Source organism: Camarhynchus parvulus, chromosome 3 (genome assembly GCF_901933205.1).
Source record: "Camarhynchus parvulus chromosome 3, STF_HiC, whole genome shotgun sequence".
NCBI lineage: Eukaryota > Metazoa > Chordata > Aves > Passeriformes > Thraupidae > Camarhynchus > Camarhynchus parvulus.
The window spans coordinates 82990914-83048796 of NC_044573.1; the positions used below are offsets into that span (position 1 = coordinate 82990914).

The window sequence follows — 57883 nt, forward strand, 5'->3', positions numbered from 1 at the left end:
TCAGTACTCACTGGTATCCCATTAGAACTTGGTGAATTTCTAAAAGCAATACTTTGGCAGCATTTTCACTAGAACCAGATATGCTTGACCATGATACAGCAGCTCCTGCAGTTGTGTGTCCCAGGCTGCACCTCTGCTATTGTTCCTTACAGAGCTCTCCAGTACACAGCCTGCTCCTGTGCCCTCTGTGCCCTTCCCCTGCTCTTACACTGCAGCCTGACCAGAAGTGAGAGCACCCCTAACCAGGATGGGTGCTGCTCCATGGCCTAGTTCAGCCCCCTCCCTGCTGTAGGTTAATCCTACCACCCCTTCAGCTCTTGCTGCAAGCTGCCCATAGGCCTTCTGCTGATCCAATGTTTCTTCTGCTGCCTGAACTCACCTTCTACATTTTTCATCAACTAAGTCTAATTTATAGGCATAGTAGTATGGAATAGATCTGGAGAAGTGTTTGCTGCTACAAACAAACAGAACTTGCTGTTTGTACCTGTGCACAGGGGATGGTTTCTTGAGTTGCCCATCAAAAGCCAAAAGCCCTGGTCTTGAACTGGAACACCATGAAAAAACACCAGGAAAAAAGACTAGACCTGTGTTAGTTCTGATTCTCTAAGACCAAAACCCTGGCCTAATAATAAATATTGGTACTAGCAGCTGTAGGAACATTCCCAGATGTTCTGGACTTCTTGCTTCTCTTTATAGTGTGCTTCATTGCTCAGTGCCAGAAGATCAGCTCCTTCCCTAGTCCTGCAGACCCTCCCCCTGTGCCCAGTGCATCCAGTCCTCAGTGCACAGCTCAGGAGCTCAGAGCTTGCACCGTGGCCTGAGCTGCTGCTCACCCTGGCCGCGATGGTTTGCTCAGGTCACAGCTGCTGTCAGGCAGGGAGCACAGAGGCAGCCATGCTGTGCAGATGGGTTACTGCACTTCAGGGTTAGTTTATAAAACCAAAAAAAAGAGCATATATCTTTTTCATTAAGTGTCTAAAATAACCCTATGTACAGATTTACTCTGTCTGTAGTATGACTTCTGGGAATCTTGTGCTTCATCCCATCAAACAATGGTTTACTTCCTAATGGGAAGTGATGCTTGTTTTCCTTTTTTGTCCTATCAAATGTTGGTTGCCAAGTTTCTGTCCAAATGTTCAGAAGATAAACTGTTTACAGGCACTACCTAAACTGAAGGCATTTCAGCCTAAAAGGGGTGTATTGGTCATGAGAGAAACACCAAAAGAGTTGGTCTTCATGCAATCAGGATGTCTTTGTGTCCGTGACACCCCTCCTAAAAAGCTAACAGACAAGTACAAAAATAAAACCAATCAAAATTAATATTTACCATCTTGCATATTAGAAAACTTTAGCAGAAAAAGAATAATATGCCAAGTGCAGTACTTGGCGTCAGGATACATTTGCCTCCCATCCTTTCTCTAGCACAAACCAGTGTTTCCTCCGTCCCTCAAATACCAGAGGAATTTGGCAGTGTAACCTTGTAGGGAATCCAAGACTCCTGGACAAGCAACATGGTCAAGACCACAGCATTTGGGGGTTTCAAGATAAAAGGTACAAGACAAAAAAGGCTAAAAGCCATTGCTAATTTATAGGAATATTTCTATATCAAATCTGACATATTTTACTGTACAATCTCAAATAACGAAACCAGCCAATTGTCTGAAAAATTACTTAAACTCAACTGTTCAGTCTCCTCAGTACAAGGGGCTGGAGCAACTAGAAAGCAAAATATCACATAATTACTTTCAGAAGTGGACAAACCAATCTCAGAAAACACAGCTGTGCACTTTTCTATGCAAAGAATAATCCTTTTTCTTTTCCAATAGCAAACTCACAGTTCAAAATGTGTCATAAAGCTTCTAGTAGTGTTATTTGGGTCTCAAGAGCATAAAAACTTTAATGCCAGCCAAGCTTTTACCAGATTGTTATGGCCTTGAAAAGAATATTCTCACTTTCTTGCATCTTTTAGTAATTGCTGGACTCAGAATAGGAAAAATTTCTTCCCAAGTGCAGAGTAGGTATTTCTTTTTTCATTACCAGTGATAACAGTCAGTAGATACCATGTGAAAAACCATTATCTCCCTATACCTTGTTTACTATTATATATTTAATACAAATTCCTATTATTTATATTCGTATTTTTATTGTTTTTATACTCTTTATTTTTTTATAACTACAGAAGCAGCACTACTTTCTGCTATGATGTGTAGCATTACAGCCTCCTCAGAACAGGAAGGCTCCACAATGATGGCACTTAAATGTAATTCTCTCCTTTTGATTCCTAAACTGGCTTTTTTGCCTGTATGGTTGATTCCCTGTCTTATATGGCACATATCAGTCATGCTACAAGAAATTTTTGAGACTGACAGTATCTAATGATACACACCTTTGCCAACTGTTGCTGGTGATAAGCTTTCTAGGAAATTACTTTTCCTCTTCACAGTACTGATTTTATTTCCCAGACACATCAGAAACCAAGTAGCAGGCACTCAGAGGAAAGGATCAAACAAACCCCTGCAAATTAGCACAAACAGTTTGGATATGCATGAAACAGCTACATAACATGCACATTCATGCTTTCAGATTGCACACAACCTACAGGTTTGTCATACACTAACAAGCATTTTGATAAGTTTCAGAAATTCAGACAGATGCCAGGCTATAGGAACATCTATGCTCAAAATTTGACAGAGTTCTTGTCTGCTCAGCTCTGGAAATGCAGGTCCTTCCACTTCCTTCCACCTGCCTAGCTGTGCACCTGCCCCACCTGTGTCTAGTCAGAGGTGTGTCAATGCAGTCTTTTTTCACCCCACTAAGAATACAACTTGTATGAATGAGATTTTCTGGTTTAGTTACTCCATACATCATGGCAAGAAACATTTTGCCTAAATGTTCCCTGCTCAGTCTATGTATACAACCACAATGCCAGCAGACTGGAGTAGAAGAATGGGAGACTGACAATAAACTTCCTTCTGCAGCTGCTCCACTGGAAGCAGTGGCCGCTCCTCACGTGTCACAGGCCAGGCCGTGCAGGTGTCACCTTGTTGGGGGCCAGCGTGGGCAAAAGCACTTCAGGTCCTCCACTCTGCACGTAGCTGGGAAATCTTCAGGGAAAGAATACTGCTCTGCCCAAGCTTTCACAACAGCCAATAAGTTAAAAAAAAAACAAAACCAAAAACCAACAAAACCCACAATATTTTAAACTAAAAATACCAAAATATTTTTAGTTTGATGCCTTGAATCTAGGATGCTGCAAGTTCTGAGATTCACAGAGTTTGGACAAACATTGCTATCATTTCCTTGGCCATACTCTACAATGGTGAAAGTAACATCATAGAATCACAGAATCAGCTGAGTTGGAAGGGACCCACAAGGATCTGAGTCCAACACCTGTCCCTGCACAGCACCATCCCCAAGAGTCACAGCATGTGTCCAAGGGCAGTGTCCAAACCCATCTTGAGCTCTCTCAGGCTTGGTGCTGTGACTGCTTCCCTGGGGAGCCTGTTCCAGTGCCCAAACACCCTCTGGATAAAGAACCTTTTCCTGATATCCAACCTAAACCTCCCCTGACACAACTTCAGGCCATTCCCTTGGGTGCTGTCACTGGTCACCACAGAGAAGAGATCAGAGTCTGTCCCTCCTCTTCCCCTCACAGGCAGCTGTAATTGCAGTGAGGGCTCCCCCTCAGTCTCCTCCACACTGAACAGACCAAGAGCCCTCAGCCACTCCTCAAGGCCTTTCTCCATCTTTGTTGCCCTCCTTTGGATGCTCTCTAATAGTTTAATTATCTTTCTTATATTGTGCTGGCCAAACCTGTTCAAGCAAATGTAAACATATTCACATGACAAATTCAACTGGAAAAAAATAGTCAAAGAATAAGGCATTTCAGTTCAAACTAAATCTTTATTCATATGGAAAATACTACTTTTCTTTTTGCAAATGATGCTAATAAATAAAAATACTCAGAAAGGACTTTGCTCAGAGCTAAGTGACTAGTAACAGCCACACAAAGCTTTTAATTCCCATCAAAACCACGCCAACAATCATGCAGATTGGCTACGAGAAAGCAATATAAACTATATTTTATTTTGTGCAATCTTATCATACCATCTTAATGCTACCTTCTTCTAAAGCATTTCACATAGATTGAAATGCAATTTCAAAACAAATATTAAGGGATATATTCTACACTTATTCCACATATGGAGCTGTGTATAGCTTAAGCTCATAACATTAAATGTAGTTAAGCATCTAACAAAGGTAAAAGATGAAAGGACCCCATTCTGAAAATTCAGACACATTTATAAACATGAGAGATGGAAAGCTCACACCAGTGAGTTCTCAACAGACAAATACATTATTAAAGCATAACAATAAATTATATTAAATTTAATTATGTTGATCTTTAAAATGGTTATTTCTGAGGAAATATCACTTAAAAAGTACACCAAAACTTTCATCACTAGGAGTGAAACTGGAATTTTACACATCTCAATTACCCAGTTTTGTTTTATAGTAGGCTTCATATTTGTGAGCATATTCTTTATCATACATCTAAAAATAAATTGAAAAAGGTTGCAGTTAAGCTGTGCATCAAACACATCATCAAGGTGAGAAACAGGCACTTGACAGTATAATGTGCAAGGCAAAACCCTTACTAGTCACAGTATAAATAGTTTCATCAGGAGTGAAATTAAAAGTTCTCAGTCCATCTTTGAGAATATTAAGGGCTGCTAACAGATCTTTTTCTGTTCTTTCAGATCAGCACCAACAACCAAATTAAATACTAGCTCATGCCTTAGAGGACATTCCATAAACTATAAAATGCAGCATACTATACCCAAGAACACTAATTCTTTCCTATAATTAACCTCTGCATACATATTTGCCCAAGGCAAAAATAGAGTTTACTCACAGACTAAACAATGCAATATAAATGCTAACCTTTTCTCCCCTGTGAATACTTTTTAATATCTAATGCAAATTTTACAAGTATTTTTGCCAGTTTTAAGATTCTGTTTTGTAGCACAAAACATCACCATTCTTTTTGGTAAACCTCAGAACAATGTCTTTTAGCATCCTATCAATATTAGGAAAAAAACCCAAACTACCAAGACCATTTTGCTACAGTTTCCCTCCAGGCACATCTCAGCAGGAATCTCCAAAAAATAGCTATGCAGGAACTGCAAGCCAGAAAACTACACATGAATTGGAGGAGGAGAAAGACAGCTATAGGAGGAGTAATGTGGCAGTAACAGAAACAAGCTTAGAAAAAAATTGCATGCATGCCTTTACAACAGCATAAGCTTCTTGCAAAAATATCTTTACAAGATATCTGTTACATAAAGGTCTATACTTTCTTGTAAAACTGCTGATTTTCTCTGACATGCTAGCTTCATCTTCTGACTGCACTGGCCATATTGCTAGACAGTCAAGTTTCAGTTCTGTTACACCAGTTTAACAATCAGGAGAGAAAAGGCCTACTGTTCATTTCTTATGAAACTTTTGGTTTGATTTTTATTCATGAACGTTAAAGTAATCTTTGTGTGGGTCATATAAACAAAACAGAAACTGACTTTGGATCTGACATCAGCTGCACCACTAGTGAGAGACAATATGCTAAAAAGAGGCACTTTTATTAGTCATATATACATTTCAAATCTCAAGTTTAACATTTCACCTTCTTTTATCAAAAACTCAAAGTATCAGTAGCTAATAAGATGGAACTTTTCAACAAAAATGTTGTGTGCATGCACATACTTGCAATGGCTCAGTTACTCAGCTACCCTGAAAATGCTGGAGTATAATTCGATCATTGCTTATGCAGTGGGAAGGAAGGAAAAACACAGCCAAAACCAAAAAGGTTGTCTGTAAAAGAAGGATCAGCTACTGTAAAAAAATGCCAACATATGCCCTTCCATAAGAAGCAACTAATTCCTACATCCAGATTCAATATTCCTCCAGAATACTAACATCATCTTACATTTTACTCAATGCTGTTTTCCAAATTTTCAGTAATTTCTATTTTTGTCATAACACGCATCTTACAAACTGAGAAACTTAGCTTTGTCAAAAGAAGTTCAATATTAAAAAAAAAAGCAACCAACCAAAAAAAAACAAAAACAAAACAAAAACAAACCAAAACAAAACAAAAAACAATAACCAAAAAAGCTGGGAAAAAATCAAAAACACAAAAAACACCCCAACTCTGGAAGACCCTGACTGTTGGTGACAATCCTGTAATGGAAGGAATTACATCAGAACAGTATTTTCCCATGTCACACAGAGTACAGCACAATGTGACACTCAGCATCTTATATGCACAAGCTGAAGCATAAGCTGAGGCTGAAGATTTGGAAAACAGTACTAAGAACAAGCAGTCTCCCTGCAAGCCACAGATTGGTATTCTTAGTTTAAAAGGGACAGCATCAAAACTAAAATTTTGAATGGCCCTCAAATACCAGAAGCAGGACCTCAGGCTAGTGGCAGTTCCTTCATAAGGCAGTCAAATTTACAACCAGTGTATACATTCACTAAGGAATTACATTTTTTTGGTAAAATCAACAATCTGACATACTGCAGAGTCTGAATGTGAAATATAGGCACAAAATAGATTCTCTACTTTTTTTCAGTGTGGAAAACATAGCTATTAACAATGTAATAAGAAAATTTACTATCAGGTGAGCAAAAATTTGTAACAATCTGAATAAAACAAATTACTGTATAAAGGTGCAATATTGAGCAGATTTGATTTTGGTTTAAACATGTGAGTAAATCATGGAACTGTTCTCTTCTTATGTATAAAGTATTTCACCAGTATTACCAGTATCATTCTAGTTCTTCCCAGTTGTCAGTAAGGTTACCTTTGCTCTGACGTCTAATACTAACCAGCTTTCCAGCTGATTTGATACTCCACCTGGAGCTGTTTCCTGAGCTGGCCAGGTTTGTGTATTTTGTGGAGCCTTTGGTTTCATCTTCCCAGCCTGACCAGGCTGTATAGTCACTTAAAGGAGTTGCTGCATCACTGGTAGAGTCAGCAGTGGTAATCTGTGGTGGTTCCCATCCCTCAATCTCATCTGGTTTCCTAGATGGAACATTCTGCTTTATCACCAAACTGTCCCAAAAACCTGGCTTCTTTTCAGACTTCATCTCTTCCTTTAGTTTTAGGTTTGTTCTAGAAAATAACAATGATGTCGTGATTAATTCCTTCATTTAAGAATGTATGTAGTAGTTATTAATAAACATTCAATTAAATTATGTTTTACAGTAAGGAGCGCTAATCATTGTCAGCCTGTGGCAGCACATCCATTGCTGTCAGCTTCAGGAAAAACACCCTCACATACACATAAACCCAAACACAGCTGAATCCTGCAGTGATAAATCAGAAGAGGACTGAGTATGGTCATTTTCTATTACAAGAGAATTGACACATCACTATCCCCACCCCATTCCTGTGAGGTGAACTCCACAGAGCTGCCTTTGGAAATGTATGAAGGATTTTAGGATGCATTTGAACAATTTAGAACTTTAACAAAAAAACCAACAAAAAACAAAACCAAATTTTAAAAAACCTAGGACTACAATAGTAGAAAGAATTTGAAAATGTTCTAACATCAGCTTTAACACTCACTGTGTTACTCAGTTTCATATACCTGCTACCATCTTACCAGTTAAACCTTACACCTCAAAATAGTTGGTGTACACAGTATCAGGACTTAAAAGATACCAAGCTGTTTGATTAATACTTTCATTAAAAACCACACAATAATGTGATAATAGCTGTTTTGTATTTCTGGTAAGATCTCTCAAAATGCCCCTCCCAAACCCAAAAAATAACTGGAACTTCCCCCTCAGACATTTGAAAGGCTACTCGTATTATTACTTTTCTTATCCCCTTAAGAATCTTCAACCTGAATAATTTTGCAGAGTGAAATATTTGAATTACAGAATGTCAAATATTTATGCATAACTTTATATGCAGAATTATGTATATAATCAAACAATGGGCCACAAGGAAATATTGAACACCAGGGGTGAAAGACACAACCTTAACGGATCAATGAGCTAAAAAGCAAATTGAAAACATTATCTGTAGTAATATATCAATGCCTTAGCCACAACTAAACTCACCATTGAATCTCTTTTAAACATTTCTATTAAAAAAGCTTTGTTCCATTAATGAAAGCTTAGTTCTATCATATTTAAACAGGAGCAACTCAACCAATACCTTTAAAAATCACTTTTCCCTTACTGGATTTTGAATTTATGATTTCTCAGAAATTTCATTTTGCTAAAACCAGCCACAGACACCAAACACCTTTCCTGTATTTTGTAAACAGCACACTTAAAAGTTGCATGTGTCTTTAGAAGTAAAGTAATAGTCATGGTATATAATTAAGAAAAATATCCTGAACTTAAAAAATAGGCAGTTCTCATAGTAATACCAAAATAGCTTTCTACATCGGTGGTAACTCTGTTATCATACTTCTACTGTCTTCACTGTATTACTTGGTTCTTACATTCAGCATCAATTGCAAAGCATTATTACAGTAGCCTATCATCTTAATAAACACCCATAAGATTGCACAGGGTGAGTGGCTGGGAACTTCTGGGAAGTTTTATGGAAAAGGCTCAAATGGAAATAAAATATATGGATTTATATTCTAAATTGTTTATTTATATACATACACCCCCTATATGCAGATATGTGGTGTTGCATCCTGAAACACATTTATTTCAAAGTTAACTGGAGACAAAGCCTGCTACAGCAAATCAGCCATTTTGATATTAGCTTTGGTATTAGCTTATCAAAGCTAATATTTGGCAGGAACAGATCTACTGCTATATGGTATATTTGGTTTGTAACCAAGGCAGTGAGGCAGCACATGCAGGTGAAGCCTACACACACTTGTAACAAGAAGATGGTCTGGAAGGATGTTCTGTCCAGGGAGCTGCCCTCACCATACCAGCACACAAATGTGCCAAAACACAGCGCAGTGCCAACAGGGAAGACTTCCAGATCCTAGGACAGCTACTCCACTTAACCTTTCTAGGTGTAGTAAGACTTCAAAAGAGAGAGTAAGACATGTAAAAAGGGAATTTGTAAACTCAACCATAATTAATCCCTAAGAGGATAGTGAAAGTCTGAGAATGACCCTTTCACCCACAAACCTTTACTACTTTTCTACAGTAAGAAAATTATTATGCAGCAAAATTCCTTTTTCTTCCCTGACAAGCCGAAAAATGTTTAAAATATCATCTGTCCTTTCCTAATACAGCATGCCTTATTCATTGTAAGTCTAATGTATATATAGCTTTGCCCATAAAACTTCCTGGGTCAATTTGACTTCCAGCAGTTGAGCACTGCTGTTCGTCAGCATCCAGCTCCATTAATTTGCACAGCTATTTTCTGTGTTTTAATAGTATTTTAATAGCAGATAGACCAAATGGCTTTACTCACCCTTTGGATTTTGGAGACTTGCATCCTGCTAGCAATTGCTGTTCATCATCTTTATTGAACATGGAGGTCACTTCCTTCCAGCCCCGGAAACTTGCACCTTGAACCTACAGAGAGCAGCAAATCCTCATCAGTGTGGGTGACAGACTGGCAGGCACAGAGTGGGGCTGCCACTGCTGACAGTGGGGCTGGCAGGCAGCAGTGGCTGTGGCCCCTGCACACGGTGCTGCTGGAGCTGCAGGGGATGGCCATGCCTGGGAAAAGAGCCGGTCTGGTGACTGCAGCAAGAGTTCTCCCTTGCTGAGCAAACAATACAAATCCTCCATGGTTTTGTGATGCCATCAAGTACAGCTGGGCTCCATTTTAATGTACCACAGTAAGAAGAGGATCTAGATAGCTTTAAAGACAGTCTAAAGGGCTTCAGCAGACAAGAAATGAAACAGTCATGCCTAGAAAGAGTCGACAGACAGGACAGCCACACACATTATGAAACTCTTTAGATTTAACCCACTTTACACATATTGTCCCTCTCTGTGATCACCAGACTGCAACCTCCTGCCCTGCAAGCAAGAAGGGTAAGAGCATTGGCTCACCAGTGCCAGGTGTGATGCAGCACTGGTGCACTACAGTGTGTTCTCTAAATTTACTGTGACCATTAAGCATATAGCATAAATTACTTTTTAAACTTTATCAAAGGTTTCATTCTCCCTCCCTCAAGGAAAAATACCTAGGTATAGGTATAGGTATATTTTTACTTTGACAGCATGCTCACAAAAACACACACGTGTGTGCCAAGCACAGAACATGAAAGTTGCTGCTCTTCACAGGATTTAGTAAGAACAGCAGTGATAGTCTGTCAGTGTTACTTGACTATATTAAAAAATATGATACATTATGAAGTATAATAATCAAAACAAAACCACAGCTGTCAAGACAAGCAGGAAGTTTTGGCAAGGACATGTAGTAATAGGACAAGAGGGAATGGCTTTAAGATGAAGGAGGGTAGGTTTAGATTAAACATTAGGAAGAAATTCTTTACTTTGAGGGTGGTGAGGCACCGGAACAGGTTGCCCAGAGAAGTTGTGGATGCCTCATCCCTGTAATTGTTCAAGGCCAGGTTGAATGGGACTTTGAGCAATCATGTCTAGTGGAAGGCGTCCCTGCCCATGGCCAGAGGGTTGGAACTAGATGATCTTTAAGGTCTCGCCCAACCCAAACCATTCCATGACTCCATCAACTGCTATCTTACTAAAATTCTATTATTTCAGGCCTTTTGGGGAAGGAACCTTTGCCACCAAAGGCAAAAACACAGCTACAAGTTGCATTTAAAAATTCTTTTCCCCTTTAAACTGGATGATGCAATTCATAGATAAGCTGCCTTCTTTCAAAAATGATACTTCATCAAGTCATTTCCATCTAATAAATCTGCTGATTATGAAAAAATATTCAGATAGAAATTCAGGACATAGAAGAGGCTTCATTTAAATTATATGTACCTTTAAAGAACAACACTGATTAAATGCTTGGAGACAAGCATTTATACACACACATTCAATGTAACAAAAAGGATATACCTGTACATACACCTTCTTTAATCTAGAACATCATACATACTTTGCCAATGCAACAATGCAATCCCAACCTTTGCTGCACTGTCTAGATACCCAAGCAATCCTAAAGAAAAAAAAAAAAAAAAAGCAGCCAGAAGCTTTCCAAGCTTTCCATACTTTTTAACTTTAGATTTTTTTTAAATTTAATTTCATTTGTCCAATTCTGATTCACAGATATCTTTATTTCTATTCTATGTGCAGGTCTTTGGATAAACTTTTACAAGCTCTGCACTCTTTCTACTTGTATGTAAATCATTGCCTATGTACACATTGTACCATTCCTTCCATATTTTCATGTCCATGGTATTTGGTAGGTACATACAAGGCTAATACCCAGATTGTAACTGATTTATTCCTTCTCTCAACTAGTCCTTAGGAGAAATGCATGCTAAGCATTTAAGGTACACTTCCACTATTTATTTAGGGTTTCCAAAGGAAACACTCTCAGGATAATCTGCATAAGAACACCAATGCCCAAGTAAACTACATTTTGCCTATATGCGATATAATTCACTGCACAAAGCCTACTACATATCAAACAGACTAGGCTGAAAGAAACCAGGAATTGCAAGAGTGAAACCAGAACCTCTTCCTACTATCCTAAGTCTCCTCTTCTATGCCTGCCTGCACCGGCACCGATCTGCTGAAGCATCTTTGCACTGCACCGACCAGGAGCGAACAGCTCACTCCTGATTGTCAGTGGTAGCACACTCCTGAATTGAAACCTTAGCGGAGGAGGCGGTCAAATACACATTTCACACTTCCAAAAGCTTTTTTGTAACTACTGAACTGTTTTTAAGGCAACACTCTTGTTTTTTGACTACTGCTGCCATGTAGCTGACACATAATAACAAAATTCCTCAGAACAGCCTGCTGCATTTCCATGTTTCTTTTCAGAGCTCTTTAAACACTTTTAACCAACCAAAGAGTACAGCTGGAACACATACAACTCTATCAGCTGGTAGGTACAGCTCCTCAGGAAGGAGATCTTGGAGTCACCTTTCCCTCTAACCATCAGTTTGACATGCAGCAGCCATATAGCCAAAAAGGGCTGGGAACCATCACAAGAAAAATTAGACAAATTCAGACAAGAGATCCATATATGAATACCCCCTGTTTAAAGGGGTGCACCCTCTAATGCCTCAAGACAATGATTCTTGATGTTAGGGGAAGAGGCCCTAGACACCAGCCGTGTTATGCTCTCCATGAACATCATCTCCTTTTGCCACAATCACAGACTGCCAGAATCTAAATCAGTTGGGAATCATTTACAACCTCACAGAGCACCTGGAGAAAGACCCATATCCCAGAACAATCAGCTTCCCTGCAATGGATGTCAAAGGAAGGTCAGTAAGTAAAGATAACACTTCAATAAGTTGACTCCTCACCACACTGGAGACTTGTTTTATGTAAAACTATTAAAGTTATGCAAAGTATGAAAACACAGCACTGATATGGGCTTAAAGCATCAATCCACTGTCAGAAGCTCAGTATTTCACTTTTATGATGTAACTCTCTACACAAAAGTACTACTCCTAAAATTTCCTAGGAATTTTATAAATGTAACTGACCTGATTATATTCTCTAATCTTTAAACTACTTTTCCCTGTGTCATTGGAAAACAAAATAATTCAACATTCAGAATTCACAGAAATTCCATCCTTTACAGCTGTGAAGGACCTCTGGAGACCATCTAGTCCAACCCCACTGCTCAAAGCAGGGTCACCCTCAGCAGACTGCTAAGGATCATGGACAGCCAGGTTTTGAGTATCTCCACAGGTGGAGAATCCACAACTTCCCCGGAAACCTGTTCCTTGGCTTGAACATCCTCATGGTGAAAACATTTTTTCTTACTTTTCTTTTACTTCAGTTTGTGCCCATTGCCTCTTGCCCATTCACTGAGCGCCCTGAGAACAGCCAGGCTCCATCTTCTTCACACACTCTCTGCTGCTGGTGTACAAGCAGAAAAACCTTTCCTGTTGCTCGCCAGATAAAATCCCCTCTAGTAGGATTAATCCTTCCTAACCCCATCCCTGCATACTCAAAGAGTGTATCTATACTCCCTTCAGGTCACTTGACCTTGGTTCCACCCCTAGAATGCCTCCTTTAAGGTTTGAGGTTTTCGAAGGATATCAAATTAATGCCTCCTGCCACCTTTGCTTCTTTCTCTGCCTGATGGGTTGGGCTTGAGCTTGGAGTAGGTGATCTTTGAAAATCAAAGCTGGCTGATAGAACCAGGCGTACACTCCAAGTTTTAAAAAAAAAATTCAGTGAAATGGTCATGAGACAGCTAAAAAAAAAGGGGGGGGGGACCTTTATTAAGGAAGAGAGCACTATTGCTGACTACAACTGAACTGTAACATCAGATGTTAGAATTAGAGGACCATGTTGGATGCTGCAGTCTACTATTTTTCAAAAACATCAATGAGAAACAAAGCAGGAACTTCTCAAGAAGCGATTTCAGTATTCTCTGAAGTAGAAATACAGGTTGGTCTCATAGCAGTTTGACTATGACAGTAATTAATAAATTAATAAATTTTCTCCTGTATCTTCCACTTTAGGCTGGGAAAACCTGTGCAGCAATGCCCTGTGCAATCACCTAAAAGAATCAGTAAAAAGTGAAATTTAAAAAACATATTAATCTATCAACTGGCAAACTATTGAAAAGCCATCATGGTTTGTTCCAATTGGTATTTAAGAGCTCAAGACCAGAGCACAGATTCTTTTCCTTTAGCTCCTTCTAGCTTATGAAGTACTTTTTTTCCACCATGAGAAAGCTGGTGTATCTTCTGAAAGTGGGAGTACAAGCAGTCCCTCCTAGAACATCATGCAAAGGATGTGGTCTGTGTCCCTGGTCAAGCTGTCTGCTGTTTCCCCTGCTCCCTCCTCTTCCCTCAGCTTTGCCAGGGCCTCAGGATCAGTGCCCATCTGTCAGACAGATCCCCAGAGAGAGGGGATCACAGAGGCAGACCTGCTTTATCAGATCTGGTTTATCAGATACTGCTCCTGAAAAGGGTCAGCCCAAGCCACTGCCTGCTCACTGATATTGCCTTCCTTATGCTATGGTTTTGTACCTGTGTGATGCTGTGGAAAACTGCTTCAACTACTTAAGCCAGCAGAAACCTAACTCCCTCATTTCTTGCATTCTTTTAGGTTAGTGCTAAGAATCAATTAAGTAAAGATAAAGCACATGGAATTTAGGGGCAACAGCACCTTTTTTGTAGCAGCAACTATAATAACATCTGAAGCATCCTCTGAAAATTGCAGTAATCTATCTATCAGCTTTCTTCCATAATCAGAGCTTTGTACATACATTACGGCTCTCCCCAAACCCCTAAGCTCCACTCTAATCTCAACCTTCATAGTAAGACTTCAGCTATTACCTGTATTGATTCAAGTGAATTAACTGTATACAAATTGTTTACATTGACTGCAATTTTTCTTTCTTTAGATAAAACAGGGAACAAATGTCTACTGATAGTTAACTTTATAAAATGCCCCAGAATGGGTCAAAAATGAAAGTCTTCTACAATATTCATAGGTATTATTACTAGAAATTACTTTAAGGACACAATTTTTCACCACATCAACAAACTCTGATGATTACATGACTATCTTCCCATAATAGGTAAACAGGCAAAGACAATAGGTAATAAAAGGTAGACAGGAAAATGAACAATCAAAGAGACTACTGGGAAACAGTAAAGCATCACTAGTGAGATTTTTCAGTTAATTTTACTGTCAAAGGTAAACAGTTGATAATTAGAGGTCTGCTAGAGGGCAAGAAGGTTCATGAAATATTAGGGTAAAAGGCAACAAACCAGGAATACTAACAGCTGGCTATAAACTAAAGTAGTTCAGTATTAAAGCAAATTTCAAAAGTTTATTGCATCCAAAAAAAGTACGCAGATACAGATGGATATATACTAAAGAGGAAGATGGTGTAAATTTATCTGAAAACAGGTAAACTTGTGCATCAGATGGATGTGGTTAATACAGGCTAACATTTTATAATGGGAGAGATAAAAAAGCATAGAACTCAATCAAGTCGAAGAATAATAATGAGCTGTGGGTCACAGAGTTAGAGGTACAAGACAAGCAGTTTACAAAGCAAGAGATTCAAGTATGTTTGAATTTACCCTGACTGCATTAGGAGTGGGTACTGGTACTTTCAGAGTATTCCTGTTAGACTCTTCTACTTCCAGACTGCCAGGCCAGCAGGGCTCTGGAGCACAGAAATCACTCTCTGCGGGCTAGAACAAGCCACATGACAGAGTCTTAGCAAGCAAAATGAGCAATTACAGGGCATTCTTGCTGTACACCTGCAGTGAGAACCAGCACTTTCAATACCATTGTGTGGTTAAGCAGCTAATCCCTTAAAAGGCACTGCTCAGCATGTATGAGATGAGATTTCCAGAAATTTGTATTTGGACCATGTTTCAGCAGACCTTCACAAGGATTTTCACTGATTGATAACTGGTGAATCAAAATTCTCCAGTTAAGTTGAGGCACTTCACAAAATACTTGCAGACATTTTTTATAAATATAAACAAAAAGAATGGATTTTCCTCTTGACCTTGACTGAGAATAACTGTTTGTTCCACAGTTTCCCTCACTCCTCCCCTAAAAAAAATGAAACTAAAATAAAAAGCCAGAGATATAATTTTCCATATAAGTACCCTACAGTTCAATAAAGTTACAATTAAGTGTTTGACAGTTATAAAAATGCCAATCAGCTTCAATTAAAGAAGCATTCTTCCCACATGACAGGAAACCTCTTCAAAATGAGCAAGAAGACAGATAACCAAAATTTAAAAACCAACTCCCCTCCAAATTTGTCTTACAGATATAAAAGCATTGGTGGTGGGGATTTTCTCAAGCCAGCTTCTGATGTGCAGACCAATGGTTCTTGCTGTGTATCAGCACTCTTGAATCCTTCTCAGCAGGGCTGTTCTCAATCCATTCTCCACCCATCCTGTACTTGTGTTTGGGACTGCCACGACCCTGCTGCAGGATCTGGCACTTTGCCTTGTTGAACTTTATGAAGTTCACATAGGTCCACGTCTGTCCAGCCAAGGTCCCTCAGGACAGCATCCCTTCTCTCCAGCTTGCTGACAGCATCACACGACTTGGTGCCATCCACCAGCTTGCAGAGGGTGCACTCAATGCCACTGTCCCTGCCCCCAGCAATGACGGTGCCAGGCCTGGTCCCAACCCCAACCACTCAGGAATGTCACTCGTCACTGGCCTCCACTCGGACATCAATCCACTGACTGTAATTCTTTGCATGTGACCATACAGCCAATTTCTTATCTACTGAATGATTCATCTGTCAAATCCGCATCTCTCCAGCTTAAAGGCATGGAGATCGTGTTAATTCTTTGCACAAGTCCACACAGATGACTTCAGTTGTTCCTCCCTCATTCATCACCAATGCTGTAACACTGTTGTAGAAGGTCATCAAATTTAAAGGCATGATTTGCCCTTAATGAAGCCATGTTGGCTGTCACCAATTCCCTCCTTATTTTTCATTAGCCTTAGTAGAGTTTCCAAGAGGATTGGCTTCATGACCATGCCTGGCACAGAGATGAGACTGAATGGTCTGCAGTTCCCTGGTCTTCTTTTCCTTTTTTGGAAATGGAGGTCATGTTTTCCATTTTCCAGTCAGTGAGAACTCCATCAGATTGCCATACCTTCTCAAGTATGCTAGATAGTGGCTCAGCCGCTTCTCCACCAGCTCCCTCAGGACCTACAAATGTATCTCATCAGGTTCCATGGATTTGCGTGCATTGAGGTTCTTGATCTATTTCGTTTCTCAAAACTTTGTCTCTTTTCAAAATCTGGCCTAAAAACAACTGCAGATGAAGTTTCTACTATATTTTTAATCCAGAAGCTGAGCATGGCAGTGAGACCCCCAAAGATTGAGTTTTTCAGAGGCCAAATCATAGAATCATTTAGATTGGAAAAGGCCTCTGAGATCATCGAGTCCAACCTGTGACTGAACATCAGGCGGTCAACCAGACCATGGCACTGAGTGCCACATCCAGTCATTCCTCAAACACCTCCAGGAATGGTGATTTCATGACATCTCTGACCAGCCCATTTCAATGCTAACCATGCATCCAGTGAAGAAATTCCTCTTGATGTCCAACCTGACCCCACCCTGATGCAGCTTGAGACCATTTCCTCCTGTCCCGTTGCTGGCTAATTGGGATTAGATGCTGACCACCACCTGCCTACAACTTCCACTCAAGTAGTTGTAAAGGTTTCCCTGAGCCTCCTTTTTCCCAAGCTAAACACTCCCAGCTCCCTCAGTCACTCTTCATAGGACTTACTGTCTAATTCACACATCCAGGCAAAGTGTGAACGCAGGTTCCAGATTTCTGCATTTTGCAGAGCACCGCTGGAGCCCCTCATGGTTCCTCACTTTGAGATGTCACGAGGTTTTTTAGCCACATATACCTGCCTTTCAAGAGAGCTGTGATGCAAGAACTAGAAAAGTTCAGCACTGCAATCAGCTGTTCCTCAGTGCTTAGAGGGCAGCTTCCTGCAAGAGCATGATCTAAGGCCATTTTCCAAGCTCCACCTGCAGCCTTTAGGACTAGCTCCTAATTTTAGACCTCCAAACCTAGGTCAAAGGCTTTGCTCTGCAAATGGGCATCAACACTGTCTTAAAACTCAGGCTTTAAGAGACCAGGAAGGCTGTCTCCCCAAGGAGCACACACACTGTTCATCCACTACCTTATTCTTCAAGAATTCTGCTGCTCATCACCACATTGTTGCAATGTGGAGACTACTTTGTTCATGACATGTGTGTACTGGAAAGGCCTCACATGCAATTCATCAGCCTTTTATTAGCATATTAAAATTTAGAACTTCTGGAATATCACTGTACTGACAGCTTCTAAGACAACAGAACAATGAAATAAAACACGGAATTGCTTTTAGAAAGAGAAGATGGGAAGGATAAGGTGCTTTCTTGAGAATACATTTTTAAAGCAAGAGGGTTTTCCTTCAAAAGACAAAAATACTGCAGTGGTTTGTCTGGTGACATTTCTGTTTTTTTTAAGTCAGAACACACACTTAGTAAGCCTTACTGAATGACTAAGAAAGGGGCAAAAAAATTTTCAATAGAAAATAGATTCTTTTTAAGATTCTCTCCCTAAACATTTATCATTTGGTATAAAATACATGGTAATTTATGTTTTCATAAAAAAGAATATACTTCTTCAAAAGATTAGAAAAAGGTATAGTACAATCTGACTTCTATTTTCAAGGAAAATAATGCTGCATCTGAAGCAGAACAAAAAGAAGCAACAGACACAGATGTTCAGTTTATACATATTAATGTAAAGTATCCTATTACACTAATGAATGTATTTTAAAATACTTTTCTTTATACCTATGGAATTTCAAAACAAGCTCTAGCTTATCATAATAACTTCCACTTCTTTCATCTTCTACTAATGTATTTTAAGAACATTAAAGAAGATTCTTGGACACATATCAAGGTAAAAAAATTTAACTTGCATGCCCACTTCTCTTTCCTGAAAGAGATACAAAGTAAAATCCTTAACCTCTTGTGGTCAGAGAGCCAGTGGACATATAATGGAATAAACAACCCCAAACTCTTCTACTCTTCATGTTTTTATTGCCAGTTGCAGCTAGAATTTAGAGCTTCTTTAGACTTCAGTAATTCCTGTGGCTTCTTATTTTCATCTTGTGTTTTAATAGCCATCATTGGGAGGAAAAAACAAACCAGGATGCCTTCCCCTCCCCAGTAATGAAAGCAAATAAGGGAGCTTTCCAACTAATCCTGCACTACTAATATTACTTCAATGAGAACACCATGACCAAGGATCATATACAATTATAAAATCATCAATGAACTGTATAAATTCCTTAATCAGCTGTCCATGAAATGCTGGCAACTTTCTAACATACATGGACTGAAATATATATACGATATTAGATGTTACATTTTCAAAGAACAGGTATTTACCTTTGTTGCAAGATGTGACACTGAAGATGAAACTTCATCTTGAAGAAACTTGTCTTTATTCTCAAAAGAAGGATAAAGATAAAAAAGGCCCATAGTCAGTTTTGGTTTGACAATTAGCACTGACACATTTTAGACTATCCACAAATGCTTTTATACTATTATTTGGCACATCATAAAAGAAAACTGACAAAAGATGATTACAACACAAAACTAAGTGAACATCACTACTAAAATATAAATCTACACTTAGAATTATGAAAAACCAAACCTTACAGAACCAGAATCCCATACCACAATGGGAGAAACACCCTTGCATCATAAAAAATTTAGTCCAATTAGTTTGATTTTTATCTTAATGGTAGTATCTTAATTTTTTGGATCTGCACTGAGTTTCTAAATATTGTACTAGATGATGGTTTATGCATTGTCTGTGGGCTGGGGGGAGAGGAATGTCCCAGGATTTTTTCCTCCTTCATATTAAAAAGCCCTACATTTCCTTAACTCAAAGAAACACTTTCCTTCACATTTCCTTCCCCTCCATGAAGAACTGTGGATTTCAGAAGAAAACTAGAGTGCTAAATGCCTGTGAAGGCTGTTCAGTAGGGGAAGCATTTCTGTCCATCTCTGAATTAAACTGCTATGTTACTATTGTCAGGCCCTCCTGTTACTATCAGGGCTCTCTTCAAGACATGACAAGTAAGATCATTGCTGGGAGTACTTTAGAGGTCAAAGATAAAGGAAGTGGGACATAGAATTGAGGAAATCTGCAATTTTCAATTTCTTCACTCTGTATTACAATGAGAAAAATATTACCTTTTTTTTTCCTCTACACATGACTACAAATACAAACAGTCCCAAGTACAAAGCCAGAACAGCTACATATGACCAAAAATATTTAACCCCAGTTTCAGGAAAAAACAGAATTAAAACAGAAAAGTGCAAAGTGCCTTTGAAGCAGCAGTTTCACAAAATCTCCAGTATTCACTGTGGTCCATATATTGATTACGTCAGCCACTTACTGTTTTAAAAATCAAATTTATCAACTCCTTCCTTTTCAACTTAAGTAAATGCTAAGGAGTTGATATGCACTCCACACGCACATATCCCAAGACACCTAAGACACTCATTATCTTGGCTCCTATGCATTGTCAAAGGCCTCCTTCACTTTGCTAACAGCATCAGAAAGAGGTGAGAAAACCAGCACAAAAGTGTTATGTTATTTCTAGTCATGTGGGGACCCAGATGTATCAGCTTCATTTTGACAGACCAGCTTCAAATCCCATGCTTTTTTAAAAAATATATATATATATTTACTTATTTACATCTCTTTATATATATTTATTTACATACTAATGTTTCCACCTACATTTCAGGCAATGTTTTATATTACACAAGGGACAAGGATAGAGCATTTCTAGAATACAGTAGGAAGACCATTGCTCAATACTTCAACAGTATTTGTATGTTGGACTAGAGTGAGCTGTAGACAGCCAGATTTACTTGCTGGGGGAGAACACAAAGTCAGGAACTCATATTATCATTCAAAATGAGACTATTGCTTCCTGTGGATTGTAGCAAGTTATTTAACTTCCGAATTCAGTTAGCTGCCTAACACAGGAGGATTGTAGATAGGATACCAAAACCATTAAGATTTGTGTAGTTCTCTCGAATTAAATTCAACCACTTCAACTGCTTTTTTATACCTCTATTTTAGGGGAAACATTGACCATGTTTTAAATGAAAACAGCTCACACATACTATTCAGAAGTCTCCCTCCTTCCCCTTAACTCTCTCAGCTCTCCAACTTTTGGATGAGGTTGCAAAATTAACATGATGGAGTCTCTGCTAGGACATAGTACGAGCTAGAGAATACATCACCTGTTCTATCCAAATTTTTCCCAAGAACAAAAAGAAATCAACAAGAACTAGGAAAGCTCCAAGGGGAAATATGGTAAGAAGAGAAATTCTCAGACATCCAGAGCTGGCAGAACTATTAGTTTCAACAACCAACAATACTACCTCCAGAACAAACAAGACACTGTTAGTACCTTTGAAAGAAATAACACCTCTCATTTTAATTCTTCCAGCTCTTCAAGTATCTTAGGAAGGAAAATAAAATTACGAAAGTGCATAGAGATATCATGTTCCAGAAGAAAGAAAAGACAGAGTGTGAAGGCATAGAGCCTCTAGCAAGGCTGAGCACAAGGAAGCAAGAGTGCAAAGCATTTTCACAGTGAAAGCTTTAGGGGAAAACCAGGAGATGCAAAGAGCACCCTACAGGGCTAGGGAGTCAGCATAATAGAATGTGAATACCACTGTCAACAAAAGACATGATTAACAGCAAATAGTAGACACTAAGTAAGGGGTACTTACTTGCTTCTTTTAAAAAGGGATAACTGAGACTGTGTTTCTGTATTAATACAGTGTTACTACTCATGGTTATACAAAGTGGTACCACCTAAGGAATGAGACACACGGTTGCAGCGACAATACTCATGCAACCCTGATGCATGATGAGGCTGATGGCAAGCGGACAACACAAAGTTTAAAGAAATGAAATACAAAGATTGAAATACATTAAACCCTCAAGAAAAACTGGTGAGAATCCAATCACTAAAATACATTTTCTGGGGCAGAAGACCAATAAAGTATTCATAGTATCCTTTTAAATGCACTGCTGAAGAAAAAGGAGACTTGGATAATGGCAGAGTGCTTGCGATGTCCATCCATACATCCCATGCTTTGCTCAAAAACAGCCTGTAGGTTTGAATTCAGTCATCTCCAACAGACTAGATGTGAAAATGTTTTGTGGAAAATCCATCCTTAGGGAAAGCAGAGAGAAGCAGACTAATGCCACACAGCAAGAAGAGTGGGAGAGGAGCAGGTATAAAGGCTCAGAGCCAGCCATGGCCCACATGGTGAGGAGGGACCTGTGCACCCTGCAGGAGGGATGGGCTTTGTACTAATAAAAAAAAAATACAGAGGAAAAGAGCAGAGGGAGGGAGGGGACCTGTGCCACCACTGAGAAGAACCCAGGAGGAAAGATGAGACATCACTACAACCCATCTTCCCTTGTTATCAACAGAATAATTTGTATTTTTAAGTGATGCACTATATTACACCCTTCACCTGATACAAATTCCCTGCTTTTGTTACCATTCTGAGATGAGGAAGCCTATGATTTGGTTTATCAATTTTCTTTAGAGGACAATTTACTGTACAGCTATATGTCAAAAAAGCTCATCTTCACTCTTTATCATGCTGCATAACACATAGTGATGCTGAACACTTATAAATTATTTCAGTATGTTTTAGTCTTGTTGGTTTACAGGTATGACAATTCATTGTTTTACTTCAATATAAAAGAAAAACCTACATTACAGTATTTAGATATTTCTAGGTGAAAATGCCAACACTAGTGGGAAATGCTGATCAGCAGCTTGAATAGCCCTCCAGTTCTGGCAGGGGAAGGTTGGTATGCACAGAGTGTTTTCATAAGGAAACAAGTGCCCTTTTGTTGGACATACTGCAAACCATAAGGTACTCAAGGGACTAATTCAACTCGCACACAAACCTTTTTGTACAGAGATCAAAATTGTAATCTGCTTCCCTCAGCTTCCTTTGTGGTAAAGTAATTAATTAGTCTCTTTAGATCATTCACTTTCATAATTCAGGCCAAGATGAAGAATGCTGGACATCAAAGAGTTAAGGGAAATAATAGCATCATTTCATCCTGCATGCCCTTCTTGTGCTCTAGTAAGTAAAATGATATATTATTGATTTTCTCTGCACAGTTGGGGGAGTTTCCTATCATGCACACATACACACACATTAGCTGTCCAAACATAAGAGTAAACAAGCTATTGTTAAAAGAGTAGGTCCTTTTGGAACCAATTCTCACCCTTCTACTGACTTATTGCATCCCCTCTGCCTATCATCACATCCCCTCAAGGACTGGGCGTAATATAAAGTCTAGGTAGTCATGTCTCTAAGTGCCAATGGGGTTATGTACCACAAATGTACCATTTAAGTAGGAAAAAAAAATCCCAAAACAAACAGCACCTGAAGAGATACACTGCAGGGAAGAATTTAACATAATTTCCAGTACTCCACAAACTCTACTAAATAGTTTAGTGATAGGCAAGGGGAAGGGTTAAAAGAAAATTTTGAAAATCGTTCAGGAAATCACAAACCTGAAAGTCAACCTCTGAAGTTGGAAAGATTCCCACAACACTGATTACAAACCAAACAGTAGAACAACTACATATACACAGCCTGACCAGAAACAACACAGATTGGGAAGAGGAGATCACATAGCCAAATCACCATCTTAAAATACAGCTAAATGGGCACTGAAACAACTCTACTAGTTTCAATATTCCTCTAACACAGCTGAAAAACAAAGCTGAACTGTACCTGAACACCCACACAAAACTGAACATGCCTTTAAGGAAAAACAAAGCTTTCAATTTTAACAAATAAAGGCTGCATTACTCAGTCACACATCACTTTCTTCTTGGACATGAGGCTATGTGTTCAGCAGAAAAACTCCAGTGCCAAACTGTGAACTGCCTCTGCTCCTTTCTGGCAGAGATATCCTAGACTAAGATCAAGATAATGTGATCAGCCCCGTCCATATTTCATCTACTGCTAGATCTCAATCTTCCATTTGTATGTCCCTAAAGCAATGAGTGAATCAAACCAGCCATCTGGGCAGATGGTGTAAATTGAAAATCTCCTTTTAATGTCGACAATGAAAAGTATTAACCTAGGCATTTCTAAAGTCTTGTTTAAGAGTAATTTGGTATTTTAAATTCATTTATTCTCTTCTATAAACAATACTTTTCCACACTGGATTGCTCCCTACACTTAGAAAAACATCTTTATTATGACAATAAACTATCTAAATAGTGACACTGACTTCTATGCTGCAAGTTTCCTCTGCCAGTCTTCAGCAAACCTGAAAATACTTCTGCTGATAAAAAAAAGAAAATGTAAAATATAAGTGTGTTGAAGAATATACTTTAATTTTGGCATACAGTTTGTAGACAACACTAATTTGGAAACATGCTTTTAAAATGTAATTCTTCAGATCATTTCCAAAAGAACTTATTTCACTCCACTAACTTTAAAAAGTCTGGGTGACTACTTCAGGTACAGAAGAAAACCCATCCAACATATTTAAAAATTCTTCCATCTTCTAGGCTCCCGTCTCTCATAACTGCCTACTATTCACCAGACCAACTGTGAGGCGAAAACATAGGAAAACTGGTTTTCATCTTTCCAATAATTTTAATTTATTCAGTATTCATAATAAAGATGATGCTCTTTTCTTTAGCATCCACAGCTGTTAAGAACTTGCTTAGCATTTTCAAACTCTGTTTCATTCAACTACTTCAGTTATTGTTTCACATTCCATTACATTTTAAAACAGAATATCTAAATTATTTCCATATTTTTACTGTCAATTGATATAAATGGCCAAGTGTACCAGAGAAGATTAATTTCAGAATGTAAGTATTTACACAAGAATACTTCTGTAGTTCTGAATTTTATTGGCATTACAAAGAGAAACATTGGAACACCAGGTTCCTATGCTCTGTTTTTACATCAATACACAAGGTTACTCTATTAAGTGTTCACATTACTGTGTATCTCTGTAGGAAGAGGTTATAATACATCTTACTCAGACTTCGCTTATCTGAAATATTTTTGGAAGAATATTAAAGATTAATCACCTTAAAATATTTTAAAAGTTCATATGCCATTAAGAATTTAGTTTTATCTAATTTATAATATTTCAAATATCCTTCATGAAATGGAAACAGCTGTATTAAGATCAAAAAACCATCAGTGTCAAAGCCGAAGCAAATAAGGTCAGATAATAAATTTTAATTCATTTCTGTAACAATTCAACTATTCCAGTGAAGTTTTCAATTTTGATGAAATTCCCAGCTGAAAATCTGACAGTTATTTTTAACAAATTAGCCATAGCAGAAATTAATATTTGCTGTTTCCTTATCCAGAAGACAAACCAATAGATGCTAATTCAAAAGACAGTAGCTGACATACAATTCTTATTCAGTCATGGAATTTGCCATTAAACTACATGTCTCCAGTAAAGGTCTTGGATGAGTAATGGCCATATTTTCCTAGTACAGTTTCTGCAAAATGGGCTGAATGCATCATTTTTTGTTACAGTATTCAGCAGCACACGTACAGCTTCCTTTTGATATGTGCTTTTATCACACGTGCAGTGTGATATTTTCCTGGAGCTCCTCACAGAGAACCAGCAGCAAAACTTGTTGGAAATGTACCTTTGATGATGACAGAGCTGAAAAAAAGTCTACCTAGTAAAGTGTTCAGCAACTTCTAGTAACTCTACTTATGTTATGGATGTCCTCACACAGTCTGGCAAATAGTTTCTATAAAAGCATTATAAACCTACTTTAACAGTAAAGGATTAAAATTATTCATTCGTTCTCAAGACCATTTACATTGTACTTTGTATATTTATGGTAGGAAGTCCAGAAGTGGCAGGAGAGTATGGCTCCAGAAACCTCCCAAAACCCCAAGAAGACACAACAAATAATTTAGGGAAAGCAGATCTCAGCAAAGCTGTGAAGGAGGTGGGCCTGTGGATCAGTGGGAGTGGATAGTTCTGTGTTAGGCTGGAGGGGAGGGGAGCAGACACGGCTGCTGCTGGCAAAGCCAGGCAATCAGGGCCAGTAAAGCAGAACAGGCTCAGGAAAGATACAAGTGATAAAAGTGACAAATGGGGGAGAGGAGGGGGATGCACTAAGGAAAACCTTGAAAGTAAGGACAGAGATTTAAATGCAAATTTCCTGAAACAAAGGGAGGCCAGCTGAAGAAATGGAATCTGAAGGATGAGGATGACCATAAGCAACAACACTAATATCAGCAATGGAATTTACAGGAACTAAGGGATGGGAAACCACAACATAGGTATTAGAAGCTGCAGAGGAAGTAATCACCACCAGTATGGGAAGTGAGGGTCTGCACAGGAATTTCAACTGTCTAGACAGCAAGAAAAAATAATAATTGAAAAAAAAAAAGAGAGAGAGAGAGAGAGAAAGCAGACTTGACCTGGAATTCATGGAGGAAACAACAGTGAAGTCTAGGACACAAATTCTCTTTCACACAATAGATAAAAACCACCCACAACTTGCGGGTTAGAGGCTTGGCTGAAAGAAAAAAATATATAGTGATGGTGTCTGTAATAGGAGACAATCAGACAATATGTGCTTTGGGGACTTCTAAGAGTCAGAATAAGCCAACAGAGAGGGGATAAGAGGTGAGAAACAGATCTGATCCCAGTCAACCGTGTAAAACATGACAGTATAAATTAAAAAGTGAAGCACCTCGAAAATGAAAAGGATTTAAAACTTAGAAAGCCAAAAGCCCCAAAAGACACTGCCAGCTCTGTAGAGCTCCAGAAAGACTGTGAGAAAGAAACAGGACCCACTCAAGAAGCTGCTGAAAGATTGTCTGTGACAAGAAGGAGGAAAAGCAAGAAAGGCAGGCCAAGGAAGGCTCGAGAAAGTCTTCACTGACAGTACCACAATCTATTGTTCAAGAATGATGACAGAATACAGGTGATGGATTTTAGCCAGGAAAATGCCACTGAAATGTCACAAGAACCACTCCAATGAAGAGGAAAAAAACCAGGCTACCAGAGAGGAGAAGGTATGGTGGGATTTTTAGAGTACTGAAGGCAAGGCCTGAGACACACAGAAATGGCTAGAAAGTGAAGGAAAGGCATTAGCTGGATTAACATTTTCTACTTTATTTTTTTTAATTAAAAAAATACCCTTTATTCAACGTATTAGTAAAACATAAGAAAAGCTGCTCAGCTCCCACCCATTTCTGCAGGGCTTGTCTGAGTTCAACTCATTCCAAGATGAAAGCCAGTATTAAAATTGTACCAGACACTTAAACATCTTCATTAAAAGAGATAACTAAAATTCTGTATAGCCAACCTTCAAACATCCTGAGCAAGTCTAAACAAAATTCAGCATAAAACATGTTTTTGCACATATTCTCTTTGAACATAACAAAAAATACAACTGGGGAGAACAGATCAAGGCTAGGGTTCTGAAATATTTTTACATGAAAGACAGAGCTTCATTAGATAATATAGGTCAGCCTGACACCCATCCCCTCCCCTAATATATAGATGTGGATTTTAACGTGGATCCATTTTACGTCAGAGTTACACGCGATATCGACACAGCATTGACATCTCTGAGAGCTGATTAGATGGTAGGATTGCATCAAGAAGAACTTAGCACAACTGCCAAAACAATGCCTTCCAGAAATCCAAACCCAGCAGTTCTCCCTTTCCAAAAAAACAACTACAGTTTGAAACATAATGACTATATTCCAAATTGAATGCAAGTTTGGCATGCACTGCTGTATATTTCTAGCATATTTTTAGAGAGACACACACAAAACACATTAATTTCATCTCATGTGTGTGTACTATTTATGCATGTCGAGTTATCTTCATGTTAAATTATAACTTAAGTGAATAAAGCACCTTCATTGCATAAGTTCAAAATATTTATGCTTCAAAGCATAAATTAAAATTAACTTCTAAGATACAGTCTAAAACTGTCTGGCCTAAAAAAACCTCACAATAATCCACACATTTATTTACACAAGTAGTGTTTCAAAATTTACTTGTCCTTCTTATCTCAGGAAACACCTTACTATTTTAAATAAGTCCTAACAATTCAAAGTACTTGAATGTATGTAGAAACTTTTGCTAAAAAGTGGCCAGAGGCTGACAGTTGCCTCCCTTGCAATTTTCATGCTCTAAAATTTGTTTTTGTTCTCCCCTGGAACAAAATCAAACCATTCTGTATAACACAAAACCAGAACAGTCAAAACTTTTTTTTAGATCAAACTAGGCTTTTCTATTTAAAAACTATGAACGTCTACAACTTCAAATGTCTGCTTAAGCCCAAATCAGGCTTCCATATCTAAAGAGGATGATTAAAATTTCTCTGGAGTAACAAAGGGGTTTTTTGTGTTGGGCTTTTTTTTTAACTTATAGTAGACTAATTCTTTGTTGCTGTCTGCTACTGCAATGTCCTAATTATTAGGTTGCACAGTGAGAACTCCTTCACTCTTTCTCAGCTTTGAAGAAACAATATACAGCACCAACATTTCATTACACTAGAATACTTCCAACATGGTTTGTTTTAATGACATAGATGTGACTACCAATTTCTTGCCTTTGAAGTAAAAAGTTTCAGCCTTATTTATAACATGAATGGTAAAAGCTTAAGGATTTTCTTCCCAATTGCTTATTAAAAATGAAAATAAAGACAAAATACCGTTGTTGGGAAAACAACATATCATAAATCAAAGTCAAAACACAATGAGTCTGGTTCATCTCCTCTTTTACCAAATGATGTATCAGAAAAGGAAATTAAATCTAGCAGTCAGCTTCTGCATGAGATCTAGAGCTGGGCTTCTTAATTTACTAAAAAGCACTCACACTAATTATCTAGATTTTGGCTCTAACAATAAAAAATCAGGGACATCCTGGATTCTTCTCATCTCTATGAGGTAATCCTTCATTCACAGCAGGCTGTACCATAACAACACTTACACACATACTGAGGCATCCCCATGCACAGCTAAGGTACCACAAGAACTGCTCCCATAACTCCTCCAAGCTCTCATGGTGCTGCTGTCCTCCAAAGCCAGAGGGCTGGCTGACACAGCTCAGCATGCAGCAGCAGAGACTGCACATCATTACCAAATCCCTCTACACATTACTGGATTTCACTCCCTTACGATCATATTATTGGGAGAAAAAATCAGGATCTGATGAAACATTAAGAATTTCATATACTAAAAGCAAGGAACATGAACCAGGTCAGCTACAACAAGCTGAACAAGTGCATTTGGTTCCCTTGACACCTGTCCCAGCCATGGCTTAGATACATTGTACCTATGGCTGACCTAAAAGCTGCCCTGATCAGGACAATTACTATGTCAATCAAGTGGTCAGAGCTTTCTGTACAGTCTGCTCTTTCTTAAAGTGTACACAAACTCTAAAATGACTACCGCTAAATATTTTGGGCAGGGTGTTGCATTCCTTTGAAAATATTTTGATTTTAATGGGCAAAATAACTAATAGCTTATAATCTTGACTCCAGCCTCTGTGCCAAGCTACACTACAGTTGTGCTAACCTTACTGAATCCTTTGTCTTCAAGAATATTTCATTTAGTGACTTAGAATAATTTATTTTTTTCCTGCCACCCCTCAACACTAAAATCAGTATCCCAGTTCTGCTGGGAGTTGAAAAGGAATTTTCTTAAAATTCATGAAAATGCAATTCTTTTGCACAAGAAACCATTGTCATCACCATTAGAACTTGAGACTTCAACTAATGGAACAGAGGCCCAGGACAGTAAAAGACAATTGGACTGGACAAAATAAAATAAACTAATTCCAGCCTCTGCTGCTAAAGTAGAGGGCTGGGAGAATTGTCTGGACAGAAGCCTGAAGAATCCTCTCCTGACTGGGAACCTATGGTCAGGAGCCTCAAAGGGGGCTTGGATCATTAGTGGTAGAGAAGAGGAGCAGTGAAGAGTCAGTAGGATTTACTGGAGGCTTTTGGTAACCTTTGGTGCTCGAGAAGGGTTTCAGGAGGTGAGCAAGTCTATGAGGGCTATGATGGTACAAACCAGTAGCTTAGCAGAAACTGTGGGAGCTTACAAGCACCTGAGGATAGGAACCGCAGGAGGCAGAGGTTAGATGCTGTATGAGGGGCTGGGGGAGATACTTCAGGCTGCCTCAAACCCCACAATCCCCCTTAGTCCACTGAAGGGGGTCTCCAAAATGAATGCCCATTCTTCTACAGGAGGAGATCCTAGTTATCCGTATGACTCCCCCACAGCTGCTGCCAAAGAAGTAGCAAGGGCTATGGCTCTACTGTTTACTGTGCAGGGGCAAGGGCAAGGCAGGGCTAAACTGGTGGCTGTGGCTGCTGGAAGATGGAGAGAATAACTGCTGTGACTGGGAGAGGCTGCTCTTCAGCACTTGCCACACGTGTTGACAGCTTACAGCGCCTGTCAACCAGAAACTCAAGGTGAGGATAATTTATCCAGACGCACTCAAGCTCTTTCAGAAAGATAGGCAAGATAAACACGGGGTAGAAAGCTGGGAAGGCTTTAGTACCTTCTTTTGAAAAGAAACCTCACTGTTTTACAACCCTGGGCAACTCCTTACTTCAGAACCTCTCATTCAAAATCTAAAGTAACTCTGTGGCAACAGAAGATCAGCACTAAGCTGTACTGGGCAGCATAACAGGCTTCTGAGCCGGATGGATACCTAATTGCTACCAAGTTTTTGAAAGCAAGTCAACAAACATTCTTTTTAGTTGTTTTCCCCAATACTCAACTGATACCCTTCCCTTCAGGTTATATCTGTTGAGAAAGTCACTGTTGGTATTTAATTTAACACTTAACAACAAAAGCTTTCAAACAAGATTGCAGTGATTTAAAGACAGTGAACTACCATCAGTGAAACCAAAGAAAAAAGCAATCCTGCCAAAACACCAGGGTTCTACACAAACGCGCAAATAAAGTTATGTTCTTAAACATCCTTGTTTAATGTATCGTGCTTAACAGACGGATTGCGGTGCCTCTGCCTAGGGTTGGGAGAGAAAGTACCCTGCGGTAGGAAGCCACTGGAATGAAGGACAGCAAGTCCCAGGAACGCCGGAGGCCGGCTGCTGGAAGGAAACAGGGTTGGATAGGCCAGTCAGCACCCCAAAAACCGGGTGACAGTCGCGCGATCCGCTCAAACACTCCCAGCTCCGACCAGGGCCAGCCTACCGGCACACCAGGGTGGAAAAAGTGATTACTCATGCCGCCGGAGAGCGGGGCAGCGGGAGCGGGGCCGAGCCTCACGACCCCTCCGAACCGGGACCGGGCTCCGCGCTCCTACCTGGGGGGCCGCGAAGGCGGCGGCGGGCGGCGGCCCGCGGGGCCGCGTCTCCTCCTCCTCGGGCGAGTCGTCCAGCAGAACTTTGCTGCTCTTGTTGAGCTTCCACATGGCGGGCGCGGGGCGGCCCCGCTGCGAGCCGGCAGCGAGCGGGCCGAGGCGGGAGCGGGCGCTGCTCCGCAGCCCCGGCCGGGGCGGCTGCGTTCGGCAGGGCTGTCACCCCGCCGGGGGCTCCCGGCCGGCAGCGAGGGAGGGAGGGAGGAGCTGCCTGGCGGCGCCCGGAACCCGCCCCCCGCCGCCGCCTCGCCCACCGGCCTGCGGATGGAGCCGGGGTGCGGACAGGCGGCCCGCGGCGGCGGCGGGGCGGGCCGGGCCGGGCCAGGTAGGGCCGGGAGCCGCCGCCCCCGCCGCTCCTCACCTGCCGCCGCTCCCCGCCGGAGCCGCCGCCGCCCGCGGCCGACGCGCCGCCGCCGCTGCCATGTTTGCGGGGCGGGGGCTCGGGCAGGGGGGCGGCCCGGCATCACCGCGGCGACAGCGCCGGGCCCGCCGGCAGCACCCCCGGCTCGCCCCGCAGTCCCCCGCTGGCACGGGACGGGGTCCCGGGATTAAGGAGCCGCCGAGTGCCGGCCGATGCTGCGGAGGGCGCGGGTGGCGCTGCCCGGCCGGAGGCGGCAGCAGGATCGCTGTGAGGGTAACGCGGGGCACTCGGAGGTGAAGCTGGACCCGTCCGGGCAGCGGGAGTCGCGGCACACGCAGAGCGCCACAGATGGCCCGACAACTCTGTAAATGGTCCTGGCGCAACGCCGTGTACCCTGCCCGTGTGCCTGCCAGTTTATCCACTCGTGTGCCTGCCAGTGTATCCACCTGTGTATCCACCCGTGTGCCAGTGTGGCCATCAGTGTGCCTGCCAGTGCACCCACCTGTGCACCCACCAATTCACCCACCCGTGCACCCACCAATGCACCCAGCCGTGCACCCCCGCGGGTCACCGGGTGTCTGTGGCGAAGGACAGGCTGCACAGCCAGCCCCCCATCCTGGACCACAGGCTGCTCCCCGTGACCCACGGAGCCCTACAGCCAGGGCAGAAAACCCTGGTGCATCCAGCTGGAGTCCAGTGTGTGCCAGGAGCTCCCAGTTTGACGGCTGAATGATCCAGATTTAATGCCCTGTGAACCAGCTGGTATTTTCATTGATTCTTAGTCTTCAGACTGATTTGCTAGGATATTTTTCCATTAAAATCCTCATCTAAGCACTCCTTTATCCATTATTTTGATCTGCGAATTAGGGTCAGATGTCCAAAGAACTGGGAAACAGCTCTAAAACTACCATTTTTAGTTGTTCTTTTGCTTAATGCTGCTATGATTTCACTAGGGAAAGGCCGTAACACTCAAGGATCCCTCCCGACAGACTTGCCGGCCTTGCTGTGACTGCCTGATCCCTTGGGGCCGAGCAGCAGCAATCAGGGAGCAGCAGGCTTTGCCGAGGGTTTTTTGGCTGCAATGTGCTCCTACCTGCTTAACCGGGAAAGGGCTCACCCGGGGCAGGAACAGCAGCTCCTGCAGGGCTGCCTGCTGCCTTCAGCTCCCATCAGTGGCAGAAGGACTGAAGGACCCACTGATTCGGGATTTGCTAATCAATGAGAAAAGGACTTTTTCTGTCATAAATGTCCTGTGGAAGCTAACCTCAGAGGCATCATAGTTTTAACTATAAATTATCTTTTGTACTGATTCAGGATCTTTAATGACTTAGGAACGCTGTGTAGCTAACTATAATTTGTAGCTGACTCCACAAAAGATACATTCACTTTCACTTGGACCTGTAACCACAGCATTTACACCAGTGCAGTGTTAACTCTCTGTCTTGAAAATGAACTTCACGAAATTATATCAATGAGCATAAAGCAAGTGAACAAGTGTTTGAAGGACTCTAAAAGCCTTCAGTTTTGCAATAAGTTTTCAAACAAAGTCTTCTTTATCTCATTTCAATCCCCTCTCTTGTGAGACTAAAAGCTACTAGAAAGTGAAGCACAGAATTTCCTTTCACATCTTGCTTGCATTAATATTGACTGAATCTCAAGAGGATAGGAGACAAAACACATTCTCCATTATTAAAGACGGATCAGGTTTAGCATGGATTTCCTCTAGAAGGCTAAGTCAATTTATAACTAGTTCTTTAACCTCTCCTTCAAATTTATAAACAAAAGTATTTCTAAGTTATATTGGCAAATGTTTGTATAACTCTAAGTAGAAAACAACCATTTTATTTTATTTGAATTTTGTATTTAGACCTTTAAAAGATCAAGTAAGTTGTCACCATGTGACCCTACTATTTTAATCCAATGCCTTCCTTATTCTATTTTTCTTATTGCTGCCTGAAACACCAGCTCTACCATTAGGCTTAGATCATGGAAATACTTATGATTCTGCTCAGTTTTAGTCTCACTAAGAAATTCACACAGCATTCCCAATACACAAAAAATTAACTACATGCCTTTGGTATTAATTTTTTATTAATTTTAACTTTTTTCCCCCTTAGATTTTCTCCTAAGATCTTGAAATTCAGTGTGAAAACTTGGCTTTACTTTGGTCACTGAAAATCAATCCAGTTGACTTTAGAGAGGTGAGAATTTTAGTTCACATTTTCTATTTTTCTTCAAGACCCCAGGGCATGGCTGAGTTTTATCTCATATTCTTCTGAGAAGAATATTTTTTTCTGCTGATCTGTTCTACAGATTTGGGCTTATAAATTTATTATTTCCTTTTAAAATTAATTATATACAACTAATAAAATTTGTTTTTCCAGATTAAGAAGCTGACATCTGCCAACTGGATGTGGCTACGATGAAAAAGAATACAAAACACTTAAATACAAAGTTTCTTCCTCTAAGAAACTATATTATCATGTGTCCCTAAGTTGTATTCAGGGGAAAGCTGTGAAATCCTGTGTTAGAAACTTCTTGCATAGTGTTTAAAATGCCATGAACATCTTTATAAATATCATAAGAAAAAATTGATTATTCGTCTTCTGAACTCTGATCCTCTCTCGCTTAAAGGAGCACAGATTTGGGGGAAAAAAGTGAGAGAAGTAACAGAAAATGCAGTCTTTGTCTCTGACTCCCAAGGAGTACTGAGCTGTTTTGTAAGCAAAGCCAGACAACATGGTTTTAGCAGCCACTTCATGACCTGGCAAAACATACAGCTGAAAAATATGTTTCTCCTTTCCTCTTTTACTCCAGGCTCTGACCTAGGAGAGAAAAGGATGGAGTTCTTTTGCTGGCCTAAACCAGGCTCTCAGGAGACAGAGAGCAAAAATGAGAAAAGTGAACGGCAGTAAGGAGGTGATCCCCTGTATAACACAACGTAACTCCATGACACTTAGTGGCTTTAGCATTCTTCAGTGACTCCAGGCTGCAGGACCTCTGCCAGCCTTGCTGTGGCTGCCTGAACACAGCTGCAGTGCTGCTGTTCCACAAAACATACAAAACCAGACCCATGTTGTGCTAGAGATGACACATCCAGCACTGCTGCCACCACTGCCAACCTTCTCAGCTGCATTTGGGGCTCAGACCTTAGCCAGGCTGTTGGAGACCACGCTAGCAGGATGAGATCTGCCACTTCACAGCAGTGTTAGGCACACACCACAAGCATTAGGGAGACATCCCTCTCCCCCTGCAGGGACCCATTGTTAGCCATTTCATGGTAAAACTGTCTTTATAGCACTGTGCCAGAATGCAGCGCAGGCACTGGAGTATCTGTATATCCACTCCTAGATTCCGACCCCCACGTGTTTTCCACTTTCTGGACACTGATAGTGCCAGAGTACCAGTCTGGAATTTACCTCATGAAAGTTTAAATGTCTAGATGTCATATCTCAGTTATTCTCCCTTTCTAACTTGTGGATTGCAACACTGTGCTGTTTTGCCCTTTTCAGTGTTTACTCTGGACATCTACCTACAACTGTATCAAAGTTCACAAAAATAAGCAATACCAGAGCTATGTATATCTTTTGAACTGCAGAAAGAGTGGAAGGTTCAGCAACTACTAATACCAGAGTTCAGGGCAAAACTTTCTTCTTCCTGTTTTCCCCCATGCTTCCTAGCAGTTTCCTAGCCAGCTTCAAGCTAAAACATATGTGTTATGTATGAGAAAATACATATTGTGTGATACAATACACAATTTTTAGGAATATGCTCGCTGGATGACTACAATACATGAGTTCTGCAAGTCATCACAAAGTCTAAGCTCATTCAAATACAACACTTACATTTCATTTATGTGTGCATAGGTGTGTAATTCACATTTATTACATAAAAGCTGTTCTAGACAATTTGAAAAATGTTGCATTCTACTCTTTTGAGATTTTAGTATAATTCTTATTTAAAACAAAACATAAATATTGCTGGTTTAGGAGCCAGAAAACACCCCAAGATAGTCTAACCTTCCTTTCTGAACTCTCAAGGCCCACCAATAGAAAGGTGAGGTCCAACCCTACAAGGGAAAGGAAATGTTCTGTCTCTAGCCAAACTCCATTCTCATTGATAACAAACCCACTTCGATTTGAAATACTGACATGTATAGCAAAGCTGTTTGTGGTTTGGCATGTAAGTTAGTGAATGTAGGTCTTTGTTCAAAGAAAATGTGTAAGAGAGAAAAGCAAAATACTTTTGGAAAATAGAGTTACTTTAAAAATTGACAGCTAGTTGAATCAACTGTAAGTCAGTTCAAGAAATACCAAGAGTCCTGGAGGAAGCAGATTATTGTGTGCAAATGCATGCTAAATTAATTTATACTTTGTCATTACGATTTCTTATAGAGATTTTTTGTCCCCAAGGATGACATAGCAAAAATAGAAGAAGGCCAGAACTGATGACAAAGACACTCATACATGGAAAAATACTGTAATGAAGATAGATGAACACTGTGCTTTAAACCAGAAGGAAATGGAAAAAATGTACAGAGAAAAAGACTGAAAAGGTGGATAGAACTAATAGAATTGCTTCTTCTCATCAGATATAAACAAGGAAGCATCCATTTAGACAAAAGATAATGCATTTATAACTGAAAAAGGAAATAGATGTTTTTCAACAGTGTAATTGCACACTGTGCAAATTCATTTCTGAAGAATGCCATTGAAGTTGTATTCAAGAAACAGGAACTTCATGAGGATAACAAGAGCATCAGGTAGCACAAGTAAGCCCAAAAAAGCTAATAGAATTAGGCTCAGGTTTCAAGTGTTATGCTAATTTTCAGTAGATTTTAATAAAATGAAAATATATTCCATTATTTTCCATTGCAGGATTTCTTGCTGCAATGTACATCAAATTGCCAATGACCTCTATGGGAAATAGAATATTATATAAAGCACACCACTACCTAACCTCTCTGATCTTACAGCCCTTTTCTTTTTTACAAGTCTTTTCAAAAATTTTTCCTAGACAAAGAAAAGTCAAAATAAAATTACCTGAAACAATGCTGTTCTCTGCAATATCTACACTGGATAGAAGTGCACTCAGAAGATTTCAAGTACTGAGATTTCATTATCTGCAGGAAACAAATCCAAAGTGGGTGAAATTCTCTGTTCTTTGAGGGATGCTGTATTTTATATTATGTCTATCACAAACTTTTTCAAGAACTCTAGTGCAGTTAAAACTTTTAATTACCAAAATCTAATGAAAATGAACAATTGGGAGATTAACTTTTGAATATTTAAACCACAGAGTATGCAGTTCAACTCATGAGAATATTCTCATGAGTTTGCCCAGACTGACTCAAGAAGAGTAAATGTAATCAAATATGCATCATCTTCTAGACTACTCAGTGATCTGTTTTGCAGGGAGTTAAACCTAATGAAACCTCCCCAGCATTTTATTTAAGTTAACAGTAAAACTTTGATTGGAGATTCAGGCCTTCTCTGCCTGGTGAACTGGCAATCTCAGCCTGAGATATTTTCATGGATACACCAGCACTCCAAACAGGCAAAGGTCTCCAGGTGGGGCCTTTGTTTTGTAGTTCCACAATTTTCTGAAGGAAAAAAGGTGTTCTGGGAGGAAAAAGGGACTGTTTCTCCCCCACACAGCAATCCACCAGAGCAGCAGCTCTGATCTTGAGTGACATGACTGGACTGCAGGAGTCTGCCAGGCTATAGCAGACATGGCCTCAGTCTTTGGAGTTTTCTTTGGAGTTTTCTTTGGAGTTCCAACTCTTACCTGTAGTTTTGATCCAAATTTACAGCACAAGGACACTGAAGAGCTCAAGGCTCACCTCCAAATTCTCTTCTTGCTCAGAGCATTGTGAGGCCAATAGTCACAAAAAAAAAAAAATCTCCAAAAAGATGGCCAGCAAAAGGAGATTAGCAAAGAAAACTGTGGTAGAAACATTCTAGTTCAGTGCTTATTCTGCTGGTTAACATCAGCAGTGGGAAGATGACAAGGGAAACTACTCAGTGTGAAGGGGGAATCTCAAGGCACCAGCATATGACTGTCCTGGGACCAATTATTCCTCAAGTATTTCTCAGTGATGCAGTGAGACATAAGCTCTCACTAGGTCCTGCAGAAAGGAGCAAATTTTTTTGAATTAAGTCCTGTTTAAACCATGTTAGCTGTCTTCTCCCTCTTAGAGCCAGGTACTAGCCCAACCCTAGCCAACCCTTCAAGCCCTTTGAGCAGAAGGGGCTGGAGGAAAAAAAAATATGAGAATGAGAAGTGATTTCAGAGGACACAAAAAGATTAAAAGGAAAATGTGTGAGTGTGTCAGACTTAAAAGTAGGTTGATGGGTGCTGGAGGAGGGCAGCCCCCAACAACATCAGTCACTCCTGGAATGTCCAGGGAAGCCATGGTTGCTGCCCACCAGTACTCTCTTTTTCAGCATGAGAAGATGAGGGACTGGAAACAGATGATGCAGTTGGCAGGGTACCCTCATTGAGTTTGTGTCATGGTGGCATGAAAGGCCACTTTGGCTGTAACCAGGAGCAGACTGATGAATAGGTCTTGTGTTTACTGCCCATTGTGTTATAAACATCTCAAGTGGTCATTAATGAAAATGTGTTGGAAGAATAAATACTCTTTAATCTAGGCAAAAATGAAATGTTCTGCAGTGAGCAAGCCTGCTTTTTTATATGTCATGTATGATTTAGGACAGAATTTTGTTTATTTGTAACTTCTATTCTTCCCTGACATTTAAAATGTTCTTTATTTGTTGTACTAATAATGGGCTTCAGATGTGAGAAAACAAATTACATACTTCTTTTGTAGTGCAACTTCAGTGCAATGATCTGAAAGTACTCACATATTAGTGAATTAATCCTGACAACATATTAGTAAAAAAACATTCTTCATAGCTAGAAAACTCCAGCTTACCTTCTTTTTGCCTCTTTTTCAAAGTTTGCTGTTACTGGAATAAAACAACAAATCATGATTAATAATAAAGCACTATGTATGCTTGAAGCCAAAATACACAGATTTTCTAGCAAGCACCGTCAGATCTTTTACTAAACAAGCAGCAACATCCTGACTTCACATTCTTGCTGTTTATCCACTAGCCCACTTTCTCTGCCAATTCCACATCTACACTAACAAGCACTGTTGCAGAGCTGTCACCGAGTAGTCATGGATTATGTACCTACAAATACATTTTTTAAGTGATCAAAACCTCAAAATATTCTCATCCGGGTGATACAACCTTCCCAAAGCCACAGAAGCTTTTATCAAGCCTACAGAAGAATAGGAACATAGATGTTGCCTCATTTATATATTTCTTAACAATTTTCCAGTTCCACAATGTCCTGTTCCCTCAAAGCAATTGTCCCACTGTAGTTTTGTTTTCTATTGCTTTGCATTGATCAATGTAATATGAAAACTTCACTTCTGAGAAAGGCTTTTTATTTTCTCCACTGCTAGCACAAATCACAGGCAGGCAGTCATTGCCTTACCTACTTTGGGAAGACACTTAAATAACATGCTTCTGTCTGAAGAGAAAAAGTGTGAATATCCTCATGCTGGAGAGAAGGGAAGGTGTAAGGCTGTTTATGTAGCAATAGCTAGGTTTGTGAGGAACACAGAAGAGATGGAAACAATGGAATGAAAAGCAATATTGCTAAAAGACAAACATCCTTCTGGAACAGTAAAGGGATATTTGTTTCAGTATGGCTGAATCAAGCCAAAAGTCTATTTGCCCCAGCATCCTGTCTCTAACAATTATGTTTAAGAAAAGAAACAAGGCATGGAGCAAGTCCAGTGTGGTACTTCCCATGGCATGTCCTGCCAGCATCAGCTTCCTGTTCAAGAGACTATGTCAGCACCTTTGGTTATAAAAAGCCTGATGGACTTCTATTCCACGAGTTTTCACTATGGATTCAACTTTTCTCCATAATATGTATTTACCTTTCTTTTTTTTTTCTTTCTTTTTAAATGTAATGAGAAAGAAAACCACATAGAAAACTTTGATTTTATGCAGGAGAAGTTAGGAATGTTAATAGCATGACGGGAAACATTATGTGGATCACCTGGTCATATTCCTGTCAGTGGAACAGTGCCATCCATTGCAAAAAGTCCCCCTGTGTGCCACTGCAGGACAGTTCTGTGCCCATCTGAGCAGCCCCTTAGTTTCCATCCATCTCTGCCCACATGCAGGGTGCCCAGCACTGAGGTGTGCTTTTGCTCAAGCATAGACCTTCAGGGGATTATGGAATTTACAGTAATTTAACTTTCTCTTGCTGGCAAGGGATAAAGGTCAATTCCAAACAGCCCATTAAGCATCTCGTGTTATTGTTATTATATGATACAGACACATAATCTCCTGCCCTTTTAAAAGTTTGGCAATCTATAATCTGTGACTATTAGAATGCCAGTGGAGTCCAGAGTCTGAGAAATGTACTTGGTTTGTATTGTAAGGAAATATACAATTATATATAGTATAGAGGCATACTATGGATAGTGCAATCAAAGGCACTGAGAAAATTAAAAGGTGGAATGGCATTGGAAAAAGTATAAATACTAGCTAAGCAACAAAACTGTCCCAAATGCCTAACAGATGGAGTTAGAGTTATGGCTCATGAAATTATGACCATGTATTTTCTATAGAATACTGTAGAAAAAAACCTTGTTATTCATGAAATTTGAAAATTTAAAATAATATAAATGCAAGGTATTGTAATCTCAACAAAACTGCACATGAATCTCTTATTTAGAACAAAAGTGTGCAGTTAAGAATTTTGCTTACTGTACTTTGGAAGTCTTTAAAATGTGGATTAAATTATATTTACTCCTTACATATATAGTTTTACTGTTGATTTGACCTTGATTTGAGTTTGTTTACTTTGCTTCTGATATATGCAAAATTAAAGGAAAGGTGCTTTAATTCTGAAGCTGTGTCCACATAGGATTAAAGGCAGTTTTACTAATACACTTCCAAGTCACACCTGTAGGTGGTTCAGATCATTTTCCTGAATGCTTCTGTATAATCGAGGCTGGTGTGACATGCTAATATGGGAGACTGCTGTAGTCCTGGATAATGAGAGTCAGGAAAAGAGCTATAAATATTTCTACAAAAGTTATTACTCAGTTTTGATTATTAATTAGTTTTCTAATAAAGTATGCAGGAGTCAGTGGCATTTGCCTAAATTTCCCTGGAGTATTTGCCATTCCTATTAATTTTCTTTAGCATGAAAAAAAAGAGTTCCCATGGACGGGCTAATGATGCAAGATGGAATTGTGTTTTTCTTTCTATGCTTAGACCAAGTGGCTGAAACCTTGACCTCATTGATGTCATTGATAAAGTTTTCCCTGACTTTAGCAGAGGTGTATTTTAATTCAAAATAACTTCATACAGAAGGGAGAGGAAACAAACTTGCGTATGTGCAGTGTAGAAATATCAATGTAATCTAAAGAGGTATTTTATCAGATTAGTTCTTGGTTTCTCGTTTATGCCTTTGAGATCAGTATTAAAAAGAGATTTTGTTATCCAGTTAAATCTCAGAAGAGAAGGATTCACTTCAGTTGGTTCAAAACCTAGTTAAAGGAGTGATTTTTTTTCATGTCTCTTTCCTCTTGATCATAGCAGTACCTAACCTGAAAGGAGACCTTGGGCTAGACCCATTTCTTCTGACAGAGATTTATCTAAAATGTTACTGAACAATTATTTGAAATTAAGGGCATAAAAAATCTAGTGGATGTTGGAGCAGGATCTTAAATTCTGTTTTGGTATTATTTATCTGATGTGTAGATTATTTAAATTTAGACAACCTGTTTACAGAAATTTAGAAAACAGTCAGCGTGGCTGAGTCTTTTCAGTTTTCATAGAACTGTGGAATCATTAAGGTTTTCTTGTCTCTAATCTCAGCTTCAATGGCAATAATTTTCTTAGCATTTGGCAAAAGCAAGACAGTAGCATGTAAAGCCAGTGTGGATCCCCTGAGAGACTGGCAGCTTGCTACTTTACAATTTCCTTCGTGCATCTCCAGTGAGATGTAATTCTACAATAATCTAGATCTTCCACCTTTTTTACAGCACCTAAAATTTTAGATCCAAATAAATTTTTCCCCAGGTGTTCACTAATAACACACTCAGTTTTACTTAACAGAAAGGTCTACTGTAGGGCAAATACAGGTGAGAGTTACTTTCTGAAAGCTTACATTGCTTTTTGTGTGTTATGCTTAGTGTAGGCCAGGTACCAGAGACTGTGTCCCTTATGTTTGGCAGTAAGGGAATGTAAAGTTTGCTTTAGCCACAAGGGGTTTATGCCAATATAGGAATTCAGTTTAAGCTAAAGCTGGAGAGATTTATACTGGCTGAGAATTTGCTTATGCTTTAAGCTTACTTTTATTTAGAGAGTTCAGAGATTTTAGGAAAGGCTTCAATTAGAAGAGTTTCTATTTTGTAGATATATTTGCATACCAGTACTTATTTTTAATAAGAATTTTGTAACTTTAATTTGCATAGTTTTTATTCAGATTTAAAATAATAGAATTTTTTTCCCATAGCTTTCCCTGCCTTTATTTCATCCACTGTTGATGAGTTTGCATGTTCACCTATTACAGCTATACTGTAAAATCACTAACTTTTTTGAAATTCCACTGTATTTTCCTCCTGACTTTAGGAGGCTCAATACACACTTTACATAAATCCTTTTTCTTTTAATACCATAATAGTTTTCTATATAGTTGTCCATTTGGCCAGGAATTTATATTTATTGCAAACCACAAAAGAAAAACACATCAGTTGCTTGGAACCAAGAAATTCATATGCTTCAGGAAAGGTGAAGATTGATTTCAAAATGAATAAACTTACATTTCCTATGAGGGGAAATGTTTAGATTCAGAAATAGCATTGCCTGCTGTGTCTTGTATTGTGTCTGTTGTGCTGTGGTATAGTGCTGTACATCATTCTGCTTCTGCAAAACTGTTTTCAAAACTTCATATTTGATTTGGCAATTCCCCATTAACCTCAAAGCTGATCTTGAAGGTAAGCAGCCATTATGTGTGCCTACAAAGTCAGTCATCTGCATTTTGCTTAAGAACTATCTCGTAAGCAGAATTCCCTTTGAATTTCAGAGCAAATAACATTGGTTTAGCTGTCCTGTGCAAGGTTTCTGCATGAGCTCAGTAGCATAGGAGCCTGCAGTTGATCAGTTTGCCACTGCCTTCAAAGACAAGTATTGCAGTGTTTCAGATGATAACTCAGCTCAGCCACCAAATTAATCTATTTTTACATGGTAAATGTTAATGACTCTCTTGTGTTCTTTGCAAAGAAAGGCTTGGCATCTTGATGTAATATTGCACCACCTCTTTTTTGTGTACACTGATGAAAACCCACCAGTGAGGTAATTTCAGAGGAAAGGCAGCACATCCCATTAACCTGTGCTGGGATTGGGTACCTGGTGTTCTGCTAAATCCTAGTTTGCAGTCCAGAAAGATTAAACTTTCATCACAGTTTGAGCTAAATCACCAGCTCCCTAACTACAGGGTCTGCAAGTTCCCTGCTCTGCAGCATCCCTGGGTGTCGCAGTGCCTGCTTGCTGGGAGATGGGAAGCTGCCGCTTATCCCCTCATCAGCCCAGTATTAAGAAGAAAACAATCTCCTTTTTGCTAGTCTCCTTCAAAGACATTTTGGTTGTCTGGCCCTTAGTAAGTCTTTTCAGCCCGCACAGAGGCAGCAAGAGTGATGTCCTCTGATGGGTGACTAAGCACAGAGACCCAAGGGTGGCACATCAATTCCCAGTTTTTTCGGTGACCAGTGTGCTGTGGTCATCATGCTACTGAGAAGATTTCCACAATAGGCAGGACCTGAGCCCACAAAAATGAGGAATTCCTTTCATAATGCTTCTATAAACATCTGGTTTCTGCCTAGCAGAGGTCATGTGCCTCTTCACTACCACTGCAAGAAAGAATGAGAAATTTTTTAGGTAGCAGGTACTTGAATGTATAAAATTTTACATATTTTTTCTTTAATTACTTGATTCTTGTGTTTTTTAGAGATCTGGAGGCATAATTTTACTGTGTAATTTTTAAAGATTCGGACATTACAATATCTCTGACAATAAGCATAACAACAGCTAGGCAAAAAAAAAAATCTTAACCTAATTACATAAAACTCCAAAGAAATTCTGCAGGTCATACATATATGCATATTTTCTCCATTAAACAAGCCTGCAGGGAAATGCCTGAGTAAAGTTGTGAATTACACTAGCATAAGAATCAATAGATTTACTCAATAAAAATACCTGTCCTAGTGCTGACTCCCTCCTGTTAAAAAAGCCATTTTGAGGGTTTGTGGAAACATTAATGTAACACTATTCAAATCTAGTTTTTTTTTTTTTCAGTACTATCCCAAGCAGGTGTTTTGATACATATGAGTCAGGGAATAGTTTACAGAAACCTCATCCCAAAAGAGATTTGAGTTTTTTTGTTTATTTATGGATGTTTTTAATTGCTTTCTGAAAGCAGGAGAAGTTAATAATGGTGCATAATCTTAGATGAGAAGCACCATGTCTAAATTGTACAAACACAGCTGGAGGGTGACTTAGATGGTGACTACTCCTTATCCACCCATGTTGGTGGAGCAGCTGCACTTCCCACGGGTAATTCCCAGGTATGCTTACTGTGAAGATGCAGATTATGATCAACTGGCCTCCAGAAATCCAGCACAGCCTAGCTAAATATGGCTTTGTAGTTCCACAGCCCACGCTTTTATATGGAGGAGTTATTCGCTATTCCTGTAGAACTACTTCTTTCCAGGTATACGGGCTTTTCTCTGAAGGCAGACATTGCTCACAAAGTTAGGTCAGCAACAGAAAATATCTTGATTGCAAAGCGGTCATTCTTACCAGCTTAACTGGTAAGAAGCAGTGACTTTGCCAGTAAATTTACTTACCTTGACAAAGTGACACATGGCAGGGTAGTCCAGTGCAGTGGTTAACAGCATGACTCCATCTCTAGCACCAGTGGCAGTACCACGGGAAGACAATTCAGTTTCACTTCCTAAGCCAACTCTGCAACTGCAGGATAATAAAGGAGATCCATGATTGCAGTGATCTGTAATTTCAACCACAGAATAAACAAAACTACTGTCCAACGAAAAAGAAAAGAAGTGGCATATTCTATTTAATGGAACATTTATTACGTTTTTTATGCATTTGCCAAAATGACTGTTAGTGTGATATTGTGCTATAAGTCTGTATGCTATTAAGTTTAAAATAATCTGTAATAAATTTGTCATGCTTCTTACTATCACTGTTTTTCTTATCTGGTATTTTATATTTCCCATCTGTGAATAACCAAGATATCTATGAATAAGCAATGTTATAAAATGCATAAATATTCAAAGAAAATAGTTTTGTACTGTCTTATGGTAATATTTGTCTGCTAGAAAGTGCAGTTTTAAACTTTGATACGGAAGAATGATTTACAGTGTGTGAAAAAATGCAGTTTGTAACAGAACTAAGATGTTCTTCATTGCAGAAAAACACTGGTATTCAAAACTTCCTTGCTGACCCACCCCCTCAGCCACGTCCCATAAGAGAGTTCATTGGAAGCTATTGAACAGAAATCTAAAGCTCATGGCTTAGCACTGCCAGTGCCTATGCTTGTGTTACCAGGCTGCTGCAACATAGCATTTGTTTCCTTTAGTGGGGTTTGCAAGTGGTGGCTTGAAGATATTATGTTGTGGAAGAAAACTAAATTGAAGCTTAGTGAGCTCTTATTGAACTGGCATTGCTAAAAAGATTGTGGCTGATAAGAGTTTAACCTATGACACAGTAAAACAAAAGAATTGTGTTACTAAGGCTATGACATGACCTGTAGAATGCAAAAAAAAGTGAAAAGTTAAATTTTATATTCAGTCCAAAGTCGCTGTCTGTGGTGTAAAATGTGACATCCAAAGTGGTCAGCTTTACTCAATGAGCTAAAAATTTTGTTATATCTAAATGCAGTGTAACAGAACAACATGGGAATGTTAAATTGTAGATCCTAGAGCTTTGTGTGGCCCCATTTTTCCTTAAATATTGATCTGTGTGTGGAATGGCACAGGATTATATGGAATAAAAAAAAACCTCATTAAAAAACCCCACATGGATGAGGCATTCTTCTGTATATATTTTTTTCTGTAGAATCACTCAATTAGTAAAAATACACTTTTCCTGGTGATACAAGCTACTTCATTAATCTTTTTATTTGTTTGCTTGTTTGGTTGGTTTTTCATCCTTGTAAATACTAGGACAGGGAATCTGTTTTTTTAAAGGTCTGCAGGTCTAGATCTGCAAAGCAGAGCTCCTGACCTCCAAGATTTTGTAGTGGACCTGAGCTACTCACTGCACAGTTATGCACTGGACACGCCTTCCCTGCACTTCAGTTTCCACAGAAAGCACCCCAGTCCTGCAGCCTGTAAGACAGTCACAGCAGGGCCTAGGAGAATTCCCCACATTGTACCCCCCAGCATGGGTGCACCTGGCAGCACAGGGAGACACAGCCTTGCAGAGGCACAGCACAAGTGCAAGACAAGTGAGAAGAGTTAAAAAGAAGCTGGGGAAAAAAATGGGCAATTGAAACCAAGGCTGGAGAAAAGCAGTGCAATCAGATCCTCAGTATTACAAAGCACCTCATTTTGTTTCCTTACAAAGCTGGAACAAGAGAGAGATTTAAATCTAATCAAATCTAGAAGAATGCTTGCCTTAGTCCTGGGAAGAAAGCAAATCAAATAAACAAACATCAGAGACTGAAAATTTCAGATGATGAAAACAAAATACAAAGTATTTATTTATTTATTACTGCAGTAATTTATCTCCAGTTTAAATTTTGGTTTTGTTATGTGACTCTTACCAAACCTCAGTTCATTCACTTGCAAAATTGGCATACTACTTACCCAGCAGGAGCCTTCCAAATATGAATAGATGTGTTGCATTCTTTACTTGGCTAAATGTTTCAGAAATGCTTTTTGAGATTCCTGAGAAACAGGCACAAACTATAAAGTATTGTTACTATTACTCTGAGCTTTGGATTAGGGACCTGACACAATGAAAATAACAGTGACCCCCTTCAATCAAATTCTGTATTTCTTCTGAAAATTTGCTGGGTTTATCCATAAACGTGAGCATGAGGGAGAACTGTTTAAGCACATTTAAGGAAGGAAAAAATGTGATACTATTTTTTTTTTTAAATCCATGTTTAGACACCTAAAGGGGATGGAATTAAAAGCTGCTGAACAATTCCAGATGTCAGCATCTTGAAAGAGTGCTGGGAAGACTTCTGTCCCTCAGCACCAGGAAGCAACTGGCCTGGTTCTTAACTGTGGATTCAAGTAATCCCAGATATTCAGTTTTGAAGATGCTGTCTGAAACCTCTGGATATTTGAAACTCCCAAATCCACTATTAGTAGCAGGTAGCCTTTTCTATGCCTTGGAAAATCTATGGGACAGCTTTCAGTAAACAGTAGTAAAACCATGTTTTCTTTTTTTGTGTGTGTGGAGAAATAACTCCCTGAATCTCATTCTTTTGGATCAACTGTAGGCAATGCTCTGGCACAAATACTGACTGCCAATGTAAAAATGTTGAGCTGCAGTCAGCAGACTCATCTCACTCTAAATATTGTAGCATGTGGAAAGAAATGCAGTGTGGGAGTAACCTTGTACTCCCTTCTACATACTTGTGGAGGTTTTCTGCCCTTTTGCACAGTTGTAAGTGTTTGAATGTAAAGCAAACCCCTGCTGGGGGCTGTGGAGCCCTGCTGGAAGCAGAGCAGAGCAAGTGACTGCATTTGCCTTCCTGCCAAGTAGTTTAAAGGGTACCTTTAGCCCCCGTGTGTGTTACATGAGGTCTCTGTTTGCCCTGCCCAGGGTATGGCTGAGTGAGGATGCTCAGTGACTGATGATGCACGAGGGAGGATTTTCTGCCTCCAGGAGCTCCCATAGCACCCTTTAACCACAGCTGGGACTGCCTGGGCTGGGGCACGCATCCCTCCTGGGTCAGGCAGAGGTGCTCAAATTAGCTTTCAGAAAATCATGTGTATGGGAGGCTAGTGCAAACATCAGAACAGACACTCCCTGGGATTTTTATACCAATAACCAGAAAATACTCTCCTGCTCACAGGTATGTCTGAGGTTTGGTCCTTCCCTTCAAGGCTTAATAGTCTATGGGGAACAAAAGAGCCAGTCAAGTGCTTATTACTTTCCATCTAGTGCCTGATGGCTGGTGACTGAAGAGGATGACACCACCTAAGTGAGCCCATTGTACCTCCATTTACAGATGATTTCACAGCAGTAATAATACCTCACATACATTCATTTCCTGCCTACTCAGTGAGGAAATTATGTACATTTGTTGTAGTTTAAAATACCACAGCAAGCCAAGCTAGGGGATCACCAAATTATCCCAAACACCAATACAATATTTCCTTCTTGTCCTGTCAGATCCCCTTGGGCTTAGCCTTTCCATTTTGGGGGGATTTGTTGGTAAAGCTTAATATAATTTCCCCAACTACGAAAAGGTGGGAAAAAAGTATCATGTTTTTTATCAGTATATTTTGTTAATATAAGTGTGTTAAGTCACTAAAACAGCACTCCTAGCTAATATTACCAGAGCAGTGTTTTCTAGCCTCAGATTTAGCCTTTTTTTTAGGCAATTGAGAAACAACAGCAGCTTTGGTCACCTTGGCATTTCTGCTGCTTCATACTGGGTGTTCCTGCAGGAATAGGACATCCATCCTCTTGCATGGCCAGCCAACTGAGCCATTCTGGTGTCTTTGAACACATGTCAAGAGAGGATTGAAACTTCCTAAGTGAGAAAGTTTGGTGACATAAACCAACAAGGCAGCTTACTTCTTTGTGAGAAGCTAGTAAAAGTTTCAGTGGAGGTGTGAAGTACTTTGTTGATATAATCTAGATTTTAAAAAAAAGTTATAAAATTTGTATTGGGTTTTTATGGCCAGGTTTTGGTACTAGAGAGGCTACCGGGGTGGCTTCTGGGACCATCTGCCAGAAGCTTCCTCCATGTCCTGCAGAACCAATGCCAGACTGCTCCAGGATGGACATGCTCCTGGCCAATCAGAAATGGTAACACCTATGGGATAACACAGGTGAGAAGGGAAAAGTTACTGCACAGTTGCAATTGCAGCCAGAGAAGAGCAGGGTGAGAACATGAGAGGAACAGCTCTGCAGACACCAACCAGGGTCAGTGCAGGAGGGGCAGGAGGTGCTCCAGGCACCAGGGCTGAGATTCCCCTGCAGCCCCTGGTGCAGCCCATGGTGAGGCAGCTGTGCCCCTGCAGCCCATGGGGACCCACAGGGATGCAGAGATCCACCTGCAGCCCGTGGAGGAGATCCACACTGGAGCAGGGGTGCCTGAGAGGAGGCTGTGACCCTGTGGGAGGCCCGTGCTGGAGCAGGGACCTGCAGGGCTGTGGAGAGAGGAGCCCACTCTGGAGCAGGTTTGCTGGTGGGACTTGTGACCCTGTGGGGGCCCCAGGCTGGAGTGGCCTATGCCTGAGGGACTGGTCTCTGTGCAAGTGATCCACACTGCAGCAGTTTGGGGGGGAACTGGTGTGTGTGGGATGGACTCATACTGGAGAAGTCCATAGAGAACTATTTCCAGTGGGGGGCACCCCATGTTGGAGTAGGGGAAGGACTCCTCCTCCTGAGCAGCAGCAGAAACAACCTGGGATTGACCGACCATAACCCCCATTCCCACCTCCCTGCACTGCTGGGGGAGGAGGTAGAGCTGGGAAGGAGGAGTAGGGAGAAGATGTTTTTAAGATCTTATTTTATTTCTCATTATCCTGATTTGCTCTGATTTTTTAGTACTAAATTCAATTAATATCCCCAGTTTGAGTCTGTTTTGACTGTGAGTGATCTCTCTGTGTCCTGAAATCAACCCATGAACTTTTTGTTACATTTTTCTCTCTCCTTTCCAGCAGCAGAAGGGAAAATGGATTTGGTGGGTACCTGGCATCCACCCAGGGTCAGCCTAGTATAAACAAAAAGCTCATTTTTGTTTTGGATTATGCAAATGCACTTTGAGTTGCACTCATAGCTATGAGGAACATAAAGTTACTTACATCTATACCTACTTGTTAACATTTGTCTGCAATAATAAGAAAATAATAGGGACAGTTAGAACAAAGCATGACTATTGACTCACTAGCAAAAAGGAAGACTATGATTGTATATGTAAACAGGCTGCAATGCAATTGAGAGGGGAAATTGTATTTCCATAAAAGACACTAGGAAAAAGAATATGCACATATTTTATAGTCTCATGTATACATTTCTTACATGGTAAATAAAACTCTTGGTAAAAAAAACCTCACTGTTCAGCATAAGAAAAATTGTTTCACATGAAGTTTTTATTTCAGTTTTTCTTGAATAGTGAGGAGAAGTACCTAAACTGAATTTTGGCCTCCATAAAAGGGATACAGAAGAGTTCTTTACATGTAAGACATTGTAGGGCAAATGTGAAACAGAAATTGAAATACATATTTTCAGTATAATGTATTTGGGCTAACTCTATAAAAATAACTGCAGGTCTGCCAAAACACAAGAGAGAGAGACAGAGAGACACAGAGAGAGAGGAGGTCAAGCTGAAGTGTCCTGGCAGGACTGCTGGACATGGGCCTGTTTGGCATCACGTGTACTCACATCTGTGAGCTGGGGGTGTGTGTTCAAGGACAGGATCTCTCTCTCTCTGCAAGAAACCCTGTGCACCAAACTTCTCCAGGAGCTCCATAAAGGTCTGGTAGTAGCAGCTTTCCCTGCTCCACCCAAGATTTCACAGCAGTTCAAACTTGGCCACCCTGGAGCTGCTGGAAGACCTCAGACTGCCTGTCCTCAGGGCTCCTCAGTGCTTGGAAAGTTTCTGAAATAGCTATTCCAGAACATAATTTGGGCGTACATCTTCTCTGGATGCTCCTATTTCAGAGTAGAAATGCTTTTTTTTGTCTGACTCTAATCCTTGTTCAGAGCTAATTCAGAAACTGGGTGGCTGCATAGAAAAAAGATATTAAAAAGTTCTTCTGGAATAATAGTCACAGCTCTCATTTCTGCATCAGATACAGTTATTGGGGAGTGCCTCTGCCAGTGCATTTCCACATGGAGGTGAGCCCTGAGTGTTCTACCACCTTTTTTTTTTTCCCATCAGATAAAGAGAAATCCATATGCCACAGTCCTGAGAAATAAATGAAAACCCTTTGAAATTAAATGCTGCTTTAAACTGAAGTTATTTTGACAATAGATCAATCAAAGGTATCACGCTTTACTTATGGTGCCTGGAGAGTTGAATTCTGAGCTGTAGTTTCTGTTGCATCACTGAGTTACTCCTTGTCTTAAACTTAACTAAAGATGATTCATGGGCAATTAAAAAATGGCAAGGAAGAGAAATGCCACCCTGGTGTGATTCAACAGGTAGGTGTTGTCAGGTGGAGAAACTCAGGCAGAAGGTAGATGTTGTCTCAAACCCAGTCTCACCAGCAAGGCAGCGTGGATGCAACCAGTTTAAACCATGCTTGGGAACAATGTACCAAATTTCTGTAACAGTCTCCAGGCAGTGCAAAGCAGACGGAGTCAACTCTGCACCCTTGTGCCTGAAGGACCCTGCTCAGGAGGCCCTTTGTAGCCTTTGTTACCATGTTTGCCTCAGGCAGGTCCACAGTGAGATGCCAACTGGAACAGAAATGCTGCTGGACAGAAGGAGCTAACCAGTTTTTGTTGCATATGTTACAGTAAGAACCACTATCCATTTCATGTCTTTTCTACTAACAAAACAGGTTTAGATTGGACATTAGGAGAAATTTCTTCTCTGAAAGGGTGGTCGAACATTGGAACAGGCTTCCCAGGGAAGGAGTGGAGTCACCATCCCTAGAAGTGTTCAAAAACATGTAGATGCAGTGCTTAGGGACATGCTTTTGTGGTGGGCTTGGCAGTGTAAGGTTAGTGGTTGGACTCAATGACCTTAGAGGCCTTTCCTAACCTTAGTCATTCAATGATTCCAGGTGTCAAAAAGCATGGAAGGAAAGGCACAGGTGCTACGAACTTGGCATCACCCTTGGTCCACAGTCAGCAGTCTCTTGAAAGGCAAGTATGATCAAGACCTGAGCTGAGGTGAAGTTCTTTCTAGAAGAGACTTTCTCTCCACTGCCCTCACAGGGAGACCCCACTGCCTCTCAAACAGGTGCTCTTACAGCATGGGATGTTAGCAGCTCCATGAACACTTAGGTCTATAGTAAAATGATAGCACAGAGCAACAATGGGAAGGCTGATCTTTCTCTAAATCTGAGCTCAAGATGAAAAAGGCAAGATCTACACCTGTCAAAAGACAGATGTCAGGCTGTTGGAACTCTCACAGTTACTGGTAGAAGGTCAACAAGTAATAAATAATCACAAAGACAATCTATTAATTTCTTTACGAGAGCTGGCCAAAAATAGGCCACTGCTATTTGTAGCTGAGAGAGAAACAGTGGATGGGTACAGAGGAATAAATTGCTGTTATGAATTATAAGTTAATGGGCACTGAAAATGCTAAATTATAGATATTAAGTAATTATTCAAATTATATTCCTTCATCTAATCATTTATTTAGAGGAAGCACTTATATAGTATTTTCACAGAGTGACTGCAGTGGCAGAAACAGTCCTATTGATGTATAACCTGAAGTATTAGAAGTAAACAAGCTCCTGTTATAAATGGTATTGTCTTCTTTTCAGGGATCTCAAAGCTTTTCATAATGTTAACAATGTCTTAAGGTGGCCCTCAGAAATATAGGGATAGGCAACCTGAAGCACAAAACTAGTAAGGGAAGTAAGACCCAAGTTTTTCATCTGGAGTTTCATGCATGAATTTCACCATTCACCAGGGGCAATGCTTGGATTAACGTGTTCCCATGCCCACCACCTAAGCCTAGGCTACCTACTGCCCCAGCCTGGCTGTACTCCTCAGGTATATCTGCATGATTGCTCACTGGACTACTTCCATACAGCAGATTATCCCATTTTTTAAAAAAATAAGAGCTTTAAATAGTGTTTTAAATTTTTTATTTATTTTTTGAATTACATGGTTGCCTTGGCAGGAATAGATGGTGGCAGGAGCAAGTTGCAGCAGTAATAGAGCTGGGGACAATGTCAGCCCCCAGGTGGGGCAGGGGATCTGTGCTCTCCACCCAAGAGACTCATCGAGCCTCCCCCTTACCCTGTGAAGATGGCAGTTCTCCTCTTCATGCACTGCTGAAGCATTGTTTTGCAGGAGGTTGGGTGAAATCCAGCAAATACATCTTTGTTTTTCAATCTGGTCACATAAAATTCTCTCTGGGTTTTATGGTTATGCTGGCTGCTCTCTCTTCAGACTAAATGAGCAAACAATTAAGTGTCCCACTGCTCAGCCAGACCTAAAGCAATGGTAGTGACTGCCAAGGACTAGACTGACTATAAACACTAACACTGGGAATTAATTAATTCAGGGTTTATATGTGTGTGCGACTTATAGAACAGGCAGAATTTCAGCAGAAAGCCATGCAGACAGGAAAATTCATGTTTGTAAGTCAGAAAGAAAACCAGAAAACCACTTTTTGGACAGAATGCTAGCTGAACGCCAGGGTTGAAATATGAAAAGGGAAATTGGCTCTGTATGATTTTCGTGCTTAGGAGAACATTATTTGCCAATAAACATAGTCATATCCAAGAAATAGCTTGCTGTCATCATTTTCTCCTATGGAGTAGGGTGCACAGATCATTGCACACAAGGCAAATTCTTAAGATGAAAAGAACGAAAACATGAGATCTGATCTGATGCATTTGAGGCCTCTACTTGGGTATTTCAAAGTTGCCCATTAATTTGAAATCAGAAAACTTTGTCATCCAAGCCACAAGTTCTGCTGAAGCTGCCTGTAGCTCTGCCAAAGCCTGGCAGTGGTGACACAGCCCTCAATGCAGCCCAGGCCAAGGCACAGACTTACTCATCATGTGGCCAGCAGAAACTCCTAAACTCTTCTTTTGCTGGGAGATGCAGCATGAAGAATCTGTGGCCACTACATGAGATTTTTATTTCTTGCTTGTTGAAATGAAACCATAGTTCATACTGAAAGCTTTCATTAGAAACTGGAATAAGACAACTTGAAAATGGAATGATTTCACTGTCTTAGCACATTTCCTGCCAACCCCTGTGTGGGACTGGCCATGCACTGGCCATGTAAACGTTAATGGGAATGGAGGTGTAGGTAATGTAGGACTTTACCAGCTGTGAGGGACAGGACCACTCCCCACAATCTGAAGGACAAATGAAGAACCATCTGCCCAGATCCTATCTCATCACCAGAAGGAATGATACCCAACTCTTGGCCTTTTTGATCCATTTAAAATCTTAAATGTAAAAGCAGTAAATATGCAGTAAATCATATAGTAATACCCAGAATAAGTATTGGTATGCAGAGGCTTTTTTCCTTCCCAAATCTAATTATTTTTCCTCTCCTCTTTTTCCCAATTCCTGCTCTATTTCTTCTCTATCATTCTCATTCCTGTTTAAAACTTTCTGCTTCTTTGCACTGCTCCTTTTAACAAAGGGGAAAGAAATAATGTGGTCCTTCATTTTACTGCCTCTTTGTAGCAAAATCAGAAGGAGAAAATACAGCAGAGAAGGGAAGAGAAGCACATTTACATTTCTTCTAACTACTGCTGCTGCTGACATTTATATTTATTTGATTTACACACATTCTAATTAATACAAGTAGTAAAGGGGGAGCTCAGCAGTGAAGCTACAAAAGTTTACAAGTTGCTTTCACATGTTTATTGCTTTGCTAAATCCCAGATCCCTAATCAGTTTAACAGATTATTCCCTGCATTCATAATGCTCCGCTGACAATGAAATGTAAACAATCTGCTGCAATGGGAGAGGTAAGATCTATAGAGAAGATCTCAGCATTAACTTATGCCTCTGTTCCTGGTGTCAGAAAAAAAAAAAACCCACAGTAATTCAAGCCTCAAGTGAGTAGCTTTTCTGCAAGTGAAAACAATCTCACTGATCAAAAAATTGTAGGAGCATATATCCAAGGAACAGGTTATCCCACAATAATTAATTATTGAATACAGTAGCCAGCACTCCAGTGAACAGAAACGTCTCCAAAAAGAGAAAAAGAGAATGTGTATAGTCACAAAAAACCTGCCCAAACCCAAACATTGTAGCTTGAGGAAAAGATAAATATCAAAGCATTAAAAAGTATAAATTTATATTAGCATAAGGAATAGGGGTCCAGAAGAGCTCTCTACTGCCCCTCGTATGGCCTGGGAGCTTTTAGGGAGGTACACTCAAAAGGAAGAAGGAACTTCACTATATGATATTTCCTTTCTGTGATTAGAAGTAGAGATTCTTTTTCCTTTTACTCTAAAAACAATGGGATTCAGAAAAGCTGACTATTTTTGCAGCTTTTAATCTAAACTACTTTTCCCCCCCTATATGCTACTCATGACAAGCTCAGTATTTTTGTGTCTCTGCATAACACACAGTATCTTCAAAGAGTGCTGAGCACCACAGGGAAGATGATCGTGCTTTTACCTGGACAGTGTGCAGGTTAAAGGTATATCCTATCTCAAATTACATCCTGTACTCCCGTGAGTGGGCCCCACTATGAGCTGGTTTTGAGTGGCATTCACCCATGGAAACTTGATTTTCCAGGCTAGAGCTGACCTCTCTTCAGTCAGCATCTGTAGGAATCAAACCAAACCAGTCAGATAGACTGCAGGGCTTCCAAGCAAATGAGCACACACCAGTTGGTCAGGCTGCACTTACGTGTGCTCAGCTGTGTATTCAATTAAACACACAAAAAGAACTTACACATTTTGTCAGTTCCCTGCAATCATTAGGCATTTCTCTGCCCTTACCAGTTCATACCACAATCACAAACTTTTAAATAAGTAGGCACTCCTCCATGACTTCCAGCTGTAAGAAATGGGTCTCAGAAGGACAGGATCATTTATTCTGAGTTCTTGAGCCCTGAGCAACAAGTTCAATTTGTTACACATCATATTAGACTGCAAGGCAGTCCAGGTTGCTATAGGGAATTCCATAACAAAAAGAATTGATATGAATTCAAATAAAAACATCTTTAGTCTGCTCTGCAGTCAAGGAAGGCAAAGCCTATTCATAGTCTCCTGATACTAGTTCAAAAAACCATCACATTACAGACAGAAACATATAGCCTGTGTTCTCATTACCACCCATCAACAGCAATGACAGCCTGACTGACAGACAATTTCAGTGTTCCCCTAAGCCCTCCATCCTCAAACCAATATTTCACAGGTTCAGCATATCTATTACAGCAGGAAAGATCCAGTTTATTCACAGGCATTTGCAATGCTGACCATTTTGTTCAAAAAATGGTCCCAGCACGGGATGTTTTACAGCAGCTTTCCCATCATGTGGGAACAGTAGCTGAAACCTGCAGCTTTTCACTGACATCTTCCCAAAGGCGTGTGAGCAATCAGGGAGATGCAGCCCAGCTGATCTCTGTAGCTCCTTGTCAGAGGAGGTGACAGTGGTTAACACAGCTCTTCCAGGGCTCTAACCTAACCTGTGATTAGATTCAATTGATCTATTGTGATTGGTAAGATTAGATCACTCCTGCACTTTCAAGGAACTGTGCTGCAGAAGGAGAGCCAAAGAGTTCATCTGCATCTGATGGTCTTCCAGTAGACAGCGCAATCCTGGCTCAGGGAAGCACTCCTACAGGAATTTTACCCAAAAAGACATCTATTACAAGGTGGGAATTGTGACTTAGTGCTCCAGCTGCAAGAGAATTTCAGCCTTGGCCACTCAGTGGAAAGTTTCATGTGCCAAATATCCTGTGTTGCATTCTGATCTTAGAATTTTCTTGGAGTATGTGTAGGCCTATAGCTGCAGAAATTTTCTGAAATTATCCTCCAGTGCGACACTATTTTATGGAGTACAAAAACTAAATAGCAGAGTGCAGGCCAAACCACTGGGCCACATAGGAAGGCTTAAGCAGGAATTAATTTAAAGTACTATTTGGACCTAATCCCAAATGCAGGAGTTCAGGTATTTAATTGCAGTGCAGCTGTTCATGCCACTGTGCCAGAAGAAAAAAAGCATCAAAGAGGCTGGGAGAGCAAGGGCAGTATGGCCTCATGGGGTAGCACAAGGAAGAGAGGGGTGTATTTGGAAACCATTTGTATAGTCCTTCTATACAAGTAATCAGAAAACTAAGAGTCTGTAGTGGTCAGTCCTGTGTTAAATCACTTTTTCCTTCTTCACTGCAAAAGTCAAGGAAAGGGACCCCTCATGCAGATAGTGAACATCCCTCCTCTTGTGCCTGCTTGCTGGAAGCAAGGACAGCACTGAAGCAGCTCCCAGTTCACATCCTGGCCACAACAAGGCTTGCCTGAATACTTCAGCTCAAGGCAACACAACAGGATGCTTTAAGGCAGCAAGGTACAAGTGCTTCTCTTCAGAACAGACTGTGCTGCTGAGGTGGATTTCACCCGCCATCCTCAGGGGCACCAGACCTGGATCACACAATGCAACTGAGCACCTCAACAGCCCGGGGACTGACAAGCTACTTCCATTCAACTGCTTAACCCCAGCTGCCGAAATACACATTTCTTACCAATGGGAAACACACAGGAGCTCCTGATGTGTTGCTGCTCTCTGCTGAGAGTTGGACAGTTTCATATTTCCCATGGAGTAAAACTTTTCAGGTTATCTGCTCCTGGGCTGTAGCTAACACATCATAACTTCAGAGGATATTGTGCCTACAGGTCCATAATCCTGAGAGCAGCATCAAGCTCAAAGGCCTGAGAAAACAATGGGAATAACTTATTCAACAATTAATTATAATTAGTATTCCAAGATGAATGAACAAAGGAAATATACAACGAACAATTTTTTCCTAAAGAATCAGGATAATTACATTTGTATTTGTTTAGAAGACCTCTGCAGCTGTGTCAGGTTAGCATGTTCTCCTGCAGGAACTCATGAATTTAAGAAAAGCCATAGACTGAAATAATTTTTTACCAGATAGATGGAGAAATGGTTGATGGATCCAGATGGCTCTGTGATGCAACTGTTTTCCTGCTGAAAGCAGGAGTAACAGACAGGGCAGCAAAGGTTCCCAGCTTCCTTCCCTGCTGGGCTGGGCCTGAAAGCTTCTTTTATTTCTTCCTTCCTCTCAAGTGTTACTCTAGTTCCTGTTTTGACTTCAGTTTCTCTAGGCTCTGTGTGCTGGTGTTTTTTCCTGTTTCCCTTTGGAAAAGAACAGTTCACTGACTCCCACCCCAAGTGACAGCCCTGCCCGTGCCTCGGTATTGTGGGCTCCGCCAAGGGTGCTCTCATTTCTGCCACAGCAGCCCATAAAA

At 40.2% G+C, this 57883-nt stretch overlaps 1 protein-coding gene across 1 annotated transcript; it reads right to left on the bottom strand.

Annotated features, from left to right (window-relative positions):
- Window positions 1-3889: 3889 nt before the first annotated feature.
- TDRP (testis development related protein) lies at window positions 3890-31252 on the bottom strand. The gene is made up of 4 exons (XM_030946549.1): window positions 31059-31252; window positions 19070-19129; window positions 9461-9564; window positions 3890-7174 (listed from the first exon to the last, which is right to left on the bottom strand). The coding sequence occupies exons 1-4, from the start codon at window positions 31164-31166 to the stop codon at window positions 6829-6831; spliced, it is 618 nt and encodes a 205-aa protein (XP_030802409.1). The 5' UTR covers window positions 31167-31252; the 3' UTR covers window positions 3890-6828.
- Between the last annotated feature and the right edge of the window lie 26631 nt (window positions 31253-57883).

Coding starts and splice junctions, on each gene's coding strand:
- TDRP (XM_030946549.1), bottom strand. CDS start 31,166: ATGTGGAAGCTCAACAAGAGCAGCAAAGTTCTGCTGGACGACTCGCCC. Junction 19,130..31,058: donor CCGCCTTCGCGGCCCCCCAG/GTAGGAGCGCGG, acceptor CCTTCTTTTGAG/AATAAAGACAAGTTTCTTCA. Junction 7,175..9,460: donor AAGTCTCCAAAATCCAAAGG/GTGAGTAAAGCC, acceptor GTTATTTTCTAG/AACAAACCTAAAACTAAAGG.